Here is a 60,948-nt window from a genome sequence, read left to right on the forward strand (position 1 = left end):
AGGAGACCATAGCCTGTTGTGTCAACACGTTCTATCCCCTCAGCCCTAGTGACTGGGTCAAGGACAGCCATGTGACACGGTGTTGTGATCTAGCTCTATGACAAATGTTAGGAAGTTACATTCACATTTCTGCCTCTGAAAGACATTCAGATATTAACAATTAAGTGACTAAAATGAAACTATCTCACTGATAGTGTTTTATGGGATAAAGTAGGTAATCACATTTTTCTCTGAGATTCAATAATAAATTGAAAGTGGTGGTCCAGAGTGCAGACCCTGGGGCCAGCCCACCTGGGTTTGAGCCCAGCTCCAGAACTTTCGGGCTGCATAACCTCGGGCAAGTCACTCAGACTTTGTGCCTAGATTTCTTCATCTGTAAAATGGGGGAAATGATAGCACCCACCCCAGGGACCTGGCAGGAAGTTTAAATGCGTTACTCCGTGTAAGTGTGCCCAGGACATTGACTGCTGTGTAATAAGTGTTACATATAACCGTCATCACCTAAAACATTTCCAATGCCACCCTTACATGCTTCCATTTTCCCGAACTTGACCTTTGTACAAAAGCAAAGGCTGCTCCCCACCCCCCCACCCCCAGATTGGAGGGAGCCAGTGGGCAGGGCGAGGGCCAGCCACCACCTTCTGTTTGTTTTCCTCTGAGGAAAAAAATATGCAAGCAAAGACGAGGCTCTGGAACCCATCTGAGTGTCTCATTGCAATTATCTAATGCTATGTGCAGGCTTTGTGTTCTTTGGCAACTTGTTAAAGTAATGGAACAAAATATAACTAAGGAACAATTATAATGAAGTTTATAATTAGGTCCTTAAAACAATTAATATGGAAAATATTTCAGATGCTTTTTAAAAAACGGTACTCGAGTGAGGTGAGGCAGATTCAGAAATCAGAGAAAGCTAAGGATGCTTTCTCTGGTTTCTAACGAATAAAGTCCCCCCACATCATTATCTGGCATCAATAGGCTCATCTGAATGAGATAGTGGATGTGAGTGTGTAACCCAAGGCATGGCACATAGTAGGTGTACAAGAAATATTAGTTCCTTCCCTCCCATTGGCAGGAAGGTCAATGAGGCTAGACAATGTCATCTATTGCTGTCTGCGGGGGTTTTTTTTCAATTTTTATTTTATTCTTGAGTATAGTTGATTTACTATGTTCTGTTTGTTTTAGGTGTACAGCAATGTGATTCAGTTATACACAGACATACATCTATTCTTTTTTGGGTTATTTCCCCATATAGGTTATGACAGTGTTGAGAGTTCCCTGGGGTCTACAGTAGGTCCTTGTTGATTATCTAATTTATTTATATTAGTGTGTACATGTTCATCCCAACCTCCTAATTTATCCCTCTCCCCTCCCCCTTTTCCCCTTTGGTAACCAGATGTTTGTTTTCTAAGTCTGTGAGTCTGTTTCTGTTTTGTAAATTAGTTCATTTGTATCAATGTTTAGATTCCACATGGAAGTGACATATGATATTTTTGGTTCTCTGTCTGACTTACTTCACTTAGTGTGATCATCTCTAGGTCCATCCATGTTGCTGCCAATGGCATGATTTCACTATTTTTCCTGTCATCTGTGTTATATGGGGCCTCGCGGGGAACTCTATAGTGGAGAACCCTGTCAGACCCCACCTCAGCCAAGGGATCACTCTGCATCATGTTTTCAACGTTTATCCATGTTGTAGCATGTATCAGAATTTTATTCCCTTTTATAGCTAAATAACATTCCACTGTATGGAGAGACCACGTTTTGTTTATCTGCTTATGGACATTTGGGTTGTTTCTACCTTTTGGCTATTGGGAGTAATGCTGCTATGAACATGGGTGTACAAATATCTGTTTTGAGTCTTGGCATTCAGTTCTTTTGGGTACATACCCAGGAGTGGAATTGCTGGGTCACACGGTAACTCTGTGTTTAACTTTTTGAGGAACTGCCAAACGGTTTTCCAAGCAGCTGCAGCATTTCATATCCCACCAGCAATGCAAAGGGTTGATTTTTCCACATCCTCACCAAAGCTCAATTTTTGCACACACATAGATAAGCTCAAGTAACCACCACAGGGATCAAGATATAGAACATTTCCTGCACCCCAGAGGCCGACCTCGTGGGCATGCATATTGGTGAAAAGCTCCCCAGCAACCAGGGCCGAGAACCATGCCCTTAAGTCTTTGCGGCTGACTCTCTGGGAAGGCTGGCTGATTCCCAACCTAAAAATAAACCTCAGGTCTGAAGATGGAATATTAAAAATGACATTGTCACCTTGACAGAGTGGCTAATAATGCCACAGTGGGCAGAAGCCCGTCGATCATGGGCTGCCGCCTTCCTCTGTAGAGCTGAGGAAGACCCGGGGATGCAAGGGGATGCGGGACGGATGCAGGACTCACCCGAGTGGATGCCCGGCTGTCCATGCCCTGCACAGAAATCTCCGCCTGCAGCTCCCCAGGCCTCTCCCCAAACTGTGAACGTGAAATCTAGCAGCCAGGCAGAAGGGCTCACCTCCCCAAATTCAATTTGCAAGGTCAACCACGCAAGAACCCAGGCCTAATGGAATTGTCACATCTGTGTCGCAGCCATTTACAACAGGCTCTTGCGGGGTCTGAACATGAAAGCAATTATGTGATACATACTTTGGCAAGAGCCTGAGGTCCCCATCGGGGGAGAGAGACACTGCCGAGTCAGGTTATTTAAAAAGAAAGAAAGAAAAGAAAAAAAGCCACAAAAACACAATCATTATGAAAATTTGAAAATTTCTGCTTCTCCAGAAATCACATATGAAGACCTAAGAATCAGAACCCTTTTAAAAGCTCCATTGTCTTAAGAGTATAAATAGCATCCTGTGAAAAACCCACAATTTCAATCAAGCTGGAATAATGGGAAGGACCATTCATGGAACGTTGTCTTTTAAAATTTCATGACACATGAATTGATTCTCCTCCAAATCTAATTAGAGGCTCAAACATATGAGAGGGTTTGTGACGGCGTCAAAGTGACTTGGAAACCGTATGCGGCAATTGATCTTTTTCACCGAGGTGTGATTTTTTTTTAATCAATCTAGACATGCAAGAACTACCCACCCCACCCCCTAGAAAAGAACTACCCAAAAAAAGGACCACATAATGAGGCTTTGATTATCAAGAAAGGGATTCTCTCCATTCTTTGCAAGCCCTTTCCAAAAGGTTCAGGAAGGAATGTCAAGACCAGCGTCCGGAGCCAGCCTGCATGGGCTGGAATCCAGCCCTGTGTGACCTCGGGCAAGTTCCTTGAACTCGGTGCCTTATTCCCCATCTGCAAAATGGGGATAATGATGACATTGACCGCCCAGGCTCATAGTCAGGATCACGCCCTTGGAACAGTGCCCAGCACATGGTCAATGTTGGCTATTATTAGCACCAGCCAGCCTAAGGCCCACACAAATGGCTCCAGGCACTGAAGCTGTGGTCCTGAGCCCCATCCATTATAGAAGGACAGCTAAACAGACAATCCAGCAGGCGCCACAGCCCTTGGCCACCAAGACAGTCGAGACTGACGAGAAACAAGCTCGTTGCCTTTGGCAACTGGCACCTGATTCAGATGTCAGCGCACAGAGGGGACCCAGGCCGTCATTATCAGCACTGCAGGCCCACCTTCTGCTTGATGCGGTGTGACATTCATCAGCTCCTTCCAGCGCAGCCTGGGTGGGAAATAAGCACCAGCCGCACCTCCGGCAAACACCTTTGCTGTTTCCTGTTCCCACCAGTGCTCCTTAAGCATCACGGCAGGTTGAGGATGCCTGCTCAGGGCGACCCAGGGCTTCCTTCCTACATGGGGACCACACTCCACCAGGTGTGGCCAATCAGAACCTTCCATTCCCCTGATCACAGTGATTGTGCACATGACCTTGGCCAGACCAATGAGATTTCTCCCCAGGCCTTTTGTTGGAACTTAGGCAATAAGTCAAAGATTAACACCTATGCAGAAGAAAGTAGGGACAAGATTTTATAGTAGTAGATGATGTTTATTGAGTGCCTACTATATGCCTGGCACTATTTATAGGCAATGTGGTTACTTCACTCTCACCACAACCCTGTGAGATGCATAGTCTTTTTTTTTTTTTTTTTTTTTTTTTTTTTGTGATACGCGGGCCTCTCACTGTTGTGGCCTCTCCCGCCGCGGAGCACAGGCTCCGGATGCGCAGGCTCAGCGGCCATGGCTCACGGGTCTAGCCGCTCCGCGGCACGTGGGATCTTCCCGGACAGGGGCACGAACCCGGGTCCCCTGTATCGGCAGGCAGACTCTCAACCACTGCGCCACCAGGGAAGCCCCTATGCATAGTCTTTTTAATCCTCACTTTTATAGATGGGGAAATGAGGCTCAGAGAGGGTAAGTAAATTCTCTATGGTCACACAGACAGCGGAAGAGCCATAACTCAGATCTAGGCAGTTGGTTCCAGGGCCAAGTTGCCAGACTTAGTGAAACAGAATGCTCAGTTAAGTTTGAATTTCAGATAAACGATGACTATTTTTTTGGTATAAATATGTCCTATGTAATATTGGGGACACACTTACACTTAAAAACTATTCACTGTGTATCTAAAATTCAAATTTAACTGAGTTTCCTGTATTCTATCTGGCAACCTAATTCCAGAGCCCATGCTCTTAACCACTACACCCTACTGCCCTTACAAGATGCCATGAGAGCATGAAGCCGAATGCTGATCACATGATCCCAGCTCCTGGATCCCACTGTGCCTGAAGCCTGACATAAGAGATGGCTTTTTGTCACGGTGCCAGTCCCAGTTCAAATGAGCATTTTATTGAAGGCTTACTCTGTGGTTGGGACTGAGGGGTGGAGATACAGAGAAGGAGGAAGAGTCCCATCTTCAAGGGCCTGAGGGAGGCTGAGGAGACAGGTCTCATACACAGAAAGGTGCTAAGTGGAGTGTGATCACACCTGCTGAGGCCAGGGCCATTGAGAGGGTGTATCTGTTTTCTATTGCTAAATAATAGATTATCACAAACTTAAAAGGTTTAAAACAACACACAGGGGGCTTCCCTGGTGGCGCAATGGTTAAGAATCCTCCTGCCAATGCAGGGGACACGGGTTCAAGCCCTCGTCCGGGAAGATCCCACATGCCACGGAGCAACTACTACTGAGCCTGCACTCTAGAGCCACAACTACTGAGTGCCACAACTACTGAGCCTGCACTCTAGAGCCCATGAGCTACAACTACTGAGCCCGCGAGCCGCAACTACTGAAGCCCACGCGCCTAGAGCCCGTGCTCTGCAACAAGAGAAGCCACCGCAATGAGAAGCCCGCGCACCACAACGAAGAGCAGCCCCTGCTCGCCGCAACTAGAGAAAGCCCGTGCGCAGCAACGAAGACCCAACGCAGCCAAAAATAAATAAATAAAATGAATAAATTTATTCACTCACACACACACACACACACACACACACACACACACACACACACATATTATCTTACCATTTTCATTGGCCAGAAGTCCAGGCACTGCTTAGCTGGTTCACAGCTCATGGTCTCACAATGCTCCATCAAGGTCCAGGAGGTCCAGGGGAAGTCCCTGGTGGTCCAGTGGTTAGGACTGAGCTTCCAGTGCAGGGGACACAGGTTCAATCCCTGGTCAGGAAACTAAGATCCCGCATGCCACGTGGCGCAGCAAAAAAAAAAGGTGGAGGTCCAGCTGTGTTCTATCTGGAGGCCTGATTCGAGAAGGCTCTCCTTCCCAGCTCTCTCAGATTGCTGGCAGAATTCACTTCCTGTGGCCGTAGAATACATGGTAGCTTGCTTTTTTAAAGCCAGAAATTTCTGCTACTTGGAGTCTCTGACTTCAGGGAAGGCCTGGAACTTCTTTTAAAGGACTCACGTCATTATTTCAGGCCCACCTGGATAGACTTCCTTTTGATTAATGCAAAGTCAACTGATTATGGACCTTAACCGCATCTGCAAAATCTCTTCACCTTTGCCATATCCTATTGGTTAGACTCAGGTCACAGGTCCCACTCACATCAAGAGGAGTGGGTGCTAAGGGTGGGAATTATGGGGCCATTGTAGGGTGTGTCCACTACAGGCGGGACACGTCAGCCCAGACTGGCACAGCAGGACAGGTTTCCCGGGGACAGGGGATGTGAGTCCGTTTCAGGCGTGGTGGTTTGAGGAGTGAAGAACTTCAGGCAGGTGAGACAGGGTTTGACCTGAGCGATTCCGGTGCCCTTGTTTATAGTGATTTCTGTCTCTGGCCTCACTGCAGCCTCTCCCAGCCATAGCAGGTGGTTGTTTCTTATCATCCCACGTCTTGAGTGAGGAAACTGAGGCACAGAGAGGGAAAGTGATTGGTCTAAAGTCAAGAGATGGGAGGGGTGGGGAGAGAAGGGGGAAGACGGGAAGAGGGGGAGGGGAAAGGGGGAGGGGAGGAGGAGAGAGGAGGAAGGAGAGGGGAGGGGAGGGGAGGGGAGCAGGGGCCCCAGGTGTGGGCGGGAGGAAGAGTGTCAGTGCGTCAGCCCCCCAGGAGGGCTGAGCCCACCTGCCCACACTAGAGGCCTCCGAGGGGGGCAGCTAAATGTTAATCCAGAGTCTCACAGACTTTTAAAGGCAAACATAAGATTTCAGAGCTTTCCTTTGCAGAGTTTAGGTTATGGAAAAACAGAGCACATTTCTCCCCAGCCCACCCCTATTTTCTTAACCTGGAAATCCATTCTAAGTCACCAGGACCCAGCTTGTTTCCCAAGCAACCTGAGATTCTGTCGAGCTGGGGAGGGGCCCAGGAGCAGGGAGCGAGACACAGGTGAGAGGGAGTCTCTCCTAGAGAAGGAAGGAACCCGGGAGGAAAGAAGAGAAGGGCTGACACCTAAGAAAAGATGAAAAGAAACGGAGGGGCTGGCTGCTACCTCTGCTTCGCCTCTTTTTTTTTTTTGGCCGTGCCCACCCGGCTTGGGAGATTTTCGTTCCCTGGCCAGGGATCCAACCCGCTCCCCCGGCAGTGGAAGCGCTGAGTCTTCCTCGGAGTCTTAACCACTGGACCACCAGGGGAGTCCCTGCCTCTGCTTCTTTTTATTTTATTTTATTTTTTTTGCTTTATAACAAATTTAATCAGTTATACATATACATATGTTCCCATATCCCCTCCCTTTTGCGTCTCCCTCCCGCCCTCCCTATCCCACCCCTCCAGGCGGTCACAAAGCACCGAGCTGAACTCCCTGTGCTATGCGCCTGCCTCTGCTTCTTAAAGCAAAGCCACAGGTTCCTCCAGAACCCACCTCCCTCACCCTCAGTCCCGCTTACTGGAAGGAGCCGGCTCCACGCCTGCCGGGGAGTCATGTGACCCAGGCTTAGCCAATCAGCATAGTCTCTCCTCCTGGCCACAGTGATTGGCTCAGGTTTGGGCACATGATCCAAACAGTCCAATGAGCTTCAACATGGGAACTCACGTTGGAACTGCTAGGGGAAAAAAATGTTTCTCCCCTCGCAGCCCTGTGAGGACGTATCCTGGAGCCGTAAGTATTCACCTTGCTCTCCTGAGAGGAGAAGCCATCTGAGAATGTGATCAACACAGAGGAGGGCAGAACTGATATGGGGGCAGAGAACATGGATGACATCACTGAGCCCCTGGATCCTGCCACACTTGAAGCTAGTCGTAGCACTTGAGTTTTCAGAATAAAACTGAGCCAATAATACCCTTTTTTCGCCTGAGCCAGTTGGGATCGGGGTTTCTGTTACATGTAGCCAGGAAAATCCTGAGTCATGATTGAAAAATGCAAGCGGACACCAAAAGGAATGAGACCACGCTCAGCAGGTAAATGGTGAGCAGGAATGATGAGACCAGCAAGCTCGAAGCCCAGAAAATGAAAACTGGGTCCAAGCTGTCCCTTCTCCTCTCCCCAAAACCTAGCCTGACTCGTGATTTACAGTTCGAGCCGGGGAAAGAAAGAGTAGGAGGAAGCACAGGGAGGGCGTCCCAAGATGAAAAAGTTTGGAAATCGTTCCAGAGCATAATGAATTGACTTAACAACGGTTTCTCCCATGGAAGTCACCTAATGAAATTATGAGACCATCCACTTACTGCCGTGATGGCCAAGGGCACGCTCCAAGATGATCAGCCGTGACAAGGAGCCAGCACTTAGCCCACAGTGCATTTTAAACATCATCTAAACGGGCCTTTTCTTTTCCATTTATGACAGCCTTCAAGGCTTGGGGACATGATGGCAGCAGGCTTTTAGAATGAGTTTGTGCTGATGTAAACGGCAACTCGGCTCATCAACGCCAGCTTGGGCTTCCCGGCGGAATCCGACAGGCTCCCCCATCACCTTGGCTGTGTGTTCAACACCTATTTGCTTAATGAACCGGAACCGTTCTTGTGTTCTGTGCACGAGTGGTGCTCGGGGTGACAGGGTGGCGCTGGGGGAGGGCGGGGGCGGCAGGGAGGGTCTGGATCGGGCGCCGGGTGGATGGAAGACTTTTCCAGAAGTCAGCTTGCCCGTTTTCTCCTTCCCTACTCTCTTCTGTCACCCGTGGGAGGCGACCAGGGGCACAGAACCTCGCAGCCCCGGCCAGGCCGCGCTGCAGGTCCTAAGGCTCCCTGGAGCTGCTGCTGAGAGGTGGTGGGAACGGGAAGGACAGGAGCAGGGAGCAAGGCTCAGTGCAGCTGGCCGGCAGGTGCCGGGGTTTTGAAAAGCGATGCTGGGGCCAAGGCACTCCACGGGAGAGCTGGCTCCGCGGGCGATGGAGTGGGCTGTTGTTCCAGCCCATCTGTCTCTCGTTAATGAAGTTGTCCAGCGCGGCTTATTAATAACGACATGTGGGCTCAGCCGGCCTGGGACGTCTTGCCAGAACTAAAGGGCATGGCGAGTAAGCCTTAACGACTCCTCAGGCACAGTCAATACGAAGTGGCTTCCAAGCACCCGGCCGGAGGAGAGGGCCGGGGGTCCCGGGCCTGACCTGATCCCTGGGAAGGAGGCTGGCAGGCCGGTCACACGGGGAGGATGAGCCCCGCCCGGGGGCAGTCAGCAACCAGGGGTCCCGACTGTTCACTCTCCCGGCTCGCGGCTCACGCCTTCCTGACCACCACTCTTGCCTCTTCCTGCCCTACAGCACCTGGCGGAGTTTGCAAAGCCAGGTAGGCAGAATAATCCCACTCCCACCCCCAGAAAGATGCCCACATCCCAATCCCTGGAACCTGTGAAAACGTTAGGTTATGTGGCCAGGGGCATTTAAGGCTGCAGACGGAATTAAGCTTGCTAATCAGTAGATGTTAAAATAGGGGATTATCCTGGATTCTTTGAGTGAGCCCTTTGATTGAGGGTAATCACAGAGGTCCTTGTACGTGGAAGAGGGAGGCAGGGGTGTCAGATGCTGCAGCCTTTGAGGATGAGGGATGAGCCACCAGCCGAGGAGGGAGGCGCCTCCAGAAGCTGGAAGGCAAGGAACGGGCGCCCCCTAGAGCCCTCAGAAGGAACACCACTGCTGGCGCTCTGATTTTAGCCCAGCGAGACCTGCGTCACACTTCCGACCCTCAGAACTATAATAAATTCATGCTGGTTTAAGTTTGTGGTAATTTGTTACAGCAGCAGCAGGAAACTAATACAGGCATACTTGGGAGACATGGCCGGTTCTGTCCCGACCACCGCAATAGAGTCACACGAAGTTTTTGGTTTCCCAGCGCGAATAAAGGTTTATACTATACTGTAGTCTATTAACTATGCGATGGCATTATATCTAAAACAAAAATGTATGTACCTTAACTAAAAAATACTTTATGGCTAAAAACTTCTGTCTGAGCCTTCAGTGAGTTGTAATCTTTTTGCAGGTGGAGGGTTTGAAATATTGCGAGAATTGCCAAAATGTGACACAAGGACATGAAGCAAGCAAACAGCACCAACAGATTTGCACACGGTTGTCACAAACCTTCAACTGGTAAAAAAAAAAAAAAAAAAAAAAAACCCAAAACACAATATCTGCGAAGCACAATAAAGCAAAGTGCAATAAAATGAGGTCTGCCTGTACACAAAGGTAACAGGCCCAGTTTAAAAACACTCAGCTGTCCAGCCTCCCCCGCAGGGAGAGGTGGCCTGCGGCCAGTTCTGGCCTCTGAGGCATAAGCAGGTGTGCACTGGGTGGGCTTTCCAGAAAAGCCATTGTTTTGCTGATACAAACGGGGCATGCTGATTGAGGGACAGGCTCTTTGCTTCTCGCCCGGCCCTGGTCACGTCCTCCTTCCTGCCTGGGACGCGGGCAGGGCGCTGGAGGTGAGCAGCCCCACGCGAGCACGGTGGAGCCCAGGGCACAGGAGGAGCCAGGCACCCATCGCCCCTACACCCGCCCTACAGCGGCCTCTAACCTGCCGTGACATAAGAAAAATGAGCCCTGCCAGGGGGGGAGCCCAGATGCTGCAACACAGAGCCAGGCACAACCCAAGGGGCACCCAGCTCCTGCAATGATGAGAAAGTGCTGTCCAGAACCCCGGTGGCCCTGAGCCCTGGGGGAGCCCAGGGTGAGGAAAGTCCTCATCCTCTGGGGGGTGGCTTCACACTGAGAAGCGCTCTGGGGCCATTCGGTCACCAGGCACGGCCGCTAACTAGCAGGGACCCAGGACATGCCCCCGCCACCTGGGCCAAACATCTCCCAGTGGGTTGCAGCTCCTGGCTGGCCCATCAGCACCAGCTTTAGGCCCTCAGATCCAGCCCCGGCTTCAGAGAAAACACGCAGCACGCCACTCACACGGGTGTGTGCACATATACGTATATGCTTACTGTATTAAATGCCTCATAGCACCTGCCCCGTTTTTTTTATGAAGTTTGAAATAGTTTATTAAACATTGTGTGTCTGCCTTTAAGTTGGCAGAGACCTATCCAATCTCTTACAATACCCAGTTTATACTTGACATTCACACTTGACAAGAAACAATCCATCGTTTAGCCATGACAGACATTGCTGGCCAATCCTGATGCATTTTTTTTTCAGCTGAGATTTGGCTTCAGAGTCCCTCTGAATGGTACACTCTGCCTATCACCAGTTTATCAGAGCTGCCACCTGAGGGGAAACCTCTTTACTATCCCGGGATAGAATCACTTTTCCGGACTTTACTCTGCATTTAAAATGTGGTCATAAATGAACTCCAGTAAGCTCAGTGCTACCCCTTTTCTATAATCCACGAGAAAAAGGGTTCAAGAAAGTTTTTCACTGTACTTTGTTTCAAAAAATACAAAAATGAACATTACGATGACAGGAGTGTGTTAAGAGGCTGAACTGAACAGTACATTCAAAAGTACATACAGCTGCTGGCGACGTGCAGGTCCCGGCGCCCTGTGCAGTGAGGCCACGTCCCCTGAGGCCCAGTGGCCTGGGGGCTCGTCCACATCCCTGAGTGACACTCCCCACGGCGTGGACATCACCCACGCCTTCAAACACCCACACACCATACACTTAGTTAACATTAAAAAAATTTCAAACCACTCAAAGCCCGTGAAATTAAGAGACCCTATTAAAACGTGAAACCCACTCATTCTCCAAAGGGAACTGGAACTCTATCTGCTGGGGAGCACCGGTGGCTGGGTGTGACACATGGGTACCCCAGGAGCTGCCCAGATTCCGCCCGTGACAGACAGACAGCAGGAGAGCAGTCGGCCCGGGGTCCTGAGAATCTGCCGTGAGATGCTGTAAAGTCACCCTGGGACGGGCCCCGTGACAGGTAATGTGCCACAGCAGACAGATGGGCCCTGAAGGGTGGCGGCCAGAGCCAGGAGACCAAAACAAAGGGAAGAAAGAGATCTGGGCCTTAAGAGAGGGAAATGGAACCACATTACAAGGCTGCAGGCCGGTCACTGCCCTGGGGTGAGCCGTCACCAGGATGCCTGCGGGCCCTGGATGGGGACCAGGCATCGGCCATGCCGGTGCACACACAGGAGACCCCAGCTCCTCCCTGCAAGCGTGCAAAGACATACACTCTCCAGACCACCACACACACAGCCCCTGAAGGTCAGGGTCCCCCTGCGGTGGGTGGAAGACTCAGGGACCCACCAGATGGAACTGCAGAACACAGCATCGCTCTTCCCCAGGCCTACGGACTTGGTGCAAACTCCTTCTCGAAGAGCCGTAGGTTTCTAAGTCATTTCTTTCTTTTTTTTTTAATTAATTAATTTATTTATTCATTTATTTATTTTTGGCTGCGTTCTTCGTTGCTGCACCCGGGCTTTCTCTAGTTGCGGCGAGCGGGCTTCTCATTGCGGTGGCTTCTCTCGTCGCAGAGCACAGGGTCTAGAGCGCAGGCTTCAGTAGTTGTGGCGCACGGGCTTCGTTGCTCCGCGGCATGTGGGATCCTCCCGGACCGGGGCACGAACCCGTGTCCCCCGCACTGGCAGGCGGATTGCTAACCACTGCGCCACCAGGGAAGCCCCTCTGAGTAACTTCTTGAACGCAAAGAAGTGACAGTACAGACGTGTGTGGCTCAGGGACGTGCCAGCTGGCCTGGCTCAGAAGTCCTGCAGCTCGGGGACGTCCCGGTACAATTCCAGGGTCTCGGGGTTCGAGAAGGTTCTGCAGTGCTCCACGGTTTTCCCAGCGATGATCTGCTTCACGGCCATTTCCACTTTCTTGCCGTTGCGGGTGTACTGCCGGGGGAGGGGAGGAAGCAGACAGAAAGAGCGTTTAGACCCGAAGGGGAAAGAAGTCCCTCAGCTCTGACATCTGGGCACATCCAAGCCGAAACGACCATTGTGACCTGGGGCGACGAGAGCGAGCGATGCTCGGTGGGTGACCGTGAGCAAGTTCCTTAACCTGGGTTTGTCCCCTGGAACATAAACTGGGGACCAGAGTACCACCCCGAGGCTGTGGGCAAGCTGATGACTTAAGGCGCACACAGCTCTCGGACGTGCCTCGCTGTTACACTGCCTCTTCCTTACTTACATTTACTTTCTTACACTGTATTCTATTAGAAAGGCTAGCTTATTTCAGGAGTGGGCTGGCTTCCTGTGACTGTCCCTGACCACCGGAAAGTGAGCTTTGTCCAAGAGCCTCGCCAAACTTCCGGCAAATCTTCCCCCAGAACCGTCATCTGAATGAGATGGGGCACTGCTTTTCCCATAGTCGGACTCTGTCCAAATGCTCAAAGGCCCCTCTAGAATTCGTAGCACGCGTTTCATCTTTAACCCCAATGGTCATTTGGCGGCTGTGCTGGCGTGTTTAGGGACCAGGAAAATTCTGGAACAAACAGAGAGCCCTTTAATAAAGCCGCCGGTGCCCTGATCTCTCCTCGCACTGGCACTTTTTTTTTTTATCCTGAGATGTAATTAAAATTCATTCATTGAAAACCTCAGTCTACGTGTGAACTAACTAAGGATCTGAGCACCGGCTTCTGAGGGACCACCTGTCACTGGGGTGTCTCAGCCCCTCGCCCTGAAATGCAAGCGTCTCGCGTGCTTTCTGTGCTTTAAAGCCCCAAGAACAGCCTGCATCAGCTGACAAAACAAACAAGGCATCATTTTAGAAGAAATCCTTCTCCTGCTTCCTGGTGAGAAGGGCTGGGGGTGGAGCAGAAGGTCCCTGGACTCCTGCTCGGCCCCCTCCCTACCCCCCCGACCCAAGAGATAAGGCACAGCCTCCCGTCAGGATGGGCCAGCACGTCAGCTGTGACGGGTGACAAAGACCTGCTGAGATCAGGGCACTCGTGGCCGCCGGGCCCTCCAGCCTGGCAGGGCCTCAGATGCCCATTCGTGTTCCCCTTGGTGCGACCAGACCCCCGGCCCTGACCTTGGCCGTGTCCAGCCCCGAGTCCCTGTGGCTGGGACGGACCCACCCCACCCCCAGCCTGGTGGCACAGGGCGAATCCTCTCCGAAGCGCTCCATTAGTTCAGACCACAGGGATCTGAGAACACGAGGGTGCTTGAAAAAGCCCCAGGGACCCTTGAAACGACTTCACAGGCCAAGCGGACAGAGGAGGAGAGAGCTGAACTGTGTGCCTGGAAGTCAGGGGATGAGAGCCAGGCTGAGGGCGGAAAGAAAGACAGGCTGGGATGTTCCTCACCTTCCAGCAAACTGCTCCACTCTTCTTTTGAGCAGATACAGTTTGCGAATCACCATTTCGGCAGCAAAGGACACAGATTCGTTCTATCAAAGGACTATCACATTCTAGTTCCCCAAACTGTTCCACATCCAGAGAGAACTGATCCACTGAAGGGAAGCCTAAGAACCTCACCAGGGAAAAGGCAGTGAGTGTCACTGACTCAAGAAGTCCCTTCTCTCCCTGAGAGCCACTGAAGAGAACTTCAGGAGAACTCCCAGGCCACGAGGCCCTTCCTACGCATAACCAAAGTGGAAAGGAAACGTGTGGATGGTATAAAAAGCCCTGGTTCTAACTGCACCTCATATGCCCGCCCCTGCTTGGGGAGCGACATCCAGACTCTCCTTCCCCTGGTGGCCCAGTTAATCCGTTCCCGTCCCCGCCTCTGTGAACGGCTACTCTGCAGGCTTGGCTCAGCTGTGCACTGACACTGTGTGCACACACACGTGTATACACAGAGGTCTTCTCGGCTGACAGAGGCCTTCGTTTTGTAAGCGACACAAGTTAAAGCCGTGATCCGATCTGAGTGCACCTCCTCCCCCACTGAGAACCTAAACAAAGTATTGTTGGGGGGGCAGCTTTCTGGAGCTGTGCCTCTAAATAGATTCAAATCTTCTTTCTGCAGGCAGAACTTAAAGTTAAAAGGCAACAGCAACGGCAACCCAGCGACTCTTTAAAAAGTTAAAATTAATTTTTGCATTAATAATTTGAGCACACGCTAAAACCACACAGGGGAAAAGCCAGTTGGACGTGCCAGGCTGGGCCTGCTTGCCTTCTGAAGACTGGTATTTAGCAGAAGTTGCTTTACATGCAATTTAGGAAGAGTTAAAAAAAAAAAAAAGAAAAAGAGAGAGGGAGATGGCAGAAAAGAAAACAGGATGGGGTTGCCAGGCAACGGGGACCAACTATATATAAAGCATGAGCAAGCGTCTAGATGAGAGCTCCGGAAGCATGCGGGCTCTTGCGGGGCCGTACCGGGATGCCCTGGGTCTCCAGGATGAGGCTGGGCACGTGCCGGGCGGACAGGCCCAGGCGGATGGCGCTGCAGATCCTCTTCACCAGGTCGGGCTGGAAGGTGTGGCCGGAAGCCATCTTCAGGAAGAGGATCACCCTCTCCTGCCCGTCCTTGTTGTACTGGGGGACACACAGGCTGTCCAGGACCTCCTTGAAGGCCTCCACTGCGGAGACAGGGCCAGGGCCTCGCTCTCACACCACCCCACCTTGATGGGGACTGCCGTGGCTCCCCTGGACCCCCTGGCCAGAGCCCCGGGGAACAGGCAGGACACCCATCACCAGCAGAGTCAGAGAGCTGTAGCTTGCGCTGGAAGGGCTGACGTCTCACAAGGAGCTGGGAACCCACCTTACTTACTCAACTACAAATTTAAAAATAAGAAAAGGAATCAAGTGCCGTGGCGAGGGTACTCCACTGGTGGAAGAAAGGCTGGAATCACATGGATCAAGATTCCACCCCGATTACACAACCCGGACATGACTTTGGGACTCTGTCATCCGCATGAGGCCGCCTCCCTGGGAGGCTGACTTCGTGGCCCCAGTGGGACATTTTGAAGGCTCACAGGTGATTCTACTGTGCATCCATAACGCCCACTGTCTTATCTGGTGTCCTGGATGGTGCTGTGTGCCTGTCAGCAATCACACAACCTCTCTGTGTGTCTTTCTTCACCCATAAAGAGTAGACACAGCTGACCAACCTGACGGAGCTCACCGTGAGGATGAGATGGAATGGAATGGGGACGGGCCACGGGACCTTAAGAATCCTGTCCTGAGGTTTTCTGAGATACAAGCAGTGTGGACGAGGCATGTTCTAGAAAGAAGGACACCCTCATACATGTCTGTTCTCATGCCCGGAGGCAAAGGGGCAAGAGTTATGCCAAAAGGTGGGATCTTTGGGAAGCAGGTCCCCACTGAGACACTCCTTGTGTCGCTCCTGGATGACCTGAGAATAATGCCGGGACAGAGGGGAATGCTCACCGATGTTATAGATTTCCGAGCTGCCGAATCGCACTCCGTTGGGGTTGAGTGTACTGTCGCTGGAGAGAGAGACGAGGTCGTGGACACATGGCGGCTCCGGAGTGAGGCCCGCCGCAGGGGTCCCAGGGACAGTCACCCCCTTTCCACGACAACGTGCCGTCAGCACTGGCGCCTCCCCAGCTCCTAATCCCAACCACCCCCTTTCTCCCTCTAAACTCAAAGCTAGCTATCAAGGGGGTCCCTTGTGTGGGGACATCGGCCACCTCCCTGCCCCTCCCCCCAACAGGTGCCCCCTCCCGGGTGCGGGCACCCCTCCCCGCTTCACTCCGGGAAGGGCCATAGCGACGGCAGACAAGACATGGGGGGCACGTCGGCCACAGGCCTCCCACCCCAAAGCCCCCCGACCCACCACTGCAGGGCACAGAAATGTGGGTCAGGCCCAGACCCACCCCTGGGAAGCTGAGACAGGAAGAAGCCAGGAAAGGCCCCAAATGGGGCAGCCAACCCACCCCGCAGGCCGAGCAGATGGAAGGGTCCAGGACACGGGAAGCGCCCCCTTCTCCCCGCCCAGATGCCTCGGGAAGCAGGGTCCCAGGGAAGAGAAGCCAAGTCCGCAGCCCTCACCTTCGGCCCAGCATGATGACGCCCCTGGTCTTGGGGTTGATTCTGCAGTAGTCGCCGTGCACCCAGACACCTGCCGGGGGGGCGCAGAGGGACTCGGTCACCCCAAGGGGACAGGATCCTGACCGGCTGCCTGGTCAGACGCCCTCGGAAGGCATGACACCAACGTAACTCTCGTCAACAGACACACCCGAGGCCCAGAAGCAGGTGTGACGTGAGGCTGGGGGCGGAAGTGAAGCGGACAGCTCCCACCCCCAAGGGCACGCCCTCTAGTGGGGTCCGCCCCACACCCAGGTCTGAGACGCGGCAGCGCGCAAGAAACGCCTCTCCCGCAGGTACCAACGAGGGCTGCGGGAATTCACGGGGCCTGAGAGCAACCCCAGCAGTGAGGATGGGAAGGGGGGACTGGGGAGATCAATGGAGCTTGGAGGGGGGCCTCTGAATGGAGGGTGGGAAAGTACAAGCCCCGCCCTGGGAAGAGAGGGTGGTCTGGGGTGGCTGAGGGAGCAGGTCTGGAGGGGTTGGGGTCTACCTTGTAACAGAATAAACAGAAGGAGCATGTCCAGGTGGGAGGCTACTGCAACAGTCCCAGTAGCCTAAGCCTGAACTAAGGCACCAGCCACGGGGACAGAGGCTTAACGAGCAGGCAAAACCCAGGGCACGTGGAGGGCAGAGAAGAGGGAAAAATCAGGTGACACTGACACCGTGCGCCCTGAGCCACCCCGACGTGGCCCACAGTGCGCAGCCGGGCCCTTGGGCTGGTGACATTCATGGGGAGGCCCCCGTCCTGGATGCAGCAAAGCAGCAGATCCAAGGGATCAGGCCCCAGCTTTGGACACATCCTCCACCCGACACGGAGCAGCAGAGAGAAGCCACGCCTCACAGGGGAACTGCCTGGAGGCCTCCTCCCTTGGCGGGTCCCACAAATAGAGGAGGCGCCCGGGGCGGGGAGAGAGCAGTCAAGAGCACAGCTCTGCCGGCTCTGCGCAACTCGCAACTCATTTGCCTGGCCTCCTGGAATAAGCCCCAGAGCCCCTGCGAGCCAGCGAGGGGAAAATGGCAGACCAAGCCAGCGCAGGGTCCTCACGGACGCCATCTCTTCCTCCCCAGTTCTTGACACACGTTCCAACTGTGAGAGCTAATAACCCAGTCGGCCTGTGACTCTGAGCGGCTACCCCTCCAATGACTACATACTCCGTTGAGGCCCTCATCCCAACAAGTGGCTACAAGCCACGACCAAGGCTTCTCCGGAGATGAAGCCCAGGTCCCCCGCCTGCAGAAAGCGTGCAGTGCTTGGGAGGCCATGGAAGAGAAGGAAAGGCCTCATGAGGTCATTTATTCTGAGCAAAGAGGACGGGAGGCCTCGAGGGCCTTCCTCCCTCCTCCCCAAGCTAAAAAATAAAACCTTTTCTTTTGTTTCCCCACGAGGTATCTTATTCTTTTTGATGCAGCTTTAAAGGAATTGTTTTCTTGCTTCCTCTTTCTGATGGTTCATTAGTGTACAGGGAAACAACACATTTCTGTATCTTAATCTTGTGTCCTACAACTTTACTAAATTCATGTATTAGTTCCAATAGCTTTCGGGTGGAGACTTTAGGGTTTTCTATGTATAGCATCACGTCACCTGCAAACAGTGACAGTTTTACTTCTTCCCTTCCAATATGGATGCATCTTATTTCTTTTTCTTGTCTGATTGCTGTGGCTGAAACCTCTCCTTTCTAATTGGATATTTAAAGGGTTCCCCTACACAAACGGGTGGAAAAGTCATTCCTAGGCTTGCAAATGACATGCCAAAGTTTTGCAGAAGCACATGTGTATGGCTACTCAGAAAACCAGGCTTATAAATGGTGGTCCCAGGAGACAGCAAGCTGCAGACAAAGCAGCAGGGCCTGTCCCACCCACCTCCTGGGAATCCTTTTTCATTTTGGAACTTGGGTGCCAAGATCGACACACAGTCTGGCTTATATGGAGTCAGACCTCCCATGAGTCTGATCCTTACTGAAGCCCTGGAAATGCAAAGAAAAAGGAAGATGCAAATCTCCCGGAAGAAGTTTTCATTTGTGAAAATGAAATGACATGCTTCAACCTCTTGCAAAACCAAAGCTGAGGGGATGAATCCACAAGTGGCTGGAGGCTCTGCTGCCCGGTTGCCACATCAGAGAAATTAAGGGTTTCCTTCTAGGTTTCCATGCCCCTGGGCCTGCGGTTCAAACTCTCTTGTTTTCATGGCAGGTGATTTTGCTTCACTCTGATTCTCCTCCTGCTCTCCCATTTCAGTGATGGGACCCGTGAACAAATACACCAGGATGGATGGGCAAACCCAGCCTTTCTCCTGCTTTTAATTCCTGGAGGTCTACTGCCTGAAATCTTTTTAGAGTGAGCATGTATACCTGTACATTAAAAAAAAAAAAAAAAGGCCCAGCTTTCCATGTACATAAATGTAAATATAAATAAGCAACACATTGCACATACACGCTTCTCTTGTTGAAGGACCTATGACCACTGGACCTGTTTTGCTAATGAGGGTCAATGGAAGCTTTGGCTGCTCCATCTCATCAAGCTCAAAATCTTGATGGCGCATGGGCAGGCCTGGTCTCCTATTTGGAATTTATCATCTTCAGTCACCTGTACCCATCATACTTCCATTTTTGCCTTGACTACCAGGAAACTCAGAGCTGAAATCACTGCTTTGAAGAATCAGAATGATCTAAATCTTTCTAAAGTCTGCTTTTAATTTCCTTTTAAATTTTTATTAGGTTTTTAAAAATAATTAAAAGTCACAAAGGAAATCAAAATGGCTCATATCATTCACACACATACATGCATACATTTCCTTTTAAAAACTCACAGAGAAGGGATACAATGCCCTCGGTTCTGAACTCCTAGTTGTCACTTAATAAATTCTTGGATACTTTTCCATATCGGCACCTTGTCAGTTTACATTTTCACCTGGCCTGATTTTTCAGGGTAGTGATGTCTGTAAGTCGGATGCCTGTTGCAGAAAGGAAGACCTTGCCTCCTATTGTTGTTTTCTTTTATCATCGAGCCATGTCCTGTAGAGTCCAAGAATCTCTCAGTGCTGGGCCTGGAGAATTTCAGCCTGTGTCCACCCTGACCATGACCAACAGCTTCAGATCCCATTATCTCATCTGCCCTTATTTCTCCGTATTTATTCGTATGTCACACCTACTTCCAGAAAGTACTTGAGGAAGCTACCTATAAAGCCAACTATATGATGGGATTATTGAAAGAATCAGAAACTCTGCACTGGGGTGAGAGGACTGCTACAACAAAGCAATGATGGCAGCTCTGAGTTTCCTGGCAGCCAAGGCAAAAATGGAAAATATAACAGGTCACCAAGTATTTGTTTTCTCCAAGAAGGAATATCAGAGCTTTGGAAATAAAGACTTTTTCTGAAATTAATCCTGAAAGACATTTATCATGCGAACCCTTGCATATATAACAAAAGGTGACAGAAAAGAGTTTTCAAAGAGATGTCATTTCTTAGACGGATCTTCAAGCTGAGGTTCTAATCCGTTCCTAGGACAGGAGCCCTGACTCCTCTTCAAGGTCATTTGAGGAACCTCTCTCTCTCTCTAGTCCGCTTTAGTCTGTCTGAACAGCTACACACTGGCAGGACCCAAGGTGGGGCTTAAATGCAGCAGGCATCCAACGGAGGCCAGGCCACATGGCGGGGAGGGATGCTCCCGCTACCCTCATATGCGACGTGCTATGCCAGGTATGATGGCTTTTACGTGGGACATTACACGGGAACACACAAGGCCGAGTAGAGAAACGGGACGGACCTGTGGCATCTTCTACCCCTGATGGTCACCTGCCACTTTCTGATTCACCACATGTGGTTTATGCAAAACAGAATTACCTTTCTAGAGGTTGAAGAGAGCAAGTACTTAGGTGTACATAACTCTGGAGCAGAAGGCTTGCTACATTATGAAACACAGCTGCAGTCACTCGAGGCTGCTTATGAAATAAGGTAAGGAGGCAGGAATCAGAGCTTTAAATAAAGAGACTTTCCAGCTCTGGGGCAAGACACCACTCCGAAGATGAACGGAGGGTGGCAGCCTGAGTGAGGGATGGCCTGGAATCAATCATCCCGCTGCAAAAGCTCTCTTCTCCCATCACCTCCATGAGGACTGGATGATGGGGTGTGAGACAGAGGAAACCCCAGCCAGACACCTCTCGCACACGCATCTCTCCCCGACAGGCAGACGAGCCTGGGTAAGCGAGTGGGCCTCCCGCCCCTACGCAGGCAAACCAGCGGGTCATGCCGGCGGCCAGGAGCAGGGCTCCGGGCCAAGGGGCTCAGGGCACAGAGGGTGCTTAACAGTCATCTAAACCCAGATTAGGGTTTCGTAAGATGGCTTCAAGCTGACAGTGACAAGATACTGATCAAAAATTCATCATCGCCCCTCTGGCGGAATGAGCTGCGAGCAGCCTCACCGGGCTTTCGGGCGGAGGGGGGGCGGCAGCGGGCAGGCGCATCCAGAATTAGACACCGAAGGCCCAGCCCGGGCGGGAGTCTGGGCAGCTGCACCTGCATCCCGACCCACCTGGGAATTTGGAGAAATACGCCTTCCGGTACTTGCTCCCGTTCTCATCGTTCCAGAAGTGTGTGGGCTGACAGGGGAGCGGCTTGGTACACACCAGTTCACCGCTCTCCCCCCAGACTGCCTTTCCTGGCCGGGGAGGAATGAAAGCTAAACTGAGCACACGCCACAGCCAAACGCCCCGGCTCTCTTCCTCTCCTTCTCTCTTTTTTTAAGCTATGAGCTATCCCAGAGTATTTCAGACATATCCAAAGCCATGCAGCCGGCCCCACCCACATGCCCATCAGCCCGGCGTTACCGAAAGCCACGCTAACGTTCCCCACCACACTCCCCCCGCTCTCGCTCTTGACTTCAATCCTGTACCGTTCCCTTATGTGGATTAATAATTTTACCACATCTACGTGCACCTGAATAACACGTCATTTTGCGTGCTTCTAAACGCTGCACAAATGGTATCGCACTGCCCCTCGGGTCCTGCACCTTGCTCTGGGTCCTCATCAGGGTCAGGGCACGAGGCTACTGAGGCAGTGGGGTGGCCTCAGCAGCGTCCCCAAAGTTTGCATGCCTGCCTGGTGTTCCAAGCACGTGGCCCTCCGTCTGTGCTGCAGGCCAACACCTACTCCTCAGCCGGACGGGCTGCAGGAGGCCGGGGAGCCCGGCAGGTGTTCAGCCAGGCTCGGGGGCCATCAGTCTGTGAGCAGTGGCAGGGGCCGGCCCCTCAGACGGGGCGGTTTTGGAGAACTGGCCCCAAGCAAAGTTACACATCCAAGCGTATCTAAGTTACCACTCACACCTCGTCCCAGAGAGAGAAAGGGTTTGGAGCCGTCACCTTCCTCGTTCCACACCTCCACGGCCATGCCCAGGTTCCGGGCCTGAATCTCCCCTCTGTACACAGGAATGGAAGGATTCTGGCCCACGAAGCAAGATATGATGTCAGTGCCACCTGCAAACAAAAGGAGATTCAAGATTCAGAAGACCGGGACTTCCCCAGCGGTCCAGTAGTTAGGGCTCCGGGCTTTCACTGCCGAGGGCCTGGGTTTGATCCCTGGTTGGGGAAGTAGGATCCCACAAGCCACACAGTACGGCCAAAAAAAAAAAAAATTCAGAAGACTGAGACAAACTGTCCATGTTTTTTATTAATGAACAATAAAGGAGAAAGACCCTGGAGGACAAATATATACTACTCTTTCTCCAGATAAATACTGAAAAACTCCCAGAGAGCTGAGCTTCTCTTCAGGGAGGGAGCGGGGAGGTGACTTAGAAACTGGACTGAACCTCCCGTGTCCGGGTGATTTATCGTTTTGACCAGGGCTACGTGCTAAAGGAGAAACCAAATAAATGACCGCTTGTGGTCGCACGGAAATCCTAGACTCAGGTTCACGAAAGTGGAAGCTTCGCCCCATCAGACCTGTCTGCAGGAACTGCCGCGGCAGACGGGTCACGTGCAGAGTCTCTTTGCTGTGGTTTATGTTCACTTAATCATCGGAGAAGCAGAAACCCTGTGGTCCCTGGAGTGCGCGTCTCCCACACGAGAGCACGTGCTGGATGCGAAACACTCTGTTTCAGGGAGGGGCTTGAAAGAGAGTCGGACCCCGGGTGCCATCAAGAGGGAGTGGCATTAACGCCTGGACCTGGGCCCAGCCAGTGACAACTGCCCCCTCGCACGTGCCCACGGTGCAGGATGCTCTGTGGGCAGAGGGACACGCACGGAGCCCACCGGGGCACACAGCGGCTGGAGATGGCAGCCCAGGGAGGAAAGGCGGGGGAGGCCGTGGGCAGGGGGCATACACGGAGCCCCGACTTGGTCCCTTCCTAGACTCGGCGATCCGGACACTGGTGTCCGTGCTCCCCTTTACACCTGTTTGTCCACCTAAAAAGACAGCCTTGTGATTTAAGAAGTGTCTTCTCTCCCCGATCACGCTCTGCGTATATGAACGGGGTGGGGCAGGGCGATCGAAACCCACATAAAGTGTTTCGATGCTTCAACACCTGGCAGGATTAATTCCGGGCGGAATCGAAGCGTGCAGACCTGCCCCCCTCCTCCAGACACCTCGAGGTACCGGCTGGCGCGTCCCATGAAGACGGGAGAGTCGCGTTCACGGCCGTGACCAGCAAGCTTGGGGCAGTCTCGCGCCCCAAGGAAGCACAGTGCTGGGAGCAGAAGTGCTGCTTCTGGGTTGGAGCTGGGGCGCTCGGGACAGCGGCAGGTGGACAGGCCGAGAGCCTAACACACGTGGCTGCCCCGAGATGGGCTGGGCTGGCCCAGCAGAGAGCCCCACACCCATCCGACCGCAGCACTCCTGCCCACCAGGCGGCTCTGGTGAGGACCAGGGGATGCGCTGGGCGGGCGGGAAGCTCGGCTCTGAGGCGGCAGGAGCAGGTTTGAACCCCACTCTGCACCCAGCTAGTGGGTGGCCTCAGGCCAGTCACTTGGCACGTGCGAACCTTGTTTTCTCTTTTGTAAAGAAAATAGAATCTACCAGGATGAGTTGTTTAGGATCTAAGGTTATGATCAGAGTGCGGTGTGTATGTATGTTCTCCACGCCCGGCAAAGGTTCAGGAATGGCGAACTCGGTGTTTGTAGCCTCTCCCTAGAACATAACTACCGAGAATAAGGAACATCGACCGTGCAAACGTGCATGCCCTGCTGACTGTTCACGCAGATAAATTCAAGCCGGTGGACTTGCTGGGTCACAGGGGAAGCAGGCTTAACGGCCAAGCCTGGTCCCCGAGTCCTCTGGTTCTTCCAGAACCTTCTCCAAGGCACAGGCACATGGCGGGGGCCGTACCTGAGATGGAGCCCAGGAGGACGCTGCTCTTGATGCATCTGTAGACATAGTCGTAGCTCTGGGCTTTCAGTGGGGAGCCGGTGGACAGGATCGTGTGCAGCGTCTGGAGACTGTGAGTTTCCACTAGAGCCAGAATCACTGAGAGGTTAGAGCCAAACCCGACACCCTCTGCCTGGCTTGCAGGAACCAGGTAACAGAGTGGATCTGATTTCCGCGGCTGGCGAGACAGGGAACGGACGCCCTGGGAGGCACGCTTACCTGGCTTCACGTCTTTCTCTTCCAGCACTGACAGCCACTTCGCACCCGTTCCAAGGATGGTGATGCTGAAGTTAAGAAGACACCAGAAACTCGTCAAGGCTCCTGCATAGTCCAGGCACCAAAGCTTTCTCAAAGGAGTGACCCATTTCGGACAAGATGGCAAAATCCAAGACACGTCATTTCTCTGGGTTGAATGAATGCTTCATATGTAGTTGAAAGCCAGTTCCAACACCTGCGTTACTCTGAGGCCAGCACTGACACGTCTGCAGGGCACCCGGGCTCCCTTTAACCTTTGACTCTACTTAAAATAACTGTCTGCACATAAACCCTCCATCTTCCCAACTGCAGGATGTTTTCTCTCGCGGGGACCAAAGGAGGCCACAGAATCGAGACCCCACAAATTCTGAGCGCTCACGATCGTTTTCCAGGGGAGTGGAGAGGGCCGTGGGAGCTTCTGTCAGGACAGGGGCCATGCCTGGAATTCCTGACCCATCCCCCCTTTTAAATAAGCTCACATTTTTATGAAACTTAGAAAACCACTCTTCTTCTCTTTTTGAACGTTTAGAATCTAGTCCTTTGTCCCCGAGTTTGCACTGAGAACAACACGTTATGCTGAGTAGAAATCATTGTGTTTTCAAGGGGAGAGTGTTACTTCATGTTCTGTTTCCTTCCACGAAAGCTCTACCTGCCTAACTAATGGCTGTTTTCCCCTGGGGGCTGAAGGAGGCCATAAAATCCAGGTCCCTCCTCCCCGCTCTGGGCGGCAAAACCCATCCCTTCGCACCTGGCTGGCGAGACCCGGGAGACAGCCATATGCTGTCTGATGCTTGACGGAGCTCAGAGGCACAGACACACAGAACCAGGGCCGGCTGGGTTGGGAGGGGCAGGATCCATGGCTCAGAACTACTGTCTTTCCTGCCTCCTGTCCCTTTCTTCTCTTCACTTCTCTGGGACACCCTGCCACCACTAAAACCGCAGACGCCTCCTGGGTCGCTGTGTCCTGGTGAAGGCTGTTTTGGGAGCTGGGAGGTCGTGGGGATCAGGAAACGTACACAATCCCCACCCCCTCCTCACTTATTCCATAAACTCAGGTAGTCTGATTAGCTAATTCCCGATAACCTCTGAGAATTAAGGCGTCACCCGTATTTCAACAGGAGACCAGGGACCCATCACACGCTGACAGACAGCAGTGATGGCCTCAGCCACAGGTACAGAGACCTCCAGCCACCAACCACACAGAGCAGCATGCGGATTTCTGCTCATCCCCCATCCGCCCCCTCTCCCCAGGTCGCAGGTGTCTGTCTGCAAACTGTGCCCTCAGCGATGTGTAAAGACTGCCACGGCGTCCCCGGGGCTGGGCCCCAGGCCTGCTTGTGTGAAGGAACGGCCAGGCCTCCCCGTCTGTCTCCAGGGCTTGGGTAAGGCGGTTTAAAAAACACAGAGTTCATGAAGCACGGGCGCCTGTGCCTATGTGCTCAGCACTGTGTGTTTTTCGCGAGTGCTGCTGGGAAGCACCCCACAAAGAACGAGGCAGCTCCCTGGCTCGCCCCAGCCCGAAGCCCTGCAAGGAGCCGCCTGCAGACGCAGCTCCTCCAAGGCTCCGCCAGCCTGAGCCCCGGTCTCCCCGGTCTGCCCTCGACCCCACAGTTCACGGGGGGATCGTGTAGCGCCACCAAGTTCAACGCCCCAAAGGGGTGTCACGTCACGCGGAAGACACCCGTCCTGCGGCACAGCCCCGAAATCACTGGGGGACCCTGCCCTCCCCCCTCATCCAGCTCCACCGCCCGAATCGACTGCCCACATCCCGCCGCGAGGGCCTCCTCCCAGCCTCCGCACCACCCCCATCTCGGTCCCCTTGGGGCCTCGGCACGCGCCGCTCCCCTGGCCTGGAACATGCGTCCCGCAGTCCTAAACGTGAACTGCCTGCCCAGTTGCAAACCTGGACGAAGACCCCAGAGCTCTGCCCCGACCCCAACCAGAATGTTCCCCGGCCCAGCCCTGGAGAGCCCAGCAACACACCCCAAACAAAGGGACAATCCGTCCTCTAACCTTGTTCACGTCTGCAAAAGAACTGCCCAGTTATGAAACGTGTTAGTAAGCCTGTGGGCTGACAGTCAACGAAGATTTCGTCCCTAAGTGCATCAACGTTACTCTAAACATGAGAGGCCCTTACATCACACTGCGAGGCCCCTGCCCGCCCCGCCAGTGCTGAAGCATCGCTCCTCCTGCCACGAACCCACAGGATTTTAGGTGAAAGCACGTCTGACTTGGTGTCACTTCAGCGTCGGGAGGTGGCAAAGCTGGAGTGAAGGCGTCCCACCCCGTCTGACCCGCCCCCTCTCCTGTCACCCGCGTGGGCGCCCCTCACAGGCCAGCGAGTGGCACCGGCCTCGCTGACCTCAGCAGATTAGCCCCCCCAGCCGGGTGAAGGGCCAGGCCCGAGGGGCCCTGAGGGCGGCCAAGGCCACGGCTCAGCTGGCGTCCGGGGCACAGGCCAAACCAGGATGTAAGGCGGAGACCCAGCACGTGCGCTCTACACAGACCCAGACCACAGGGCTGCGAACGCACTCACACATGCACGCTTGCACACACACCTGCACACAGTCACATGCACGCACACACTCATCCACAGGCATGGGTGTTCTCACACCCACGTGTGCACATCCTCTCACACACCCACTTTCCTGTGCACGTGTGCGCACACGCACACCTGCACACATTCACAGACATGCTGCTCACAGTCTCGTGCACCTGTGCACATGCTCACACACACTCACACGTTCACACTCAGGTGCATATACACTCACACTTGTGCACGTACACACACTCAAAGCTGGGTCTGCCTGGGCCCTCCATCCTTCAACTCCATTAGCGCTAAGCCCCGGGGATGTACCTTTCTCCCTCCATCCCTCCTCCCGTGGCACAAGCATACACGTCCAGAGTGTCTCCTCCTGAGCGCGGCTCACAGGTACTCAGGGCAGAGACCTTCCCGGGGATTTGGTTAACCTTTCACTGGCAACAAGCTCATTAGGAAATAAATTTCTTCGCTAATATTGCAAGACAAATGTCAGGATTTAAATATCACCCAGGCCAAAGTTACACTTAAAATATTAATGCCCAAGGATTTAAGAACATTAGCGGTTCCTCCTGTTTCCCCAATGTAAATGGACTCAAAGGTAAAATAATTAGAACATTTCAGAGCGAGGCTGACTTCTGGGCCACAGGAGCTCTGCCAGCTTCCGTGTTCTCGTTCCTGGAAGCACGATCATTAGGCCAACGGTGACCACCAGCCGCAGTGGCGAGAATGCATCAGCTGGCTATGATTAATTCCTCAGCAAAGAAAGTGCCAGTGGAACAGGGTCTTCTGACACTTTCTGGCAATGACGAGGAGGAGGGGCTGGGGGAGACGAGGGGCGACTTCCCCCTTCCCCTGACACTGCCCCTTAGCTGGCCGCTGCCTCTGTCATCAGGATGTCCGCTTGTCGTCTATGAACAGGACTGCGGGGAGGCGGGGGTGCCCTTCTGCAGCACTGGCAGCGGGGCATCTGGAAGCACGCTGCTGAGCCTGGGGAGACCCTCAAGGCGCTGGCCAGCCCTGAGGGCTCGCAGAAAGGCGGGTGGGAAGGCCAAACGCTGGGAACGTCCCAGAGACAGACCTGCCCTCCCCTGGATGAGCATCTCCACACCGTCCCCCGAACAGGTATGTACGTTCAGCCCGGGTTATTCTCCATCACCCTTGCGGCCATGGGCCCCGTGTGAAACAATGCTCTCATCAGCCCTCAGTCTGCCTCTCTTCTGGGTCGCTGCTCTGCAAGTTCTTAGAATCCAGAGTTACAAAAAAAAGACCACGTTCCCTCTCCCGGTGCCGGAGGTTTCAGAGTTCACCCCTGGGCCTTGGGGGGCGGGGCAGCCCCCTCCTCACGACATGGATCTCTGTGGTCGGTCTCTGTCAGGGGCGCCCGCCCCTTCCCACCCTCCTTGACAGCTTCACCTACTCCTGGCACCTCCACACCCTCACACAGCCACCCCCGCCAAGAGGGGGACATCAAGGGTGGCAAAGCATTCCAGAGACGGCAGCCAGGTCCTCAGAGCGGCCGCCCTGTGTCTGAGCATCCCGGGTACCTACCCGATCCTGTCGACCAGGTCCCAGAGCACATTGGGGGTGGGCACCAGCGGGGAGCCGTCGTATAGGACCACGGCCGCCCCCGTGGCAAGAGCAGACACCATCCAGTTCCACATCATCCAGCCGACCTGGAGCGGATGGAAAGGAACACGTGTCAACCCAGCGCCGGGCCGGCTCCCCTCGGCCCTGTCACGCAGCCTCTCTCATCCCTAGAAAACCACCCGATGCTGAGCCAAAGTAGCCAAGAACTGCCCGGCCCAAATGCACGACGCTCTGCCCAGCAATTCCCCGTCAACAGTTTACGGTAAGGGACTTCCCTGGTGGTGCAGAGGTTAAGAATCCGCCTGCCAATGCAGGGGACACGGGTTCAATCTCTGGTCTGGGAAGATTCCACGTGCCACGGAGCAACTAAGCCTGTGCGTCACAACTACTGAGCCCGTGTGCCACAACTACTGAGCCCGCATGCCACAACTACTGAAGCCCACGCAGCTAGAGCCCAGGCTTTGCAACAAGAGAAGCCACCGTAATGAGAAGCCCACGCACCGCAGCAAAGAGTAGACCCCACTCGCCGCAACTAGAGAAAGCCCACGCGCAGCAACGAAGACCCAAGGAAGCCAAAATTAAAATTAAAATTAAAAGAGTTTCTGGCAGGGATCAACGCACACGTGTGCACTAAGACATGTCAGAGAATGTTTCCCGTAGCCTCACTGGTGACAACAAGGGACCGAAGGCAACAGAGGTGCCCGCTGCGTGGTCACGTGGTGCACACATGCCGGGAACCCTGGGCGCTGGAGCAGGCCACCCAGGTCGGACGTGGGAAACAGCGCCTGGCACCCAGCAAGCACTCAGGAGTCGGCCACTGTGCAGCCATCTAAAAGAACGAGGCCTGGCTTTGTGCAGAACAGTCTCGAAGACAGACCGTAAAGTGGCAGAGCCAGCCCGGCAGAGGGTGTGCAGCGCCCCGTTCGTATACAGAACCCCCAGCCCCACCCCTGGGCCTGCAAAGGGGCCCGAGGGGCAGGGGAGTGAGCAGGGTGGACGTGGCTGCCTCTGGGCCCTGGAAGACGCCAAGCTCTCACCAAGTTCCCATGTGCTGCATGAAATGCTTACCACGTGCAAGTAGAGCATTTTTTTTCTTTTAATTAAAAAAAATTTCACAGCCAAGGGGTGTGCTCATAGCCTCACTGACAAGGGCACTCCCATCCACGCTGGGAGAATTTGTAGGCGATTCCAGCCTAAAGCAATATAAGCAACAGAACAAGGAAGCAGGAATCTCTGTCCAGAGGGCAAAACAACCCAATTCCACCCGGTAAGCAAGGATGGCCGGAGGATGCCCATCCATGAGCCTGGAGCAGATGCGGCCCAGTGTCCCGGGTCACCCGGTGTCCCCAGGTCAGAATCCTGCCATCGGGGACCAGGCGGCCACGTGAGGTGGCACCCAAGTGGCAGTTAAGAATCCCCAGACAGGTCACAACAGTGTGAGTGACGCGGGTAAGAGCGCGATGACCAACCTATGCTCCCCCTTTGGCACCATGGAAATGGCAAAGGGAACCAGGGGTCACACAAAAACCTCCATTTAGTTGAGTTGCCTTTTTTTTTTTTTAAGGGTTTTAACATCCTAAGTTGAGTTTCTTCTAATAAGGAATCTTTTTTACTTTTCTTTTTTTTTTGGCCTCACAGCACGGCTTGCGGGATCTTAGTTCCCCAACCAGGGATTGAACCCGGGCCCTCGGCTGTGAAGGTGTGGAGTCCTAACCACTGGACCACCAGGGAGTTCCCAAGGAATTATTGTAATAGGCAGCAGTGGCCACCTCTCCCGGCCACCTCTCTATCCAGCTGTTAAAGTGAGTCAGTAAGTGACAGCATAGGCCTGGCTGGGGCCGGCTGGGGGCACCCGAGGCTGCTGCTGGCACCTGGCAGCCTCCACCGAAAAATGCAACAGCCCCATCCTTCGTGGGCAGGATGTTTCCCAGAAAAGTGAGCTGCTTCTGAGAGAACTGCTCTGGATCCTTGAGTCCTTCCCTTGTCCGCTTGGTGCAAACCCTGTGTTTCTGAATCACCGTGTCCCAGGGAGGCAGCTGAGTTGGAGGTCAGCGTAGCTGTAGCGGCCCCGGGGGTGGGGTTGTGCAATTCAAAACGCTGCTCCTAACGCCCCAGGGCTCGGCTTCCTGTGTGAAAAGGCCGGAGCCTGGCGGGGACCCAGCACCACTCACTGTTCCACCATGGGGGAGGGGGATGGAAGGAAAGCCTGCAGCTGAAAGAAACCCAAATCATTTGGCCCAAAGCCCTGGATTTACGGCTGGGCACCCGGGGAGATGAGGCGACCTGCCCCTGGTCGCACATCAACCCTCCCTCCTGTGTCTGTGTCGGGTCCTGGGGCTCTGGCACAGGGACGCAGCAGGGCCTGTGCCTCGACCTCCCAGGTTAGGAAGATGCCTCAGCATTCTGCTTCCTTGAAAACTCAGAATGGAATTGTCATCCAGGAAAGGGAGCTAAATCACTCTGGAGCCTCTGGATATTTGCGGTCTTGGAAAAAGCTGATTTTGAGTTTTCTTCCCTTGGGACAAAGAGCACTTCCTTCGGCTTGTTGACCTTTCACCTTCCAGGCTTCAGCAGCGTTGGGAACAGCTCCAGCGCCTTGAGCTCAAGCTCTGGTTTGGTGACACCCACTCCACGCTAACCCACGGGAAGGGCTGGAAGCGGGACCACCTCCGTCCTGGGGGCAGGACCGCGGGCCTCCCGTAGGCGCTGCAGTACAGCAGCAGCTCTCGGCTGCGTGCGCAGCCACCCGCAGGCCCCGCCTGGTCTCACGCCTGGATCCCCAGCCATGGAAGTAACTGCTCAAGCCGCCCTGCGCGCCCTTCCTCTGGCTGCTGTAAACAACGGCCACAAACCCAGTGGCCTAAATGCACTGTCTGAGAGTTCTGAAGGTCGGGTGTCCAAAATCAGGTGTCAGCGGGGCTGGGAGTTCCTTCTGGAGGCTCCAGGGGAGGGTCTTTCGTTGCCTTTTCCAGCTTCCAGGGGGCCCCGCGCTCCTGGGCTCGTGGTCCCACGGCGCTCTGGCCTCTGCTCTGTCGTCCGCCCCCTCTGGCTCCACCGCTCCTGCCTCCCTCTTGTAAGGACCCTGGTGATCACCCTGGGCCCCGGATAACGCAGGACACTCTCCTGGTCTCCGGAGCCGCAGCCAAATCACATCTGCAGAGCCCCTTCGCCGCATCAGGTGACACGCACAGGCTCCGGGAGTGAGGACATGGGCGCCTTTGGGGCCGTTATTCTGCCTCTCAGCACGCCACCCCACGGCCTTCCAGTAAATTCCTTTTCCGCCTCAACTGGTCAGAGTCCCTTTACTATTGCACACGACTAAGAACTGACCATCCTCGTGGCATCTCTGGTAAGTTCCTGTCCCCCTGGTTGAGCCACAGATTTCCATCATGTGACACTCCTCCCCACCGCTACAGGCTCAAGAGACTGAATTAATAGTCTCCTCGGGGGCTTCCCTGATGGTGCAGTGGTTGAGAGTCCACCTGCCGAGGCAGAGGACACGGGTTCGTGCCCCGGTCCGGGAAGATCCCACATGCCGCGGAGCGGCTGGGCCCGTGAGCCATGGCCGCTGGACCTGCGCGTCCGGAGCCTGTGCTCTGCAATGGGAGAGGCCACAACGGTGAGAGGCCCGCGTACCGCAAAAAAACCCGAAAACAAACAAGCAAAAAAACAGTCTCCTCGGTTTCTCTAGATTTCCCCAGGGCTCCCAGCAGCAACCGTGGTCAACACAGGGGGACGGGCCAAGCTGGTGCTCAACATTGGTGCCAAGATTCAAGCGGGCAGCTGCCAGGAGGGAGAGAAAGAGTGAGAGCGAAGGATCCCGCAGAAGGGGCTGCTCGTGCACGCGGCCAGGGGTCTGGCGCACGCAGCCCGGGGTCTGGTGCACACTGCCTGCGGCTCGAGCTGGGCTTCTGGCTACTGACATGTGCAGAGGTGGAGAGGCAAAAAGAATAGTAAAGATAAAGGCCTCCCTACCTGAAGGAACCAAAGCCCGCCGTGGGAGGGTGTGGAGCAGGGGGAGGGCGCCCGTCTCAGCACAGCACCGCACTCACCGTGGTGTAGTACAGGATGATGTCACTGCTGCTCATGTTGCCGTGAAGAATGTGCTCCTTCAGGTGCTGGATGAGGGTTCCCTGGGGAGAAGCGGGGGAATGCCGTGTGAACCGGGCTGCTTCCTCCGAGGGCACAGAGGCACGTGCAGCCCAGACGCTCGGCCCTGGGGCAGGAGGGGTCAAGGAACAGGCAGAGCTCTGAGCACCCTCACCGTGACGAGCAATGCTCCGGTCCCTCTGCCACCTGACCCCTAAGGCTCGCCGGGGACACGAGAGGAAACCCTGACCCGACCCTGCCGGCCTGCAGGCTCCGGGCGCCAGGTGATCAGGAGCACAGGGGACCCACCAACCTCAGGCAGAGGGGAATGAAGACCACGGAGCGGAGAGCCACAAAGATGAGGGTAAAAGGCTGGGTGCAGGGACACCTGCCCCTCCAGACCAGGGCACTACAGGCCAGCCCTGCTCCCTCGTGGTGGACGGGGAAGACTGGATGCCTGAGCAAGACTGTCCCCGGGGTGCACAGCCGCTGCTGGGTCTGCAGCTCTGAGAGCCTTGGATCAGAGCTCAGGGACTCCTTGGCCGAGGGGTAGCTCGAGACCCTGCTTTCAGCTCAAACGCCCCGTCAGACCCCTCTCTCCCAACCCCGACATGTGATCTATTATTTTTTATTTTAATGTTCACTGGGCAGTATATTCACTTGGACCGAAACTCGAAAGCATACACCATGACAAGCCCCCCCACCCTTCTGCAACCAGTAACCGTATACGTTTCCCGTGTACATTTCCAGGTATGTTTCTTGCCTATCTGCATGTATTTATTTATGCTGGTTTTTTATTTGGATGCACTGTCCTGCAGTTTGCTTTTTCCCTTTATCAATAGAGGGAGCTTCCCTCACGGTTTTTTGTACAGCTGTATAGTATTCCACTGCCCAGACCCCACTTGTTCCAAATGACTCTGTGTCGTCTGTGGCTCACAGGGAGGACAGGAGGCTTCCCAGCCCCAAGGACAATGCAGAGAGTAGAGCAAGGGGACCCTGAACCAGCTGTTTCATCGCTCGGTTTTCCCATCCTTTCAATGGATCTTACACAAGATCCTGAGGCTAGATGAGGGACGCGGCCCCTCCGAAGCCCCTGAAAAGGCCAACCACTGCACTCAGTCTGGCCACAGATGGGAGCTGCCAGCTGACGGCAACGGTGGCCCTGGTTGTTTAGGAACTATCGGGACCCACATATTAAAGCCAGTCTTGATGACCCTCATTGTACCCAAGGGAAACAAAAAACAAGCCAGGGCTTCCCTGGTGGCGCAGTGGTTGAGAGTCCGCCTGCCGATGCGGGGGACGCGGGTTCGTGCCCCGGTCCGGGAAGATCCCACATGCCGCGGGGCGGCTGGGCCCGTGAGCCATGGCCGCTGAGCCTGCGCGTCCGGAGCCTGTGCTCCGCAACGGAAGAGGCCACGACAGTGAGAGGTCCGCGTACCGCAAAAAAAAAAAAAAAAAACACAAGCCAGTAGGAGGAGAAGATCGCTTTCAAAGCTCAACAGAAACAATCCTACCCAACAAATTCTCTAACTCAAGAGCCGGCGCTCCTATTCCCGAATCTGTCCTGATGGCACCCCGTCACCAGGCCCGCAGCGGGGACGCCTGCCCTGGGGACGGACCACACGGGGGTCGGAGAGACAGTGGTAGACAGGCTGCCGGGAGGGAGAGCCCGTTCTGAGGGCTCCCCGAGGCCACCCTGGGTCTGCACGCGGGAGCCCAGAGCCCGCTGGCGTCACCGTGTGTGCGCTGCGGGGTCAGGGACAGCACGCCCGCGCCCACCCAGGACAGTCACAGCCTTCCTCGGAAAGTCCCTCCACACACACTGCGCGCACTCAGAGCAGGCGGGTGACCACGCGGGGACAACAAACATTTCAGGAACCCTTTCGATGAACGCTAAGTGTTCACGTGGCAAATCCACAGAAAGGACTGGGAGCTCCTGGATTAAGGGAACGCGTGGCAGATCCCCCTCGATTTCCCTTTTCACTTAGATTGGCCTCTAAACTGCATCTTCGCCAGTACGGTCTGCCTCCATAAGCCCGGCCCGTTCATAACCCGCCACGTACCCACCCGCTCAGCACCCTCACCCTCTTGATGGCACAAAACTCTCCTTGGCTTCCCTCTGTATGAACCTTAATGAGTTGCGTCAGTAGCTCGTCCCTTAATTTCTAAATATTTATGGCAAGTCTGAATGCTTTCCCCGAGCGTCAGGAAGTATAAGCAGCATGGTTTCTGGATCTCGAGCAAGAAGAGTAATTTAAAAGAAGGAAGAGGGAGGCTGTTTTCTGGGCTCTTCTGTGGGCTTAGAAACCACAAAACAGCAAACGAGGATCCCAACCTCCCAACCCAACCCTGATCCTGCTGCCATGCCAGCCCCAGGGGCACTGTCGGCAGTCCCCCCGCGCTGCTTTCAAGTTTCCTCTCGAGGTAACTCTTGAAAACAGGCAAGATGCTTAGTCACTTCTCTGGAGATGCAAGAGCCCAGCGAAGCCAGAATTAATATAATTTTTCCTGACTTTTCCATATTCTAAATATACCAAGCACAATGATTTTATGAGCAAACTACATTTTATCTAATACATTTTTATGTTCCACTCCTAAAAAAGGGACATTCGCTAGGCAAAGAGCACTAAAAATAAAAGTACAGTCGGGCATTTCAGTTTTTCCTAAAATGTGCTGTCTTCCCACACACACCCCCCCAACGCCCTTGCCCGCAAGGCCTCTAAAAACACTCATCTCTGTGGCCGGATATTGGGCCTCCGACCAGGCACACCAGGGGTCCCCCTCCAGGCAAAACACGATGCCAGCAGCTACACCTTAGGCTCTGAAAATGCCCCACTCAGCGCGATAAAACAGGATGGTGAGCAACAAGAACTCCCTCCTACAAAGAGGCCGCTGGGCTCGGTCAGCGCTGCTTCCAGAAATCAAGCCTTTGGCCCCCGATGTCCCCTCCCTCCCGCTCCGTGGTTCCTGAGTCGCCCACTGTCTGTGAACAGGCTCATGTGTATCTGGCGGTTATAATTCCTAACCTGCCATCGGATCTTCCTTGGATCCAAATGCAGGTAATGACAAAATTGTATTAACCTCTTTCCACGTTCTGATGAAAACACTGTGTCAAGAGCTGTATTAAGGCGTTAGAGTGATTCTACGGCAGGGGTTCAAACAGCTTCTAGATGTTCTAGCAGAGAACAGCTGTACAAGCTAAATGAGCTGGGATAAGAGAAATTTTATATTTCACGTTCAAATACCGCCATCTGGCCGAGCGATAGCTAGAAGGCTGTTAGACAACGTGAGGTTTCTCCACTCAGATAATCCTCGGGCCTCCAAGAGGGGAGGAGGTTAAAATGAGGCCGATAGGGTGGGCGCTCGTCCACCGCGATGGATGTCCTTAGGAAGAGAGGAAAATTAGACCCCAAAGAGACGCTGGGAACGTGCGTGCAGAGAGGAAAGGGCACGTGAGGACACAGCGAGAAGGCAGCCGCCTGCGAGCCGATGACAGAGGCTCAGAGGGAACCAGCCCTGCCCACACCCCGGCCTTGGACACCCAGCCTCCAGAGCCACAAGGAAGTAAATCTTCGTTGTTTAAGACCCCCAAGCCCGTGCTATTTTGCTACGGCAGCCTGAGCTGACTCACACAGCACAGTAAGTCTTCCCTCAGTTAACCACACTTTATTTATAACATAACCCGGAGGCTTTCAAACTTTTTGACCCCAGCCCACGGTCAGACAGAAGTTTGGCGACGCCGCCCAGCACGTGCACCGTCCGTACCCGCGCTTACATGACAGCTTTGAGAAAACACACCAACACCTCTTAGGACCCTTGATGCGCTGATATTTTCTCTTCTCACCTAACCTGTTTCCTTCTGTTTAAAATGCCGGCAGATGGCCAAAAAACACATGAAAAGATGTTCACCATCACTAATTAGAGAAATGCAAATCAAAGCTACAACGAGGTATCACCTCACATGGTCATAATGGCGATCACCACAAAATCTACAAACAATAAATGCTGGAGAGGGCGTGGAGAAAAGGGAACCCTCTTGCGCTGTTGGTGGGAATGTGAATTAGTACAGCCACTATGGAGAACAGTATGGAGGTTCCTTAAAAAACTACAAACAGAACTACCATATGACCCAGCAATCCCACTCCTGGGCCTATACCCTGAGAAAACCATAATTCAAAAAGAGTCATGTACCAAAATGTTCATTGCAGCTCTATTTACAATAGCCAGGACATGGAAGCAACCTAAATGCCCATCAACAGACGAATGGATAAAGAAGATGTGGTACATATATACAATGGAATATTACTAGGCCATAAAAAGGAATGAATTGGGTCATTTGTGGAGATGCGGATGGACCTAGAGACTGTCCTACAGAGTGAAGTAAGGCAGAAAGAGAAAAACAAACATCGTATATTAACATATGTGGAATCTAGAAAAATAGTATAGATGACCTTGTTCGCAAAGCAGAAATAGAGAGACAGACATAGAGAACAAATGTATGGACACCAAAAGGGAAAGGGGGGCAGCGGGTGGGAGGAATTGGGAGATTGGGACTGACACACATACACTATTGATACTATGTATAAAATACATAACTGATGAGAATCTACTGTAGAGCACAGGGAACTCTACTCAGTGCACTGTGGTGACCTAAACGGGAAGGAAATCCAAAAGAGAGGGGATATGCGTATAACGGATTCACTTTGCTGTACAGCAGAAACTAACACAACATTGTAAAGCAACTCTACTCCAAGAAAATTAATTTAAAAATAAATAAATAAAATAAAACGCGGGCAGGGCCCATCTGTTAGACTCACAATACCCTAAGGGGTCATGACGTGCAGCGTGACTGTCACCGGCTCGCCCGGCGCAGGCCCTGCCCTGGTGGCGCTGTGGCGTCCCGGTACCCCATGGCGACGGGGCCACAGCAGCTGGGGCAGCAGCCCCCCACTGCCCGGCTCGAGGCCAGATCTCGGCGCAGCACCCCACCTGGAGAGCAGGGGCAGGGTGCCGCCCTAGCCAGCAGGAAGCCCCCAGGCAGGGATGGCGTGCAGACCTACCCCGGCCGAGTGCACCATGCACTTGGGCGCTCCGGTTGTGCCCGACGAGAACATGATGAAGAGCGGGTGGCTGGAGGGCAGCTGCTCGAACTCCATCTGCGGGGCCTGCGCGCCTCGCCCAGTGGCCAGGAAGTCCTCCAGGAACACGCTGTGGGCAAAGAGGCACGGGAGACAAACGGTGAAGGTTCTAGAACGCCGGGCGGGGTGGGGGTGCGGAAATCTGTCGAGTCCTCCCATTCACCCCCCTCCACGTCTACCTGGGGGATGACCTAGATTCCAGGGACCTGCCTTGTCTGGAAGCTTCCCAAGAGAGAAGGGAGAAGTCGGGGCTCACGGATTCATGCTAATTGAATAAAAAGTGACTGAGTGAAAATTTCCGGTTGCTTTTTCTTAATATTTATTTATTTATTTCGGCTGCTCTGGGTCTTAGTTGCAGCAGGCATGCGGGATCTAGTTCCCTGACCAAGAATCAAACCTGGGCCCCCTGCATTAGGAGCTCGGAGTCTTACCCACTGGACCACCAGGGAAGTCCCGAAAATTTCCGCTTGCTGTATTAGCACCGTTGATGGGACCAAGGGCTGTCTCTCCAGAGAATCTAAGCGCTTTAATAAACACTGTGGAGAAGGATCCCTTGCAATTAACACATTGGCTGTTTGTATGCAAACTCTGCGGAGGAGGGGGTCTGAAGTGATGCTCAAGTCCCCGGAGCCCAGGCGCTACTAACTGTTTGCTACTAGCTGTCTGATCAGCAGATGCCTGGTTTCCCCAGGTTCCCCAAAGGCAAGCTAGAGTCCAGGGTGTCTGAATCCTTCCCTTTCCCCCCAGGAGAAGGGAGGGGAGGAGGTGCCGGGTTGTGTAAGCTCTTCTGACACCTGAAGGGCACAGCCAGAAAGTGGTGCCAAGGTCCCAACTCGAGAGTTTCTGTGACAGAAAACCTGCAGGGCAACTGTTCTCACTATTTTCCTGTATCCTGAGGTTTACAATGGCCAGATGCAAATATCTGTCCAGGAACAAATAAAATTAAGCCCAGCTATCGGCTCCAGCCTGAACAGCCTGCCCCTATCCTGCCCCCAAAGCGGCCGTAAAGCGCCACTGCATGTCACCAAGAACCGCCGAAGGGGCTGTCTTCTGAGCAGAAACAGGGTAGCGGAAGCCACAAAGCCACCTTGGGAGAGAGGTGGTTTCTCTATTTTGAAATCGGCGGAAACATCGAATCCAAAACCCCGGCCCTGTTCCTCCACTGGTTTAGAAGGGAGAAGAAAGGGGAAAAATCGAAACTACTGTTTTGTCAAATGGAACTTTCTTTCAAGGAAAGGGGAGAAGTCAGTTAAACTCGGCCTGCGGCAAACTGCCAAGGAGAATTACTCTGAAATACAAACGGATGCACACGAAAAAGTGAAGAAGTGTGCTGTCTTGCATGGAAAGGCACCCTGAAAGATGAGGATGTGGGACTTCCCTGGTGGTCCAGTGGGTAAGACTCCGCACTCCCAATGCAGGGGGCCTGCGTTCGATCCCTGGTCGGGGAACTAGATCCTGCATGCGTGCCGCAACTGAAAGATCCCAAATGCCTCAACGAAGATCCCACACGCTGCATCTAAGACCCAGCGCAGCCAAAATAAATAAATAAATACATAAAAATAAATCTTTAAACAAAAAAGATGAGGATGTCTCCTGGGGGAGGTGCGGCCATTTGAAATGGGCACCCCAAATAATTCTGAGCGGTAAAGAAGCAGACCCTTCCTCTCCAGAGTGTCAGGAAGATTATTCACTGTGGAACCTTCCAGCCAATGAAAACCCCATTCCGCCTCCACCTCCCATCCAAATCCCATTTACACAAAGGGCCCAATCGAATCGGATGCTCCACACGGAGAAAAATGTTTTCTTCCCATTGGTCTATAAATCACAGTAAATAGCGATTACTTTTGTTGCTTCCTCTAAAAAGGAAAAACCCAAAGGGCAGTCCCCCCACAGAGACACAGAGGCGCTTTCGGTTTATCTGCGGCACCCAGCAATCAAAGGCTGGAGAGCGCTGGGGGCCTGCTTCCCGGGGGGACCGGGGCTGCGGAGCTCTCCGCACGGCCTGAAGCTAAACGAAGTGGTTCATGTTGCTTCTGGATGCGCTCACTTTCTATCAATCACCAATAAACACACTGAGAAAAATAAAAGCCGGGCCACCGCGGGGCCAGCAAACCGTCCTGTTTTCCTCCTGGCCTTTGTGCATACGGCCCCGTCAGTCAAACCAGGGGAGCTATATTCACGGCAGGAGTGTAATTTATCAAGGTGGGCAGGGTTCCCACAGTCTAGGGGACAGTCCAAGCGCCCAGGCGTGCCTGAAAGGACCTGCACATCCCGACCCGGATGCTCCAGAGGACACAGCCCACTCTGGCCTGCAGCTCTCACCTGCTCATAATGACAGACGACGTTACTGAGAGCTAACTTCATGCACACTGCTAAGCCTGCGAGGAAGGTACTGTTACCCCCATTTTACAGATGGGGAAAACAAGGGACAAAGAGGTTGATCACTGGCCCGGAGCCACACAGCTGAGATCTGACCCGAGCAGTGTGGCTCGAGACCATGGCCTTAAAGGAACAGTCACTTTGCTGCAGCTCCCTTCAGCCTCTGGAAGCCTGGTACTGCAGCTGTCCCCAGACCCTGCTCACCTCTCAAGGTCCCTCAGGTGTCACCCCCCCCCCAGGCCCCACAGAGAAGCAACCACGCCCTTCTCTCACCTCCTGGGCACTTCCTGTCCCCAGCTCAGTGAGCACGGCTGTGTCTACTGGGCCCAGCGGTCACAGCTCCCCCTTCCTGCAGGCGTGTCTTGTCCCCCCAGCTCGACTGTAAACGTGGGGGACAGCACATGAGCTCTAGCCCCTTCCATGCCCCCCGGAGGGCGCCTGCACAGCGCCGCTCAGCCACGCGTCCACCCCGTCTGCCTGAGTAGCGAGGCCTCCTCGCCGCCTCCCTCCCCCCACGGCACACACAGGATCCCCACCTGCGGCTCCGCCGCCACTTCTCATGAGGCCTGAGGCCACTCAGAGACTCCTGCCTGCAGCCCAGATGCGAGGCTAAAGGGACAGGTTTACCTGCACAGGTAAACACACCTGATCTCAGAACTCGCTCCTCTATGATGGCTTACAGAGAGATGAAAGGTGTATAACAAGAACTTTGGGAAGATATCAACTTGGACCAAACCATAATCCATTTTCTTAACTGTTCAGAATTAAGGTGCTCACCATTCTATTCCACGTCAAGGCCTGTGGTCCATTAGCTTATAAATGTCAGAAAAGCAAAGGAAGATGCCATTAGCAATGGCAACAAAAAATAGGTTGTAAAATGAAAAAAAATACATATATATTATGTATGTGTATACCTTTGTGTGGATGCATGTGTGTATATATACATGCATACAAATAAACATACATATGAACCACATACACAGAGGTGTATGTGTGTCTGCACATACGCACATCCTCACACATATGCACCTGTGGATACACATTAGTCACCGTTCAGAACTGCTGTGGCCAATCCAGGGAGCCAGCCAGGCCCCATCCAAGCCCACCACTTCCAAGGGACACAAGACAGGAAGAGTTAGGATGCCTGGGACAGTCTCTGTTCTGCCACTAAGTTACCACGTGGCCCCAAGGGATTCCTCCTGGGGCCCTCGGGTCCCCATCTACAGAATGACGATTTTTAACTAAGACATCTTGCACCTCTAAAACACTCCAACCCCAAGTGCAAAGATCCACAGAACCTGCAGCCCGGTGGGACTTTGAGTGGGTTTCACATGCAACCAGTGATCAGCATGCGGCTGGCTTACCTGTTTGGAATCTTGGAAATGTCTATCTTCTCTCTGGAGGAAACGTAAGGAATCACCACCACTTTTTTCAGGTCTGCTAGTCCTGAAAACAGCGGGGAGGAGAAAACACAAGCTTACAGGACACAACATACCTAGTCGCTAATCTTTTTCTTTTTTGCTAAAACGGAACACAACCTAGGACTGAGACTACTCCATTTTTGCAGGGCTCTTGGGACCCCTGGGGGGCTCTCACCCCTGCACCGTGCCCCCCACGCCAGCCCACGCACCTTTAACGACCTGCTGCAGCTTGTCCATGTGGTCGTGCTCTTTGCCATTGTACACGACGGCCTCCACAGAGAAGATGAGCTTTGGCTGAATCTGAGAAAACCGGTCCAGAACGCCCTAGAGTGGAAGGAAAGCGTCGTCATTGTTCATCCAAAAGGCAAAATCCTCCAGCAGCCAACGGGACGGCTGCATCTCCAGGGAAAGAAAAAGCAGCGTGCCCAGCGCGCTAGCCACGTCCCCGCGTCCCCGTCATCCAGAGGCCAAGAGAGACAGCCAAGCAAACGGGACATGCACCCGAGACAGGATCATCACTTCAAAGAAAGCATCGGTACAAAGAAACACCGGACGGACTTACAGACATACACTGAGTCTATCAAATGGGAAAACACAGGGTGAGTATCTGCACGACCACAGAGATCCCCCATTTTACAGCAAGAGCCTCCCAACACAGCTCCTCTGGCACATGTAAGTGAAGACTCACCTTCCCAGAAGGCAGCTCTGTATGCAAAGTGGTGCCACATTTAGGCCCTCCTTTAATCTTCAATCAAAGAGGTACCTGAATCCTCTGAATGATATTTCTTGCCAAGCAAATGTATGAACTCACAAATGTGTACACTCGTAAACAAGCCCCATGAGAAAAAGCAGGCTCTCCACACCCAGCTGTCTGTCTCTCCACACACGGAATCACCGTCCCGCCAAGCATCCACCTCTCCCTGAGAGAAGGCGCACCCCCCGTGCACACGCGGATCTTGTTTCGGGAACTGCTGTGAACTGCCGCACGCAACCTCATGATGCATTGATACAACCTGCGTGTGACACCGAGGGTGACAGGTACAGGCCCTCTCGGATGGACTCCCCTCCCGCTCCCCTCTCAGCCTGCCAAGTGCAGACCGTGGTGGAGCCATTTCCATCCACAGGAACAGCATCTGGAAGGCATCACCCAGATGGCACTCCTAATCCCTCAGTCCAATGCAGCGGCTCAAGGTCAATGCCTGGGCTATCCAAGGGTACCAGCAGTGATGCCAGAACCTCCGTGTGAGGACCTGATGGGCAGGGTCTCCACCCCGGCTGCAGGTTAGAGCCACCTGTGGCGTGACGATTAATTAAACTCATTAGGTAACTAATGAGCTGGCCTGGAGTGGGCCCGGCACTGCTTCTCAGAGCTCCCAGGAGTCAGCACAGCACATGCCTAAGACAAGGGGAGGCCAGGGCCCCTCGGAGGGGTCCTGGCGACAACAGCATCACTCGGGGCCCCAGACCTACTGAACTGGAAGGTCTGGAGTTGGCCCAGCAATCTGTGTTTCCACAAGTGCTTCGGGTGATTCTAATGCACCATAAAATTTGAGACTCTCTGGGCTAAAGATTCAAGGACTGATTCTATTTTCAATGCCTTCAGATTTTCAAGACCAGAAGCTGAATTAACAGAGAAGAGCTGCGGGCTGAGAGGAGGAAGAAGCATTTGTGTATTCCATCTACTGTGCCAGGCAAGCAAACAGAGTTCTTTCTCCTTGGAACATATAATCTATTGGGGTGGGGGAGTAGCAAAGCAATTATAAATGTCTTTGTTTCCAGTTTCTAATTGTTTTCAGTGAACTATACCCATGGTTTAGGTAGCCAGGAAAATGAAAAGAAGGAAGGCAAGAAGGGAGGGAGGGAGGGGGGAAAGGGAGGAATTAAAGCCATAAGGGAAAATTAATGATGGACTTGATCAATAAAACCAAAATCTTTTTTCCAAAAAGATCAATAAAATAAGCCTCTTGACAAATCTGACCAAGAAGACAGATATTTCTAGCTAACACTTACATAGTACTTACTACATATCAGGCACTGTCCTAGGCACTTTACTAATATTCACTCACTTAATGCTCTGACATAGAATTATTATTCCCATATTCCAGATGGATAAACTGAGGCACACAACCATACAAAATCGGAAACCACACTTTACTACAGAAAGAGGGAATAATAAGTGACAAAGCACTATGTTCAATTTTGTTAATAAATTCATGAAAGCCAGATGAAGTGGATGATTCCCCAAGAAGATATAAATTTATCAAAAATGATTCAAGGGGCTTCCCTGGTGGTGCAGTGGTTGAGAGTCCGCCTGCCGATGCAGGGGACACGGGTTTGTGCCCTGGTCCGGGAAGATCCCACATGCCGCGGAGCGGCTGGGCCCGTGAGCCATGGCCGCTGGGACTGCGCGTCCAGAGCCTGTGCTCCGCAACGAGAGAGGCCACGACAGTGAGAGGCCCATGTACCGCAAAAAAAAAAAAAAAAAAAACAGGACCTGGAGGTCTTGGTGAGGCTGGCAGGTTGGGGACCCAAAGAACAAGCAGCCCCGCACCTGGAGATGCCCACGAGCCCAATGGGCGCGGGAAATCCAAGCAGATGGGGGGGGAGACGTGGGAGAGTTGGAGGAATGGGCAGGCAGTGAGCAGAGGGGCAGGGGCAGGGCACACGCAGAGCCCAGGGGCTTCAAGAGAAGTGAGTGATGCTCCCCAGCATCCTCAAGCACAGGCCTTGTCCCCACCCCTCCCTGGAGCAGCCTGCGCAGACAGGCATACGGCCTGCCAACAGACGGCGTCCTTTCAACACCAGCCTGGCAAGGCGAGGGGAGGTCACCACCGCGTTTGTGAGCAGGTGAATCCACGTGTGTGGAGACCCCGCCCCCATACCTGTAAACTGCCTGGTAACCATCGCACACGTGTGTGCCACGGGGCTAGAACTTACTTCGTAGTCAGTAAGGATGTGGCCCCATTGTAAAAGAACCAAATAATTAAAATCAGGATTTGCAAGAGAGTGGCAATTCTCCCTTTATTATAGAGAAAATTCTTCAGTGATTTGCAGCAAAAAATTGAAAGTAGGAAAAACATTCGTGTTTCACTGCAAATTTCAGAAACGTACCCTTTACTGAAACTGGGAGACCATCTAAAGTGTAAAACGGTGATGTCAGAAATTAAGAACAGGAGCCTCCTTTTTTTTTTTTTCTTTTTGGCTGCGTGGCATGCAGGGTCTTAGTTCCCCGACCTGGCGTCGAATCCCTGCCTCCTGCAGTGGAAGCTCAGAGTCCCAACCACTGGACCACCAGGGAAGTCCCAGGAGCCTCTTTTTAAAGCAGAGATTTGCAAACCACTGAAGAGGACCATCCTGGGCCCCCGTGACCCCTCTGTCCCGCCCCAGGCCACACCTCATCATTAACTCTAGATGCTTCGCTGCAGGTTTTAGCTACTGGAAAAGAACACAGAAGACATCTGAGGCTCTGGAGTCATTGCTTTGTCCCAGGTCCTCAGCACACAGGTACCGGTGCCCACATGAGCAAGCGCTGTGTCTCGTGACCCGGACCAGGGCTTCCCGGCCAGGAGGGCTCACCCTTGGGAGCTGGCAGGTGGTGCCAGCAGCCGGGGGCCCTGAAGTCACCAGGCTGATACATTAACTGTCATTCACTGCTCAACAATCACTCCAAAGGATCGTGCACATGGCTACCTGCCTCTGGCTCTACACCAGGGTCCCAGCAAAATGAGGACCGCTTTCCAGAACTCAGGGCACAGCGAAGCATCTTAGTAGAACGGCGTTTGGCCCTGTCACTTTCTGACCGAATAGAGGGCTCTCCTGAGGCTCAGGCCATCATGCCCCCAACTCCCACAAGCAACTGTGCTGAAGGCCGTGGCCAGGGCGGAGCCAGGCTGCCATCTAGTGCGCGTGCGCTTCCAACGAGAGCCGCCACCCCGGAAAACCCGAACCAGCCTCAAACCAGGGAAGGAACGCCAGGGATGCCGCTCCAGAGCCACTGGCTGCATCCTCTGCACAACAGGACCTGGGACCAGAGTCAGCCAGAGTGGTCTGCGGTGGTGACATTTTGCACAAGACAGACCCATGAGGATGGGCGCAGGGTCAAGGCCAGCTGCTGATGCTACAGGCAAGCAGGAGGTGGCTGGGCCCCAGCCCATGCCCTAAGCCTCCAGCCCTGCACCAGGTGGCTCAGACCCGCCACCCGAGGCCAACCCAGGAGCTCTGCTCTCTGGGAAGCCCTCAGGCAGGGGCTTCGTTCGGGCCCTAGAAGGCCCCGCCCCCGCCCCCACGCTGCAGGATGCTTCTCCAGCATCACAACTGCTTACAAGTTCCAATTCACTCAGAAACACCCACTCTCTACTCATCGGGAACAGCTGACATTCACCAAGCTGGAGGGGGGGGCGGGTAGGTCTGAGCGCTGTCCCAACCCCAGATGGGTGTCAATGGTGTTGTCCTCACAAGCCCTCCTACGGTGTGTCCCCGAGGACACAGAGACAGGAAGCGGCAGAGGCGGATTCAAACCCAGGCAAGAGCCTGCCTGCTGGTAACCTCCACGCCACATGCCTTCTCCAGCCCCGAGGCTCCTTCACCGCTTCCCAGCAGCACAGCTCAAGGCCTGCTGAGGGATCCAAGGACAACAGTGCCCAGGGACAGGGTCCCAACCCTCCAGGACTCCCCAAGAGGATGGCCTGGTCCCAAGCAGCTCACACGGCCTCACAGAGGGCCTTGGGGACCAAGAGGCCCCCTGGAGCTCCGGGCTCAGGTCAGTCCTGGCTGCCCTGCCTGGGTGGTCCGGGGTGGAGGCGATCTGGGAGAGGCCCAGCAAAGCCCCAGGAGGCACAACCACGGCCACCAGCAGTGAGGTCTAGGGTGACCACCCCCTCCCCGAACTCAGCAGGGCCCAGTCCTCATCCCATGGGGCCAGGGCCGGCCTCAGCCAATCGCCTCACTGCTCCAGGCCTCTGTGTCGCGGAAGCACATCTGTCCCTCCTCTGCACGGTGTGGGGGGAGATAAGAAATACCTTGAGAGACCTCCCCGGTAGTCCAGCAGTTAAGACTTCGCGTCCCCGATGCAGGGGGCCCAGGTTCGATCCCTGGTCAGGGAACTAGATCCCGGCTGCCGCAACTAAAAAGATCCCGCGTGCCGCAACTAAAAAGATCCCACGTGCCGCAACTAAGACCCGGTGCAACCAAATAAATAAATAAATATTTTAAAAAAGCAAAGAAATACCTTGAAAACCTTTTCCAGAAGAGCAAGTCTCAAGGCAGAGGTTGAGTATCAAGCTCACACCCAAAATGCCCAGCCTGTGGACAAGGCACATGGACTGCAGGGCAAGGAGCTGGAACAGCGCCGTCCCTGCACCTGTATCCTAAGTGTATCAATCCTCCCGCGTCAATCACAGGCCCACGCAGTCTACGCTCGTATCATGAGACTCTCTCTTCCTGATGCCCCTGCTTTGCACGTGAGGATAAATAACTCACCCAGGAATGCATGGCCAGCAAAGCCAGGCCAGCCCTTAGCCCCTGAGCTGCACTGACCGGTGCCCAGCACAGGGGCCACGCCCAGAGCAGAGGAGGAACGGTCAGGGACGTGGATGCCCGGCATGTCATCTAACGGGCCCAGCCTCGTGGCTCCTGAGGGTCCCTCATCCCCGAGGTTCTGCAACCAGTAAAGGTTCCTGATCAGGAGGTAGGGGTCCCAGGAAGTCCTGCTCTGCTGATTCTTCCTTCCCCATGGGGGGGCTCAGTGCGTGCTTCCTGGCCCTGCCTGGGCCACTCCGCCGCTGGTGCACCCTGGTCCCTGGTGCCCTTGGGGTTTACGGGGATGAAGAGGCCTGCCACACTCCCGCACAGAGCACAAAGCTCAGCCCCAAAGTAAACATCAGGAATGGCAATTATGGAGCAAACTTTCCGTAAGCAAATCTTCCATGAGCAAATCTGCAGAGGAAACACGTCAGAAACCCTCACGTGGCCATGAGGTCACAGGAGCCGCGACCGGGCGTCTCCTGCTGGATGCTCACAACACCGCCTGTCACACATAACACGCACTGACGCAGCCAATGCGCACGGCTGGGCGTGGGCAATATTGGAAAGGAAGGATCATTCACTTTTAGACTTAAAGAGAGATTCGCTACTTCTGGCTCCTTCTCTCCTGCTGATTGCGAGTCACCCGCCGGGGAGAAGGGGGGCCATCGTGACACTGTTTCCTCCCAGCCTGGCCGGCCCTGCCCGGCGGCTGCCCACACCCCAACCCAAGATGTCATGGGGAAATCACACAGACTGTTCCCCTGCGGGGGCCGCACACCTGGGGCACTTGAGGGGACCCCGACTCACGTTCACGCCGAAGTCTGGGGACGTGGAGCTCCAGATGGCGCCGATGCTCGTGGCCGCCAGCATGGCCTCCACAGCGTGCGCGCTGTTGGGTAAATAACCTGTGGAGGGGATACAGGGAGAAAGCTTGGTCCAGGGTGTGAGGATGCCGCGGACTTCCAGAAGCACCTCCCAGAGTCACGGTGGGAGTGGGGAGAGGGGCTGGCTGTGAGCGGCTCACAGAGCAGGGCCAGGCCCAACCCCACCACCTTGACATTTGCTCAGATGACCCAATCACTGCCGCCAGCCTGACCACTTCCCGTCATCACCCCCTCTGACACATTCCGATCAGGGATCCCTGCACGATCCCGGCCTCTTCTCGCTCCGCTCCGCCTCCCACTCTGGGCTCAGTCACAACAGCCTCCCTTCAGTTCTAAGCTCCCCCTGCCTCAGGGCCTTTGCACAAGCTGCCTGCGTTGCCTGGACACGTCCACCCACACCAGCCTTCGCTACTCATCCTTCAGCTCCGAAGGCAGATGGAACTCCCGCAGGGAAGCCTTCTCCAAGGCCACCCCAAGAACTCAGGTCCCCTGGCCAGTCGCCCACAAAGCACACCGTGTTTCTCCCTCACCAGATCTAGCATGATAACCACCTAAGTATAATCATCATAACTGGCAACTTCATATCTGGTTCTCTCATGAGGGCAGGGACGTTGCCTGTCTCGCTCCCTGCTTTACCCAATGCCTTCTGGTACGCCCTGCAGATCAAGGTCCGCAGATATGGGTCTACTGGCCGGCTGGTGGGAGGATGCTTGGATGGAGGGAGGGAAGGAGAGGCTACAGGGGAATGAAGACTCAGCAGAGCAGTCAAGACATATGAAGTCCTGCAAGGGACTCAGCCCTCCATCTAGTAGGAAGCTGAGTTTTGTTTTGGTTTTTTTTTGGCCGCACCACGTGGCCTGCGGGATCCTAGTTCCCCGACCAGGGATCGAACCCGGGCCCCCTGCAGTGGAAGAGCGGAGTCTTAACCACTGGACCGCCAGGGAAGTCCTCTGGGCTTTTATGATAATAGAGGCAGAGACTCTTTATGGACAAAAAGACTATGATCAATTAAACAGATCGTCCTAAATGCTCCAGAGAAAAGGATTTGTGCACAAGGCACCAGGGAGCAGAAGGTCCCGGGCCTCCCCTGAGCACAGCTCCCTCCCTGGGTGACACAAAAGCCCTCTGGGCTCCAACACCCCGTGGTGCCCTGAACAGCTCTCCTGCTGTCCCTCCTCCCATGGCTCTGAACTGCCTACTTGACCACAGCGGTGGGTACTTTGTTTCTTTGGGTTCACTGCATCTCCCCTGCTGGGTGTCCCATGGCGCAGGGGTCGTGCATTGCTCACACGGCCCCCGGGCTCCACCCAGCCCTGGCACACAGCAGGCCCGCTGACGGATGTCGGCTGCCGAGAAGAGACTTGGCTGTGAGCGTACTGAGGTGTCTCCACGGTGCCAATGCCCCAGGCAGGGCAGGACTTACCACCCAGGGAGGCTAGGTGACCTGCTGGCTGTGGGGACTGACACGCAGCCAGGAGATGCCCGCTTCACAGACGAGAAACAGCGCCACGAGCAGTGAGCAGCTGTGACTGCATCTTTGAAGGCCTCCAAGCATCTCCCCATTCAATCCCCCTCTGTGCTCTTCCCTAGCGCTCTCTTCTGGGAAACACAGTCCCCTGTCCTAGTAACTGCGATCAGGTCAAATTAGAATCCAAGATGTGACACTCAAGAAGGGGGTGTCACCAAGCACCAGCCTGACTCTGAGGAGTGAACGGCAACGGAGCAGGCGTCCCCCACGTGACACGGCCAAGCAGCAGCCCCGGGACGTCCTGTTCTCCGTTTCTCCCTCTCAAGAAACGTTTGCTTCAAAGGGAGATTTTTAAAAATGAATATTGGAGGGAAGAAAAATTACTGGAAGGTAGAAGAACCTTTTGAATTCCTTTTCTAGACAAATTAAATTGGACCACGAAGAACCCAAGGTATTGAGGTTTCAACCACAAAAATGCCTGCTCTGACCCAGCACTCTCATGCATTCATCCAATACACACTCGTTATACACCTACTATGCGCCAGGTACCCGCAGACTGAGATGCAGCAGTGAACAGAAGACAAAGCCCCATCCTCTGGTACTGGAGGACAGACAGACGTGCGCACACACACGCACACACACACACACATAATCCTGTGATTTCAAGGAGGCAGTAAGGCGACAAAGGAAAATAAAGCGGGGTGCAGAGAAAGCGGTGATGGATTTTTCCACAGGACAGCACGGACAGCTTCTGAGCAGAGACCTCAATGAACCAGGGTAAACCCTTGGATCTGTAGGAGAACATTCCATCCCGGGCTGAGACAGGTGATAACGCGGCACATCCCTTACACATCCTTTACTATTCATTCCTCTCCAGTCAAGTAACACAGCGCGGGGTCACTCCATGCCCAGCTCCATCATCTGAGAAGGAGACTCGGGGCCTGGCCCCTTCACATGGTTCACACAGGGTAAGGCTGCCCTCTTTGCAAACACACGCCGAGCGCCCACCTGCAGTGAGTCCCACGGGAGAGGCACGGTCAGGCCAACATGCCCGGTGGCTTCTCCTGCTGACGGCCCGGCCTGCAGCCCTGGTCCCATGGCCCCCGGAGGTGGGGAGGGCAGCCCAGCAGCCAGACCCCCAGGCCTCGTGGGTTTTAGAGCCAAACAAAGGAGACCGATGCCCAAATAATCAGAAAACCAAACAGATAACTACCAACGACGCATCCTTTGAAGAATGAAAACAAGATGCCGACAGAGGGTCCAACAGGAGGGCCTGGCTCAGGGGCAACCAGGGGGCTTCCCTGAGTGAGGCCATCTGGGGACAGAGCTGGGGGCAGGCGGGGCGGAGGCCGGCTTCCCAGCAAAGGCTCTGCCAGACACTCTTAGGAGGACAGGGGCCGGGAGGGGAGTGCGGAAGCAGGAAGGAAGCGAGTGCACGGGGCTGCCGACCGGGCCCCAGGTTCTCGTTCCCACCTTGGAGGCAGCGGGGGTCAGCGAGCCTCCGAGCAGGGGACGGACACCATCGATGCCACTGGGGTTGGTGCCACGAGAGAAGTCGTGTGGCCAGAGGACAGATAAGCCCTCTTCTTTGGTTTAAGAATAAGATCTGATGCCTGATCCCGGAAGGAGCAATGTAAACTCTGACCCCAGCACTGCAGCAAAAAGCACACAGAACCCCAGGCGGACCCAGACTGGGAACCGCCCCTGGACACATCCGTCATGGTCAACAGCCCCTCCCGGGGTGCATGTGGATGGGCAGGGCCAAGAAAGCCCACCTAACTTCTCTGCCCACGGGAGACTCTGCATAAAAAGCCTCTCGGCCTCTCTGCTGCCCTGTTTAAAGACGCAGAAACTCGAGGTCCAGGGAGGAGAAGTCCTCATCCAAACCCACAGGCCCAAAGGCAGCGCCAGGCACCGAGGGAAGGTCTCCTGACTCCAGGGAGTGGATGCTGCTAAACAAGTCCCCACCAGGAAGAACTAAGTGGGAGAAGCCGCACTGAGTGAGGAGGCCCAGGTGGGGATCCCAAGGAACAGTGTGGCCTCGGGCCAGCAGCCAGGCACCAGGAAACTCGGGCCCAGGCGCACGCTGCTCTATCGCAGCACCAGATAATTACAATCCATCGTTCAACAGATGTGTGATGAAGGGTCCTGGCTATCAGATTTCATGCCTCACTAACTCTCAGGGAATTTCCTGGCAGTCGAGTGGTTAGGACTCTGCACTTTCACTGCCAAGGGCCCAAGTTCAATCCCTGGTCGGGGGGCTGAGACCCCACAAGTGGCTCGGCCAAAAAAAAGTAACTGTCTATGTATTATCTCCAGAGGCTGAGTATATCCACATACTTCCAGTTAACGACCTTATGAACTGAAATTGTCTATACTGTTTAAATCAACGCCCATTTTTTAAATAAAATCCTTTCCAAGTTTAAAAAAAAAATGGTTAGTTTACTTTTCTCTTCTGGGCCTCGGTTTTTCATCTGGGAAACAAGCAGGCTGGTGGCACCTGCCCTGGCGTCTGTGGGTCAGAGGAAATCAGTCTAGTGAGTCTCTCCACTGATAAAACTCCCTCTGCTGGGTTTTGGGGATTAGGAATCAGTCTACAATCGTGTCAGCACAGACGGTGAACATCACAGAATGGAAACCAGCCCTCAGGAATTCCTCAGGAAAGCATCGAGTTGGAGGTGGGCAGACCCAGAAAATGCAGCAGCTTTTCCCAACCCTGGAAGGAGTCCTGGCTTTGTCATCAAGGACCTGATGAACTTTCTGGTTTGTGTTTAAGGACCACATTTCATTAAAAAAAAATAATAACTAATTCATTTTAAAAATTATTATTAATAATAATAGTAGACGTCTGTGAGCACTGGCTCAGGAGGACATGCCCACATGGAGGCTGGGAGCCGCGGACCCTCACAGCCCAGCTCACTCTGGCTGGCCGCACTTGCAACGATCGTCCCTCTTGGTCTGGTTTGTGCCGCACGTGTACACACGCGAAGCCGTGTGCGTGCAAGCTGACCCGACACCACCTCATTCCTTCCGAGCCACGCCCCTGCCCCCACTGTGACAGGCGCCAGGGATACCCACCGACGACCCGGTCTCCGCTTCTCACGCCCATCTTCCTCATCGCCGCGGCGTACAAAGCCACCTGTTGCCGCAGCTCTGCGAAACTCACCTTCACGATCTCCTCCCTGCCTTCCCCTGGGAAGAGAAAAAGGACAGGTCATCCTCGGACCATCCTAAAGAGAGGTTCTGAGTCACAGACACAGATGAAAACTCACACCTGTTCAAACACAGGTTAGAGATACACACCCGGGAGACGCTACACGGGTGCAGGGGACGCAAACCAGATGCACGTTTACCCGACGTTCCAGAAAAGAAAGGTTTGGAAAAGGGCATCCTTGAGACGCACGTCCAGAATTTGCCATTTAAAGATTCTTTTTTTACTACTGGGAATGTTTTTATTAAGTGAAGAATCCTTTGATTTGGTTGTGATTTTTTTTTTTTTTTTTTTTTTTGGCGGTACGCAGGCCTCTCACTGCTGTGGCCTCTCCCGCTGCGGAGCACAGGCTCCGGACACACAGGCTCAGCGGCCATGGCTCACGGGCCCAGCCGCTCCGCGGCATGTGGGATCTTCCCGGACCGGGGCACGAACCCATGTCCCCTGCACTGGCAGGCGGACTCTCAACCACTGCGCCACCAGGGAAGCCCTGGTTGTGATTTTTTTAATATAATTTTCCAAGGGCTGGGCTGGGGGAGGAGGAGGGGAAATCAGTGTTTAGTGGGGACAGAGTTTCAGTGAAAAAGTTCCAGGGATCTACTGCACAACAATGTGAATATACTTAACACCACTGAACTGTACATTTAAATTGTACATTTAAAATGTACAATTTAAAATTGTACATTAAAAAAAAAAGTGATAGTAAAGTTAGTATTTTGTGTTTTTCACCACAAAAAAAAAAAAAAAAAGGTGCCGAGCTATTGTTTGGAAACATACACTGCAGGTTCTGAGTGCTTCGGAGCCTCTCTGAACATGTGGCCCCATCACACTACGAGAGGAAAATCCGAGTAGCTGTCGGGACTCACGTGCCACGTAAAGGGCCACTCCGTCATTTTCCCCATGTTGCAGGAGGTTTTCCGCGTAGTTGAGGCGACTGCCTTTGAACCACTCAGGGATGTCCGCAATCCCTTTGGACGTGTCCACGACCTACAGAGGATAACAGCAAACCGAGACACACACATGCGTGAGAGCAACACCAGATGAATAGAAGGGATTCCACGTCACAGGAGGCCAGCTAACTCGCCGGCCCAAGGCATCACTAGATCGCTGTACAGACTGAACGCAGACCTGGCCCAAAGGCTTGAAACTGAAAATAGAAATGAATGTGATATTGTGTACCTGACAGTTGCTGAGAGTAGACCTTCAGCATTCTCACCACAAAAAAAAAAAAAAAAAAGAAAGAAAAAGAGAAAAAAAGAAAAAGGTAACTGTGTGAGGTGACGGATGTGTCCGTTATCTTGGTACTCATTCCACAAGGCATATGTATATCAAATCATTCACGCGTACACTTGAAATAGATACAATTATATGTATCAGGACTTCCCTGGTAGTGCAGTGGTTAAGACTCCGTGCTCCCTATGCAGGGGCCCCGGGTTCAATCCCTGGTCAGGGAACTAGATCCCACACGCATGCCGCAACTAAGAGTTCGCATGCCACAACTAAGGAGCACGCCTGCCGTTACTAAGACCCAGTGCAACCAAATAAAAAAAACAAATTATATGTATCAATTATTCCTCACTAAAGTTAAAAAAAAAATTAATGCTAAGGGAAAACACCGCCCCACTAATTTAGTCTGTTAATTATTAAGCACCTACTTTATGAGCGATGCTGATGAAAGAAGGACAGACAGACAGACACGGCAGCTGCCGCATGTTCCAGGGCTGACCAGAGCATGGAAACCAGGAGATCAAAGTGCACGGCCCACCGGACACCCCGCCACAGTTTTTAGGAATTTGGATCCGTGCCTCCTCCCTCAGGGCTGGAACCTTGGTTTCTTCTCCAGGTGAACCTTTCAGAATGGCTCAGCCCATAATCAAACCAAACACACAACAGACTTCTTATTCCCTGGATATTTATTGAGGGAATAAATAAAAATCTCTAAAATCCAGGTAAGTGCTTCCCTGGTGGCGCAGTGGTTGAGAGTCCTCCTGCCGATGCAGGGGACGCGGGTTCGTGCCCCGGTGCGGGAGGATCCCACATGCCGCAGAGCGGCTGGGCCCGTGAGCCATGGCCACTGAGCCTACATGTCCAGAGCCTGTGCTCCGCAACAGGAGAGGCCAAAACAGTGAGAGGCCCGCGTACCATAAAAAAATAAAATAAAATAAAATCCAGGTAAATAACAAAACTACTGATAGTTTAAAAAACAATTACAGGGGGCTTCCCTGGTGGTGCAGTGGTTGAGAATCTGCCTGCCAATGCAGGGGACACAGGTTCGAGCCCTGGTCTGGGAAGATCCCACATGCCGCAGAGCAACTAAGCCCATGCGCCACAACTACTGAGCCTGCATTCTAGAGCCTGTGAGCCACAACTACTGAAGCCCACATGCCTAGAGCCCATGCTCTGCAACAAGAGAAGCCCACGCACCGCAACAAAGAGTAGCCCCCACTCACCGCAACTAGAGAAAGCCCGCGCGCAGCAATGAAGACCCAACGCAGCCAAAAATAAATAAATAAATACATTTTAAAAAGAAAAAACAATTACAGTATGGGGACTTCCCTGGCGGTCCAGTGGTTTAGACGCCAAACTTCCACGGCGGGGGGCCCAGGTTCCATCCCTGGTTGGGGAACTAAGATCCCTCAGGCCACACAGTGCGGCCAAAAATAAATAAATAAAACAAATAAATTTTTTAAATGTGAATGTATGGAACATCACTGAACTGTACACTTTAAAATGGATAAAATGGTAACTTTTTTGTTATGTGTATTTTACCGCAATTCTAAAAAATTTTAATAAAATAAAAATACAGCGATGCCCTACTCTTCGGATCACTCAGATTCCCAGGACAAGGCCTGGGTCCACACGCATTGGGGGGCCTGGAGCCTGCAGAGTCCCCATGAGGTCCGTGACCCCAACACAATTTCCTGCCAACTCTCTAGGGCAATGACTTTTTCCCGCTGATGTGGAGATTTAAAAGAAGATATGATTTAGTCTTCCTCAAAATTAACACTTCATTTTGGATCAGAAACACAAAAAGATAATGTGTAAGCACAATCTCTACTTACCTCATCATACATGCGTGAGAAGACAATTCCACTGAATTTCCAGAACTCTGCCCAGAAGTCCGAATATGACTCAACTGACCAATGATATAAGTCATCATAATTTTCTGAAACAAAAAAGAAAGAAAAAAAGGCACATAACTCCGACAAATCTTAGGAGGAAAGTCTTGGTTCAGTGATGAGATGGATACACCTGAGGAGTTATGTGTGTCTGAGGGGTTCAAAGGCACCTGATGAGAGAGGGTCTTGGGAGCGCAGGGCATCTTAGTTTCTGTTAAAGCAAACCCACCACCGCTAGTCCCCAAATGAACAAAAGTCACGAGGCGGTGATTTTTTATCTTAACCAGCATGCCTAAAAACCATGGACTCTGGACCCAGAAGGCCTGGGTTCAAATCCTGGCTTGGCCATTTATTAGCTGTGAGGCCTCAGGCAGTCTATGTAAGTGCTTTGTAAGTCACCTTGGTCCTCACAAACGGCAAAGAGCTCCAGCACCAAAAACTCCTCTGGGCTGACACAAGAGATGGAGCAGGGCCTCCCCTGACGACCTGGAAAGCCCATCATCACAAAGGGCGCCACCACAGCATCCGGGAGGGCGGAGGATGTAACCAGCCCGCCGACCCGGGGAGCGAGCAGTCACAGCAGCATCTCAGCATCGCGAGGACCCCAACGGACGGTGGAGGAGTGGGTAGGCTTTGAGCAGAAGCTTTCCCACCATCCACGACTCAGCCAAGGGATCGACACGATTCTCCAGTCGAGCAGGGGCTCCTGGGGCTTCTGCCCACGCGTGTCCCCCGCCATCCCCCCCCCCAGCTGAGAGGCTGCTATCTAGAAGCCCGGGGGACGGACCACCGGCACGTTTAGTTCAGTCTGCGCGATGCTCAGGAACTGAACGGGCTGACGTTAAATTCGGTTTCCAAATGAAGTGCAGGATTTCTGGCTTCTCCTGAGAAGACAGGACATCTGGCCATGGAAGCCGGCCAACGAGTGTCGCCTCCTGGTATTTATGTCCCTGTGTCGTCACCTCCCCCCGCTGAGCCGGACTGTTAAGGAAATGACCGAGTGCACCTTGTGAGGCCGGGTCATAAGGTTCTAAGGACACTGCAGCTTCCGCCTTGATCACTTGCTCTGCAGGAAGCCAGTGGCCATGTTGTGAGGACACTCAAGCAGTCCTAGGCGGCGTGAAACGGAGGCCTCCCATCCACAACCAGCACTGACTCACTGCCACGTGAGACGGCCCCTGGGAAGTGGGCCTCCAGCCCCAGCCCACGGGTGGATGCAGCTACGGGAGACCCAGAGCCAGAACCACCAGCTAAGCCACTCCCAGAAGCCTGGCCCGCAGAAACTGAGAAATACTAAACATTTACCATTGTTTTATGTCACTAAGTCTTGGGGTGATTTGCAATGCAGCAATAGGTAGCTGATGCCCTGTCACTCCACACGGTGACAATCAGCTCAAGCAGGTAACAGCTGCCCCACCTGGCCCTTCACACACATGCGAAAGGCAACCTAACACAGCAGTGACGAGCGGCTCCACGGCTCACAGCTGCGAGATCTCAACCAAGACTTTGAGCTTCCACTTCCACTTTCTCAGCTGGGAAATGAGATCAAAGCCGCAGCTACTTAGCCAGGTTATTGAGAATTAAGTTAGTTAATCTGTATAAAGTTCCCGAATGGGGCCTGGCGTGCAGGAAGTGCTCACTAAATATTAGCTGTTATTAATACCCCGTCACCTGCCTGGTCCCTGCAGGCGTCCGAGTTTGTAAGCCTCGCTTGCCACTTCACCTGCTTCTTCCTCTCCATCTGTGAGAATTCTGACCAGCCTACACCTTCAAGTCTCAGCTCAAGATCCTGCCAGCCCTCTTCAACAGCATCCTGAGAGACCCAGAGCTCAGAAGGCGGACAGCACGCACCCCCACGCCCGCCGCTCAGCACTGCTACCTTTGCACGAGCCTTCTCCCCACAAGTACACCTGAGCTGCTGGGGAACAGAGACCAAGCCTTCTATTTGTTGGCCAGCTCTGTCCCAGAGGCTGGCACGCAGAGGCGAGTTGCAGTTTGTGGTATAAAGACACTTGAGGACTTCCCTGGCGGTCCAGTGGTTAAGACTCCGTGCTTCCACTGCAGGGGGCACAGGCTCGATCCCCGGTCAGGGAACTAAGATCCCGCATACTGCTCAGCCAAAAAAAAAAAATGCTCACAAATAAATGAACAGGCAAGACAGGCTGAAAGTCCAAATTACATGCACTTGGAGAGTAGAGGAAAGGAGAAAACGGTCAGAGAGAATAATCAGAGAGAAGGCAGCGTTTGAGTTGGCTCTTAAAGCAAAGACCAAAACGTCCAGGGCCAGGCCCACGGAAAGGAGAGAAGCAAGGTGGGTTAACCGTCAGTCATGGGAGAGGAGGAAAAGCAAAACACCAAGGTCTAAGCCACCCCCAGACCGAGAGAGGAGCCCCGCTCAGCTCAGCTGACGCCATCACGTGAGGACACAGACCCAGCAGCACGCGCCTTTGGGTTTTCAAAAGAAGTTGCAAACCTTACTTTTCCTATGCGGTCTTCCGGTGTGTGAGCCGCCCGAACTAAGTCTGCAGGCCCGACATGGCCCGCAGGCCACCAGTCCCAGCCTTGAAGGGCAGAGAGGAGCTGGGCAGGCAGACTGGGAGCTACTGGTACCTCTGCCAGTGTCTACTCAGCAAACCCCAGAGGCCAGGTGCGGGCGATCATCTGTCACCCAGTGATACGGGTCCTCTCATTATGCCCATTTTACAGGTGAGGAAACCAAGGCTCAGGAGATCGGGTGACTTCCTTCTGATCACACAGCTAGGAAGTGGGGGAGCCACTTCAAAATCCCGGCAGTCAGATTACAGCTCAGTCTCACGCACCTCACAGGACGGCCCTTCTGTGAACTCATTCTGTAAAGCAGCAGGGGGAACAGCTGGCACCAAGGCACCGTAACACAGAGAACGCAGGTCCGCTCCTGGCTCTTCTTAGGAATCAAGTCGGTCCCCCAGGGAATTCCCTGGCGGTCCAGTGGCTAGGACTCCGCGCTTTCACCGCCGAGGGCCTGGGTTCAATCCCTGGTCGGGGAACTAAGATGCCACAAGCCGCACAGCGCGGCAAAAAAAAAAAAAAAAAAAAAAAGTCTATCTCCCAATCCAACACACATTACCAACTACTACCTGAAAGAAGGCCCTGCGTGTAATAAGCCACACCTATCTACAGGGGCTCCCTGTCCAGGGAGCGGGAGGGCGGGAGAGGGATGCAGCTGGGCTAGCCAAGGGACGGGGCTCCGTGGAAGCTATGACATCCACCGTGCTGTGGAGGACCTGGAAGCCGCCAGGCGGCAGGGTTTGCAAACCCTCAGTCAACAAGGAGCCACTGTAAGCCCTGGAGCCCAGGCGTGACAAAGTCAGACCTGTGCATCAAGACTGCTCTGGCAAAGCCGGCACGCAGGCGGCACTGAACGGCAGAGGGAGGAAAAGCAGGAAGCAGGAAAACCAACCAGTTCAGGGAAGAGGAAAGGAGGTTCCCAGGGGAGATGCTGACACTGGGCTGGAAAGGGCACAACGTAAGAAGTCAGACGACCCACGTCTCCATTTCTGTGAGGCTCCCTGAGAACTGTGATGCCACCAACAGAAACACAGGAGTCCCTGCAGCCAGCGGAGGGGGCCAGAAGAGGAGGGAAAGGGCCATAATGAGTTAAAAACCCCTGAGGCGGGGAGGGTGCAGGAGGTAGGTGGACCAGCCAGGTAGATGCGGGGGAAAGTGTCTCATCCGGAAAAGGGCCTCCTGGTCCAGGTCCACACCCAGCCAGGTGGCTCCTGAGGCCAGGGCGGCAGCTGGAAGGGAGGCCCTTGACTAGGTTCGGTTTGCAGCTGGGAGTGTAAACACGTGAGGGGATGGAGTCTGGCCCCAGTCGCAGAGGCAGACTCCTACCTGACCCCCCTTCTCCCCAGTGCCCAGAATCCATGCTGGCCTCTAGCAGGGTCAGCCTGGGCGGGGGGGGGGGGGGATGAGGGAGCAGCACGAGGTACTGTTGGCTGACAAGTGACTCCCCACCAACAGAAGGGAAGAGCTAAAAGTCAGAAAGGCCCTGGGTCGGGGAGGAAGCCCCCAAGGCTGGAGGGCAAGGCCCCAGGGAGCACACCTCACAGGTAGGAACGCCTAGCAAGGGACCTCTCGGTCCACAGGGGTTCCAAGACCAGATGGGGAACCCTCTCAGGGAGATGGATGCTGCAGTGAAGAGGAGACCGGCTCCCTGAAAGCAGAGGAGGTGACAACCCGCACAGACAAGGGGGCAAAACCGCAGTCAGAAGATGGCCCACCCCTGGGGAGGGGCCCCCCCGTCCAGCGGCTCGTCCAACCCCCAGAGGAGGGAAACTGGAAATCAGGAGACCATTCCAACAACTAGAAGGGACCCTGACACCAACGCCCAGGAAAAGGGGGCGCCCGGGACCCCAGGAGGAGGGTCCCTCTGTCAGGTGGTCCCTCGGACCCCCAAGGGGGGCGCCCGATTTCTGGAAGCTCCTGGCCCCGGGAGGTGGCCGGGGAGCCCCCAGAACGCGCGCCCCGCACTCACCCAGCGCCAGGCCGTAGGCGGCGCCCACGACCGCCCGGAAGCGGTCCATCTGCGTGTTCTTCTTGCTGTCAGGCTCCCACATCACCTGGCACTCCACGATCTCCTCCCGCCCAGTCCGCGGCTCCTTGGACATGGCTGCGACGGGCACGATCGGCGGGAAGGCCGGGGCTGCGCGGGGATGGAGACCGGGCCGCGGGCGGCGGCGGAGGCCGGGGCGCGGGACACGAGGCTGAGCGGAGCGGCCGACGTGGAGCAACGGCAAGAGGAGATGCAGCCCTAACTGGACTCTCAGCAGGCCCCGCCCCCGAAGGCCCCGCCCCCGAAGGCCCCGCCCCCGAAGGCTTCCGGTCGGAAGCGCTGACACGCCCCGAGTGTAACCTTCCGCGGGCGCCGCGCCTCTCAAAGGAGTGCTGCCGCCGCCGGGACTAGAGCCTGAGCCTGCCGACCCGGTGGGGCTGCGCAGGCGCGTTGGGCCCGGGCTCCCCGACCTCACCTGGAGATTGAAGGGGTTAAAGCAGCGCTGGAGGGCAAGAGCCAGAGGCCGCAGGCTCGTTCACGTGTTCATTCATTCACGATTGATTTATTCTTCCTGCCTTTATTTACCGAGCGCCTGCTGGGTACCGGACACTGCGGGCTTTGCAGATACAACACAGAGCGAAGCAAAATTCCTGCCCTTTGTCAACAAGAGATAAGGGGTGGGGGACAGGTGTGGGGAGAAGCGGAGTCAATCAACAAATATTATACATTATAT

At 54.0% G+C, this 60,948-nt stretch overlaps 1 protein-coding gene across 4 annotated transcripts; it reads right to left on the bottom strand.

The window, feature by feature from the left end:
* Window positions 1–10,784: 10,784 nt before the first annotated feature.
* On the bottom strand, window positions 10,785–60,484 carry AACS (acetoacetyl-CoA synthetase). 4 transcript variants are annotated; one of them, XM_082640271.1, is made up of 18 exons: window positions 60,198–60,484; window positions 55,625–55,728; window positions 53,429–53,549; window positions 52,430–52,543; window positions 47,807–47,904; window positions 41,686–41,800; window positions 41,420–41,501; window positions 37,599–37,746; window positions 32,502–32,582; window positions 28,411–28,535; window positions 24,285–24,349; window positions 24,027–24,149; window positions 22,067–22,180; window positions 21,241–21,366; window positions 16,673–16,742; window positions 16,049–16,107; window positions 15,035–15,237; window positions 12,356–12,611 (listed from the first exon to the last, which is right to left on the bottom strand). In XM_082640271.1, exons 1-18 carry the CDS (start codon window positions 60,328–60,330, stop codon window positions 12,474–12,476), a joined length of 2,019 nt encoding a protein of 672 aa, XP_082496397.1. In that variant the 5' UTR covers window positions 60,331–60,484; the 3' UTR covers window positions 12,356–12,473. The 4 variants fall into 4 exon arrangements, with proteins under 4 accessions (XP_082496399.1, XP_082496397.1, XP_082496400.1 ...); XM_082640273.1 differs by lacking the exon at window positions 15,035–15,237 and having other exon boundaries at window positions 10,785–12,611; XM_082640272.1 differs by lacking the exon at window positions 12,356–12,611 and having other exon boundaries at window positions 15,047–15,237; window positions 22,029–22,180.
* Window positions 60,485–60,948: the final 464 nt, after the last annotated feature.

The sequence above is a fragment of the Mesoplodon mirus genome (assembly GCF_964341445.2).
Source record: "Mesoplodon mirus genome assembly, chromosome: 13".
NCBI lineage: Eukaryota > Metazoa > Chordata > Mammalia > Artiodactyla > Ziphiidae > Mesoplodon > Mesoplodon mirus.

What these genes read in the sequence shown, in the direction of transcription:
- AACS (XM_082640273.1), bottom strand. Translation starts at nt 60,330, where the DNA reads ATGTCCAAGGAGCCGCGGACTGGGCGGGAGGAGATCGTGGAGTGCCAG. An exon ending in CGCCTACGGCCTGGCGCTGG is followed by an intron (nt 55,729 to 60,197) that starts GTGAGTGCGGGG and finishes TTTTTGTTTCAG; the next exon opens with AAAATTATGATGACTTATAT. An exon ending in ATTTCCAAGATTCCAAACAG is followed by an intron (nt 37,747 to 41,419) that starts GTAAGCCAGCCG and finishes CTTTGCCCACAG; the next exon opens with CGTGTTCCTGGAGGACTTCC.